General features: G+C 39.1%; 4 protein-coding genes across 7 annotated transcripts; 1 reads left to right on the top strand and 3 right to left on the bottom strand.

The window, feature by feature from the left end:
• Positions 1-2,670: 2,670 nt before the first annotated feature.
• On the bottom strand, positions 2,671-10,548 carry nae1 (nedd8 activating enzyme E1 subunit 1). Its single transcript, XM_085159089.1, has 20 exons — positions 10,418-10,548; positions 9,886-9,989; positions 9,741-9,801; positions 9,622-9,652; positions 9,436-9,507; positions 8,814-8,893; positions 7,682-7,791; positions 7,356-7,465; positions 7,201-7,263; positions 7,021-7,084; positions 6,852-6,943; positions 6,662-6,721; positions 6,434-6,567; positions 6,211-6,286; positions 5,545-5,584; positions 4,929-5,015; positions 4,721-4,813; positions 3,492-3,606; positions 3,351-3,400; positions 2,671-3,255 (listed from the first exon to the last, which is right to left on the bottom strand). The coding sequence occupies exons 1-20, from the start codon at positions 10,465-10,467 to the stop codon at positions 3,146-3,148; spliced, it is 1,602 nt and encodes a 533-aa protein (XP_085015215.1). The 5' UTR covers positions 10,468-10,548; the 3' UTR covers positions 2,671-3,145.
• On the top strand, positions 9,979-20,273 carry ca7 (carbonic anhydrase VII). Of its 3 annotated transcripts, none has more exons than XM_085159104.1 (8): positions 9,979-10,087; positions 11,988-12,203; positions 12,716-12,913; positions 16,295-16,413; positions 16,745-16,840; positions 16,981-17,043; positions 17,156-17,311; positions 19,781-20,273. In XM_085159104.1, exons 2-8 carry the CDS (start codon positions 12,167-12,169, stop codon positions 19,898-19,900), a joined length of 789 nt encoding a protein of 262 aa, XP_085015230.1. In that variant the 5' UTR covers positions 9,979-10,087; positions 11,988-12,166; the 3' UTR covers positions 19,901-20,273. The 3 variants fall into 3 exon arrangements, with proteins under 3 accessions (XP_085015230.1, XP_085015234.1, XP_085015240.1); XM_085159108.1 differs by lacking the exon at positions 19,781-20,273 and adding an exon at positions 17,998-19,774; XM_085159114.1 differs by lacking the exon at positions 11,988-12,203 and having other exon boundaries at positions 9,986-10,087.
• An 18,247-nt stretch (positions 20,274-38,520) lies between these two features.
• On the bottom strand, positions 38,521-65,536 carry cdh16 (cadherin 16, KSP-cadherin). Of its 2 annotated transcripts, XM_085159801.1 has the most exons (18): positions 65,373-65,536; positions 64,828-64,879; positions 64,626-64,724; positions 62,789-62,923; positions 62,396-62,525; positions 61,603-61,761; positions 59,799-59,995; positions 54,649-54,774; positions 52,461-52,611; positions 51,220-51,432; positions 50,744-50,820; positions 48,978-49,169; positions 44,407-44,648; positions 44,198-44,328; positions 43,767-44,006; positions 41,590-41,706; positions 39,397-39,513; positions 38,521-39,210 (listed from the first exon to the last, which is right to left on the bottom strand). In XM_085159801.1, exons 2-18 carry the CDS (start codon positions 64,870-64,872, stop codon positions 39,110-39,112), a joined length of 2,472 nt encoding a protein of 823 aa, XP_085015927.1. In that variant the 5' UTR covers positions 64,873-64,879; positions 65,373-65,536; the 3' UTR covers positions 38,521-39,109. The 2 variants fall into 2 exon arrangements, with proteins under 2 accessions (XP_085015927.1, XP_085015919.1); XM_085159793.1 differs by having other exon boundaries at positions 64,828-65,536.
• Positions 65,537-65,655: 119 nt separating this feature from the next.
• rrad (Ras-related associated with diabetes) lies at positions 65,656-68,738 on the bottom strand. The gene is made up of 5 exons (XM_085159816.1): positions 68,605-68,738; positions 67,938-68,328; positions 67,254-67,327; positions 66,926-67,130; positions 65,656-66,608 (listed from the first exon to the last, which is right to left on the bottom strand). Exons 2-5 carry the CDS (start codon positions 68,308-68,310, stop codon positions 66,331-66,333), a joined length of 930 nt encoding a protein of 309 aa, XP_085015942.1. The 5' UTR covers positions 68,311-68,328; positions 68,605-68,738; the 3' UTR covers positions 65,656-66,330.
• Positions 68,739-70,253: the final 1,515 nt, after the last annotated feature.

Below are 70,253 nucleotides of genomic sequence, written 5' to 3'. Positions count from 1 at the left end.
CTTTTCCTAAAACCTTTGAAGGAACACACTGCAGGTGGTTCTGTGTAACAAACCAGCTGCCTGTTTCCAGGAACACAGTTGCAAGCTTGCTTTACTCAAATGAACAAGCTTTACAGCTCCTTCGTCAAAAGTGAGCCGTTTACACCAGTCAAATCAACACAATACTGAAATATAAGTTAGGTACATTCTTAAGAAAGCAAAGTTGTTAAATCCAAGCATGCAGCTCCTTCTGCTTAGAGGAAGAATGGAGAGAACCCTCGGCAGACCTCTAGGAGGTTTAAAGTATGCCGGCCTCCTGCAGTCCTCCTGCAAACACATTCAACACTCCACTCTGCACTGTTTTTAATTCAGCCCAGGTCTCACGAGGAGGTGAACAAGTTGAATATCTGCCAGGTAAATCACTCAAAGTAACAGCCCTGAACAATCAGAGAACATTATCCTCGAGTGCTGCAGGTTTTTTCTTTCACCACTTTCACTCTTCACTCTGACTTTGTTAGTGACGTGTGTGCTAAATGCAACCTTTTATCCAGTGACATATTATGTGACAAAGGGGACAGTGGTCCCTCGTCCGTGTGGGGGATGTGCCCATAAATCTGCCACCTTTACTGTGCAGTTTTCTTCATTTCCTTACGCTGACTCATGCAGTTCCCTCCGCCCTTGCTCTCCATTTGTTGCTAGAAGCTTTCAGCCAGAATCCTCATTGGCAGTGCGGCCATTCTGCAGACTTTGCCACTCATTCACAGATTGATTTTAGCGTTAACGACCACCTCCTTTGACCTGCGGCCCCTAACACACTCCCGTCTCCAGTGTGGGGCCTCTGCTGTAGCTTCAAGATAAAGCACTTGCAAGCTGAGGTCCAGATAATCAGTGTGTGCAACAGATGTGATTAACTTCTGATCTTGTGATCACATATTTGTTTGCTACAGTGTGAGGGGTCGCTCTACCCCTGGGTTTATGTTGTGCTTAATATGTGTTTGCACTTGTTTCACTCAACCATATTTAAATAATGCAGTTTCAGTTCTTTTCAAAGCTGTCAATTTACCAAACAAATCACTGGCAACTGAAAAGCAAACATGTTAGTTTGCCTACAACCACTGCAGAAGGAGGACTGCTTGCTGTGTGTGTGTCAGTGGTAAATAATGACGCAATTACAATCTGCGCCACTGTTAACAAAACTGTATAATCAACATTTTTTAGGGATCTCATGATGAAGCAAAGGTGATATTTCTTACAGGACAAAGTACTATTTTGACTGAAGTTGACTAATTGTGTCATTTTGTTTCTAATATTTATTTAGGTAGAAGTATTTAGTTGGATTTTAAAGCGGCTTTACATGATACCCTTCCCTCTATCATAGCAACATGTCCTGCAATTTTTACTTGAATACTTGGAATTTTTATACCCTGAATCCTTCAATAGAGAAAAAAAAAGGTTTAAAAAACACAAACGGCTGGTCTGTTGCGTCAGATAAAAAGCTCTTCTTTGCTTATTCGTTTCTGTAATCTCTTATCAGTCGACATTCTTACATGAGTGGGGGCCTTGGGTTACAAGAGGACACATGAGTTACTGTTGTCACTCTGACAGTATGAAGCAGAAACGAAGACATCCTAGTATAACCAGCGCTGAACATTACATGTTCGGATGGGTACCTGTGAATAAACTTAATTTGTATATATTTTGCACATCTTATATTTCTATTGTCTTTTATTGTACTTAGTGTAGTTTATAGCTGTTTCTATTGTTTTGAAATGATCATTTACTCTACTTATGTATTCTGCGTGGCATCTGTGGACAGCAAAGAAAGAATTTCACTGTACAGGGGACTGTTACAGCGTGGTACTGTTAGAGGCAGCGGCTGGATGGAGCTGTGATAATCTCTAAGAGGCAACGGACAAATTCTTGATTTAGAAAATGGCCAGAGTAGTTCTTGGCAACCTGCTCTATCCTTCTCAGACAGACGGTGACGGGGGGTATGAGAGTGAGTCTCTGACAGATATCTACAGGGGGAGATTTGGAGAGGAGAAGAGGTCTGCTAAGGTTAAATTTCCATCCAGCTCAAGTCTGGAAAAAGAAAAAAGCAAACCTTACCCTGTGCACCAGTTATATCACATAACCACCTCGCAAGGCTGTGCTACATATTAGATCGCTCTGAAAAGAAAGACCAGTGTGCTCCACACTGCACAGGATCTAAAAAGAGCTGCTGAGAAACAACACACTGGTTAATCGTTAACACTAAAGGTTTTTTGTTAACATCCTACCTCTGATTAAGTCAAACTCAGTCTGTATCCAAAGGTCAGCATCCAGGTACTGGTCACTGTGTAGGAATGTTAAATAAACTTGCAACTACATGATGACCAACAAATGGTAAAAAAAAAAAATGAGGAGTGCCATCTAGTGTTGAGTAAAGATAATGTTAACAAACCCTCATAAAAATACCACAGCGGTTTCATGTGGATCTTTCCAGGGGTCACATTACAGGCCTCTCAAGAAGCTCACGTGTTAGTCATCAAACATTTATTCAGGATGAAGAACTGAAATCATTGCAAAACAATTAAAAAAGTCACTTTAAGTGTTTTCCAGAGGTGAACCCATGTGTGACTTAGGTTGGTGAGTGAGCTGAAGACACAGAGGATTTACTGATAATAAAAAACACACAAAAAACCCCCCAAAACACATCAAATAAATTGTTTAATGTTTTATCGCAATACAAGACAGTTCAACGCTACAAGTTTTACATTGCTTGTTCCAAATACAACAAGACAGTTGTGACTAATGTATACAAAGTGCCACTACACTGTAATACATCATCCATAAATGCTGAATTTCAGATGAAAATACTACATTGAGGTTTGGAATCTGACAGTTTCATTTCTGGCTTAAAGGTCCGCTTAACAGAAAGTATGTGATGGGTGATATCTTGATTTCCCGCATTTTAAGAACTTTGAGAAGAAGCTGAAACACTATGAACTGACAGTTCAGTCTAAAATGCTTCTTCTCAGTGAGAAGCACTTCTAGGTTTAAGCATATGCATGTTAGTAAAAATCAAATCCCAATGTCCAGTTTTACAGTTTGATCTCTTACACTCCTGCTTATCCTTGTGCCATTTTTCTCTCATATTTTCCGTAAGCAGCTTCAGTAATCGTACTCACAAGCGCAACGTGGCTGACGTTTGTGACATTGCATTGTAAATGAAAGTGTTGTTAAATGGCACAAACTGGTGGCTGATAATCTTTATGGCCTCCTGAGCAGCTGATCCTAAAATAAAACATAATGAAAGATTTGAACAGATATATCTTACTCATCAGCACTGTTTCACAAAGAAATGCTGTAGGAATCAATCAAAACTTTACCTCCCAAAAATGCAGAAACTGTGTGCGGCTCTGCCGCTCCATATCGACAGCTGCAGATGTATAAACAGAAAGTAAATATTTGCTTATGTGTTTTTGAAACAATTACTCAAAACAGCACATCCAGCTTTGGCCTCGACTTACAACTCATGGATATAGTCGTCTTTGATGTTGACATTGAGGCTGTACTCCTGCAGTAGGCTGTTCACACAGGCCTTCAGTTTGCTAATGTCTTCCTCCACCTGGTAGTTATAAACGCCTAAAGAGAGTAAACACAGGGGGGAAAAAGATGTGAGAATAAAGAAATCGGTTCTGTTTCTGTATTCTGGCATCAGCAGGAAGTAAAATCAGACTGTAGCATACACTTACTTCCCACTTTGTTAGGTACAGCTGTTCAACTGCTCATTAATACAAATATCTAACCAACCAGTCACATGGCAGCAATTCAGTGCATTCAAGCATGTAGATATGGTCAAAGTGAATTGCTGAAGTCCAAACTGAGCATCAGAATGGGGAAAAACAAAGGGGCTTTAACTTTAAAAGGGTGTGTCAGCTGCTGATCTACTTGGATTTTCCTGCACAATCATCATAGAGGGTTACAAATAATGGTTTTTAAAAAAGAAATATCCAGTGGGCAGTAGGCTGCTGATGTCAGCAGTCTGAGGAGAATGGCCAGACGGCTTCAAGCTGATAGAAAGGCAATGGTAACTCAAATAACCATTAGTTGCAACCGAGGTATGCAGAGAAGCATTTCTGAATACACAAAATGTCAATGCTTGCAGCAGATTGGCTACAGCAGCAGAAACCACAGCAGGTGCCACTCCTGTCAGCTTCACACGGGATCTCCAACCGGGGACAACTGAAGAGGTTCTAACATGTTTCCTGGTCTGATGAATCTTGACTTCTGTTGCACCAAATTTTGAATCTAGCAAACAACATGTAAGCATGGATCCATTCTGCCCTGTTTCAACAGTTCAGACTAGTGGTGGTAGTGTAAGGATGTGGGGGATATTTTCTTTGGCACACTTTGGGCCATCATGTCAATATGATCAAAGATATCTGAGGAATGTTTCCAGCACCATTTTGAATCTGTCCCATGAAGAATGAAGACATTTCTGAAGGAAAAAGAATTGTCCAACCTGGTGAAAGCATGGTTTAATAAAAGACGAGAAGTATTCTCCCCTGCAAGCCTTTCCCCCCTCTTTTTAAGACTATAGCTTAGATGCTGACTGTATACAAACTGGATGAGATTCTTAATGTTGCAGCAGCTATTCTTTTCTTAATGGTCAGTGGCCACATTAGTATGTATTTACATATCCAAAGCTTCATCAATATTCCTTTCCTCGTTGAGGAAAGCTTAAAGCACTTCATACCTGGGTAGCGAGAGTGCTGCTGATAGAAACGATCAACAGCTCGAAGCATGAGGTAGAAGACCATCTCGCTATCTGGACTGTCCATGCAGGAGGCTGTGGGGAGGCAGCTGATGTTAATACAAAAGTAGGCTTTGTTGCAACCAGAAGAACATGACGTGACTCCAACATAAAAGAGTTTACTCTAAGAGAAAATGAATCCCCAACTTACTGATTTCATCTTTGTTTACTGTATCCGCACTATATTCTTCAGCCAGAGACCTGCAGCGCACCACCCGCAGAAAGGATGCATTCTTACCTAAACACAAATACCTACAGTTAGGAAATGACTAGCCTCACATGAAGCAGGTGTCACAAAGAGATCACATCACGGTTCACTTCCAATGAGTCCTTAGAGAGGAAAAAGTAACAGAATAACACATGCTGAAAATGGCCAGGCTCAGAGGAAATAGAGACTCAGTAAAGCAACACATGAGATTTTCATTTTTACAAATGAATGTATGGCACTGTGCAGCTTTGTTTCACATATGACAATGTTGATGTCATATGGATGTTAATAAAGCTCACTGGAGGGCACTAGTAAAATCAATAATAATTAAATTACCATGAATAGTCATATCTGAAAGCCATGTTATTTGAAGTTGATCAATTATAACTAACTTCCAGGTTTTACGCAACACAATTAAATGGGGCCCAGCTGAACAGCAATAAAAACTGGGGCCCCTCAAAAACACACATGGTATTTATCCCTCTTTTGACACGCATGCACGCACGCGCAAACACACACACACAGTGAATGGTTGTTGATAAAAGAACATAGTGCTTACAAAACAGTTTGATGTCCTTCTCAGGAATGCTTTCTGCTGGCTAGTGGAAAAAAGCAGAATTAAGTACTGTAGGAATCCAGTTTTTAGTCAAATTAAATGGTGAAACTGCCATACTGAGCATGCGAGGGCAAGCTCTATAGCTCAATCATATCATGACTCCCTGTCAGACTAAAGAGAAAAGACACATGATGGAGATATTAGGTTCTAGTAGAAAAAGCATTAACTTCATCACTCTTGGCTTTGCTGATGAATTAAACTTATTTGGATGGAGATGAAGGATCTACAAATGTACCTGTGATAAACACGTGCTGTGATATGACTTTTTTTAAAAACTGTACCATATACTTCTCCAGACTAGCATACTAGTCTGATTGCCGCACTGTTTTAAGCACACTACATGTTAATTTCATTATTAAATTAAAATTAAATTTTTATTTATATAGCACCTTTCAAGACAGAATCACAAAGTGCTCCACATAAGATTACAAGTCATAAAAAGATTTAAAAAAGAGAAAATAAAAAAGGCAAAAAATTAACCAAAAGCAGTTCTAAAAAGGTGAGTTTTGAGTTGTTTTTTTAAAAACAGCTACTGAGTCCGCAGTTCTTAATTATGTATTAAATTTAGAAATATAAGCTTTATACTGACTCCACAGCTTTGCGCCATACCTTTCCAACAGACTGTAACAGAGATTCTACATGTTTAGAAACAGCTGCTGCATCCTGCATGGCCTTTTCCCTGTAACTGTAATAAAACACAAATAAGAAGCCAAACCACCCACAAATGGCAAGTATGTGTGTGTGTATGTATCAATAAATGCAGAACTGTTGAGTTGATTTCTGTTGCTCTTGTTTAATTAAACAGTGAGCACCCACATATTTCCCCACTTACACATTTTGAAGGTTGATAAACTTCTGAGAATCTGCAATCATGTCAGGTATGGTTCCTCGTACGGGTAGGCTTCCATTTCCCTCGTTGTGAACAAATTCTTTGACAGCTCGCAGCATCACCCAGAAGGACGGACTCTAAACAAACACATACAAGAAATACTTCACAGATTAAAAGCAAACACCTTAAAATATGTACTTTTTATAGGAAAGATTGGGCAAAAATTACAACCTGTGCTGTGATGTTTTTACACTGCTCACTATTGAAGATGTCTTCAACAGCGCTAGGAATCTGTGGAAGCAAGAGATTTCACAAGTCTTAATAGACTAAACTATGGAGGGTTGGGGGTTAAAAGTGAGATATGCTGTGTGGGAAACAAGATAGCTCTTAAGGAAGCCAAGAGCTTTTAACTTTTTGTCACCTTGGTAGGATTTAAAGCAGTATTGACATTCTTAATAGCTTCCTCAAAGTTTTCCTCATCCTCTGGGACACCATTCTCATTCTTCCTGATCCCTGAAAAAAAAAAAGAGACAAAGTATACATAAAATGAAGAGAAAAGTCCACAATTATCTTCACAGGTCCACAAGTACCTTCCCGAATGAGCTGTCTGAAGGCCTCCTTCTCCTTGTAGTTTTTTGGTGGCTGACCATTATGCTACAATGACAAACAGCAAAAGCAGAATTAGATTCTTCTGCACAGCAACAGAAATGCTAAAGAAGCTGTCAGACATTTTGGCACTAGAGAAGCAAAAGAAAAATGTAATACTGCACCTCACTGAGCCATTTCTCCAGGTATTTAGCAACAATGATTATCCACGGTGTGTGACTGTGATCCTACGGATTAAATAAAGAACAGCAAGGAAGATGATTAGATGTGTAACCCTGGCATCATTTGAATGTTGTGCATGCACAAATGAAACACATACCTTCTTCTCCATGCTGTCAAGATCATATGACTTAATGTGGTTCTGAAATTCAGCATAGGGTTGGTCCAACCTTAGATCCTCCAAGGCATTGTCTGGGTGAGATTCAATCACTGAAGAGAGATGCAGAAAAATTCAATATTAGTGTCATGTCAGTACTCTTAAATATACTGTGTAACTTGTGAAATATTACTACATAAATAGGCTATGTTCCTACCAACTTCACTGTTCACTGAAAAGTGAACTTATCGGGTTAGACATACCAACTGTAGAATGCCAAGACTATAAAAAGGATTTAAAGAAGAAAACTGCTGCTAAGAGCAACTTACCTGTATGCTCCTGCACCACCAGTCTCATGTAGCCAATGAGGCCGTAGGTCTTACAGACTAGAAAAGGTACAGAGGCACTCCAAAGAACTGAGCCGAGCCTCAAACACGTGCTGTTGGATTTGAAAAGATGTGTAGATATTTGGACAGAAAATAAAACCAGCACAAAAATTAAGTCAGTCCTGAAACTTTCTGCAAAAGAGTGAACATTTTACATAAAAGGAAAAAGCATATATTAAAAGCAGGTAGACAATGAAGTATGTTTAATTTGATTGGAAAATCTTGCAATAGATATGTATGAACGTTCTCTAAGAATAAATGACTTATGGACTGCCGTAGTTTTCTTCATCAGCTCTTTGTTACAGTATTACAGTACAGTGGAAAAGGCTTGAATCATTCTGCTTCCAAGGAATCAGACTTTCTTGTATCTTTTTTAAACAATTTCAAAATCACTGTAGTTGGACCTATGAAATGCCAAAGAGAACACAGTTTGACCAACATAAAAAAAATTTTTTTGAACCACCAAAGTGACTTCAAAAGAGCCTAAGAGTCCTTGAAAGGTGCCGAATATGTCCAGGTGGAAGAGGGCAAGAAGGGATTGTGACAGCAGATAAACAGTATCTGAAAGTCATATCCTTAGGAAATAGGGAAAATTGGCATCAGCTTCCGTTCCTCATATTTCAGTGTGACAATGATCCCAAACACACTGAACTGTAGTAAAAGCAAAACAGTTGGGGACTGGCTCACCCTGAGCCCCGACCTCATTATTGAAGCAGTGTGGGATCATCTTCATCATTCAAAGCTCTTCATCACCATGAACAATTTTTTAATGTGCTTCAAGAAGCCTGCAGAACTATTCCTCAACTACTTAAAGAAATGACAAGAAAGCTTACTTAAGAAAGTTCAGGCTCTGGTGAAGAATACAGGTGGTCAGACCAAATGTTGACTTTCAAGCTTGTTAGAATTGCACAAACTGTTTTTTCCTTATACATTACATTTCTATGTACGTTTGTACATTGTTTCAAAACACTGCACCAATTTTCTATTTTCCCAGCACAGTATAAAGAAATGACAGGTGGATCAAGATTTTAGCACAGCACTGTAAATGAATGCAAGGATTAAGATAATCTCATACCTTTCTGGTAGCTGGACACCAATGACTATGGTAAACCTGTGGAAAAATTCTGAATCGTTGTCCAAAAGCTTATCTGGACCCTGCAGGTGTGACAGAAATTACAAGAGACTTCAGAGTGGCAAAAGTCATAAATTCACAAAACATGTGTTTCATTCATCTGAATCAGAGTTAGGTTTATTGTCAAGTTTGTGAAATTTGTCTTGGTATAATGGTGGAGAAAGATCTTCATTTCAACATCACAAACACTGCAGATGTTTTAAATTTCTACTGAAACATTATTAAGGTTTTGAAAACAAACAGCTGGAAAAGTTAATGTGGTTAATACTGGCATGTTGTCAAATATTTTCACCATACACTTAACTATTGCTCAGACATTGACCTCTTGGTAAATTATTTGAACCAAGTTGGTAAATCTTGTTATGATCTCATGATCTTTAGCTGAAAATAAAATAGCTGTGCAACACATTTAAATAAAAATAACTGGATGCAGCCATAGTGATAAGTTACATGAAATTCATTTTGGTAGTTTTTTTTGTGTGTGTAATCATGCTGCCATGTGATTACAGACAGTACACGTGATTACAAACAGCCAAGACTGCCTTGGAAGGGAAGCAACACCAACCTCCTCGACAAAGTTTCCAGAGACATCACTGTTCAGCTCTTGCAGCAGTTCGGTGGCAGCCTGTGCTCTGTTCTGCAGCACAAAAACTACGATAAGAACTCGAACAAATATGGAAATACACTGCGTACTTCAACAAAAGAACAACAGAGCTGTTGGGAGAAAATGGAAACTGTCAGCAACACATACCTTTCCAATGCTGTCTTTGCTGAGGAAAAAGCTGCAAAATGAGATTAAGAGGTCAGCTGCAAGCAGGCAAGTAAAACTGATAGAATAAAAATGCTTTTAAGCTAAACATGACCACTTACTTGTTTCCAACATCTTCACCTGTGACTGTGTGCCCATCTACTATAGTGAATGCTCCAATACCTGACACACAGAACAATTCATTCAGTCAGATGTTTTCACCATCACCTGCAGCAAGGTCACTAACACTGAGGAAAATCTGTTCACCTGGAAGTACGAGGTTCTTCAGTATCTCCGTTCCCGTCGCCGTGGCGTTTACGAGACACACGTGTGCATTTTCCAGTGTTTCCTGGCCGTGGTCACCCCACAGCCTGAAAGCACACAGCACAACACGGACATTTGTTGCCATTTGCCCTCACTTGCTATACAAACACAGTGAGCTACTTTTCCCAGAATGACTCGGCTGCTGGTAAGAAAGATTCACCCTCATCGACAGCCCTGTATTATTACACCTGTTAAACCATCAAGAGCTGTTCATAAATACGTTCAAACAGGGTGACACCTGAGCCCTCACAGAAACAAAGAGCATAACATCACATCAGTCACATCACTCTTACGGCTTACTAACGCATTAGCTCGCCGGTGCTTATTTCAACTGCAACTCTCATAGCAAGCTAACGCTAGCTAGCTTCAGCACTTTTGCCCCAACAGCGTTGCTGCTGTGACCTCTCATGTTTTCACACGCTTAGCGAGAGGGATGTTATTTCTTTGTGAAAACTAGGCTGTTGTTTAAACTAACCTGAGCTGCCGGTCGTATTTTTGCTCTTTCGATGCTTTGGTGGATGCCATGATAGCTATGTGTCGAGTGACGTTAACGAACGTAAATTGACTTCCTCAGCGCCAGATTCGACACAAAAGTGCCTGCTCGAAAATCCGCTCTTGCACTTTCGACGCAGATCAACAGCGTTCTAATTAATATTGTGTTAGAAATAACATATTTAATGATTCCAAAACGTTTATATCTGTATATTTATGTTGTGCATATTCTCATTCATCAGTATTTTCTCACTATTTTCTGTTTTTTCCCCTTTGATTTCGGGTAGCTATCAGGGATTTTAATGAATTTGTCTGTTAGATGTAGTAGTTACAGACGACACATTACACATCTGAAGGCATTTTTGTTTGCTATGGTGATGAGCAGGTTGACAGATGAGGTCAGGCAGGAGTCTCTGTGGACTATGCTGTTTTCAGATGACATTGTGATCTGTGGTGAGAGCAGGGAGATGGTGGATGAGAGCCTGGAGAGGTAGAGGTGTGGAGAGAAGAGGAATTAAACTCAGTAGAAGCAAGACCGAATACGTGTGTGTGTGTGTGTGTGTGTGTGTGTGTGTGTGTGTGTGTGTGTGTGTGTGTGTGTGTGTGTGTGTGTGTGTGTGTGTGTGTGTGTGAACAAGAGGGAGACTTTGCACATGCAAAGAGTAGTGAAGTTACATGAGTTTAAATACCCAGAGTTTAAATACCCGGGGTCAACCAAGGTACCAAACAAGTGCACAAGAGGGGTGAAGAAGAGAGCGCAGGCTGGGTGGAGTGGCTGGAGACGAGTGTTGGGTGATTTATGACAGAAGGATAGCAGAAAGAGTGAAAATGAAGGTTTACAAGATGGCAGTGAGACTTGCTGTGATGTATGGTTTAGAGATGATGTTACTCACAAAAAACAGTTACAGTTTTATTACCTGAAAAGTAATGCTACAGAGGAGTTTAAACATAATTATTTGCACAGTTAAATAGTCTTTTAGTCTTTTAACTTAAGTAAACTTATTATTAGTGCAACCTGTGTAAAAATCAAAATATATTTTCAATACCTAATACCTCACTCATATAAAATGGCTTCTGTAAGAATCATACAGATTATATCACTGGACCATGCAGTTGTTTATGATTGTAATTACTTGGGTCTTAATAAATGGTATGGAGTATAAAGTATTCTTCTATATAATAGATTATTACAAAATATAGTATATAGCTTAGAGTATAAAGCTGAAGCAGAAAGAAATACCTAAAGAAAAAAAGGGGGATTACAGTACATCTGTATGTTAGTAAAATACTCAAATGTGACATTAAACTTCTACGGGGCCAAGGTTTCGGATGAATAATAATACATCTAATTAAGAATTTGACAAAAATTTTTTTTTAAATTTAATAAAGATCCCAAACCTACAAGCAGCAGCAATTAACAAAAAATATTGCACAAACTAAATAATACTGATTTGGCATGTCTACATCATGGAAGTAGTGCGAGGAAGATTTCTCAAAGGGCACCTTTTAGTAGATCACATTCTTGATTTCGCTTATTTTTCTTTTTCAACGAGGTGTCTATTTAGCGTGCAATGGTCGTGCGCGAGCCCACACGTGTGGGCGTGGCAAAAAGAGGTACCTTCCCCTTTGCCAGTAAACTTGTTGAACAGCTGTACCCGCTGATGTCCCTACCTGTCCTTCACGTGCGCAACGAAGTGCCGCTTGGTCCGACTGGAACCTGCAGACAGGGACAATGACGGGACATCACTGGGGATACGGGAAGGAGGACGGTGAGATGTTCGAAAATGCAAGCTCCATTCACTGTTTTCCTGCGTGGAGGCAATTAGCAATTTAACTGGAATAAACGGCCTGTTTGCGGTGCTTCGTGTTTTACTCAGACGTTAAAGACAGCCGTTAAATCCCGATTAGCCCTACGCTTAAAGGGATAAACGGTTTCACCTCAGCCTGACAGTCCAGTCGAATTTGCCCTGAGTTACAGAGAGTGTAATATTTTTATTTTTGCTCTCTGTAATGTTCTTAAGCAGACTTATTCTGTGCTGTGCTACATTGCCTTAATGTTATTGAGAAAGTCTATCTGAATTCCCCGATACCTGTTTAAGACCAAAGTTTTAGGTTATGCCACCAGCCTTTAGTTGTGGCCTGGAGGGAGAAAGCTTCATTAGTTTATTTGCAGGTTTATTGTTAGGTGACACACTAACAGATCTGGTGCAGATCATTGTAGTTGCAGAATTGTGTGTGTTGTAAATGTGTTTGTTTTTGATTATATTTGTTTCTCCCATAGGTCCCTCTTCATGGTATAAAAACTACCCCGTTGCGGAGGGGAACCGGCAATCACCAATTGATATCGTCCCCAATGAGGCGTCACATGACCGCGATCTAGGCCCTATAATGACAAACTATGACCACTGCACCTCCGTTAACATCTCCAACAATGGCCACTCCGTAGTTGTGGAGTTCAATGACTCAGATGATCGTTCAGGTGAGAAAATTGTGCTTTTGTTTTGTTTGTTTGTTTTAAATTCACTTCAACGATATTCTCCTTCCACATACCTGTTGTAGTGGCAGGGATTATATGTGTTACAAACATGCCCATATCTGTTTTTAGAAGTTTATATAACTGCCGTGTAACTATAATAGCAGCCGAAGACAAACTTGATCTTCAGTCTGACATCTGCTGCCAGTTACATGAGGGGGAAATCTGTGCTAAAAGTTTACTTCCAGTAATCCTTCCCTTGATTTCTCGAAAGCAAAAACCACGTGTAAAGCTGATTATTATCACAGTTTGCAAATAAGCCTCTTATTATGCTGCAGGAAAGCGCAAGCAGCACTTAACTGCATGACTGTCTGTCTGCTGGACAAGAAATATAATGATGTTGGATGATCTCAGTGGTTATGATGACAATATTTGTCTTTATCACTGGGTGGATCTGTGTTAACCAGCCTGACATTAGCATGAATGATAAGCTCGGAAAAGTAGGCTGTTTTGCTCTGACGGTTATCACAAAACAGCCAAATGGCTGTTTGCTGAAATATTGATAATAACGATGAAATAAAACACCCTCAAAAAAACTGCCATCAACTACAACCTTAGCACAATTTCTCTGTATTTCAAATGTCCTGCACAAAATCCTCTAAACCCGTTGTTTGTTTACCATTACACATCTTCCTCAGAACTCACTTGGATGAGTGACAAAACTTTTGTCCCACTGAAAACGCCACATCCAGGTGAACAGAATCAACATTTTGGGAATGCCAAAAACAGTTATACTGAGACAGGTGCACACTGTTAAAGTTGTTATAATAAAACAGAATTATAATAGCTAACATGATTCATAAGTGCAGGTGGTTTATGCTCTTCTTTCCTCAGACAGATATTAACAGTAGCGTTATGAAGGTCAGGATTTACAACAACATTGCTACCTGAGTCTGCACATTATTCATTTATACATATTTATCACTACAATGTAGATGGTGTCAAATGATATCTACATATTATTAACAATATTATCATATTGTTGATCATTGTTTCACATTTTGTGCCACTCCTACACAGCTAATGTGACCTTGAATCATCTGATCCTTTTTGTCACAACGATGTCAGCAGCATCACAATGAATAACAATCATCATAACAGTGAAAAAGTCCACATCCAGCAATGCATACCACAGGCACAAAGCAGTCTGCAGGGTCTCCTGTTCTCATCGTGGCATAGATTAAAGTTACTATTTACCCTTTTTAAAACTGAAAAACAAGTTCAAAATGTCCTAATCTTGATTTTGCATGAGACTGGCAATTTGCATCTGAAGCTTAAGCTGGTGCCACAGAGGTCTGTGATAGGTGACATTGGAGACTTTGCTTCTATATCAGCTTTGACTGCAAAATTTGATGATTTGAAACCTCCTGTTGTAGGGATGGGTACCGGTATCATGGCACCGGTTCTGACATAAACGGTAGTAACCAGACCGAAAAGCAGTGCACATTTCGCTGCTTTATTTCGGTGCTTTTTTTTCCTGTGATGTCATACGCTTTGGATTCCAGCCAATCATTTTACCTTTGCAAGCGCAGTAGGCGGGCCCAGGTACGTAGGTTCTTTTAGAGCAGAGCTACAGATTGAAAACGCCCAAAGGCGAAGCGGTCAAAGTCTGACTGTACTTCACAGCAAAAGATGCAAACTCAGCAGCCTGCAACAAGTGCTTTAAGGTGATACCGTGCAAAGGAGGTAACTCCTCGAATCTGATGAAACACCTGGTGATGCATAGCGTTTTTTTAAAAGCAGAGAAATGCACTGTATTTGATAGCTTGCTGCGAGACCTCACATTGAGCACATCTACTGCAGGTGTGGTGCCTGTTATCGGTCCCGGAGTTAGCAACATCCCCCAAGAACCCGAGGAGTAGAGTCCTGGCCCCTAGCCCTGCCAGTGTAGCAGAATGATGACCGATGATGATGGCAGCAGCAGCTGTTCTTCTCTGGGCGAGTAGCTTAAAGTTGTTTGTGTGTAATTTACATTGAGTAGGCTAACCACGTTATTAAATTAATGCACGTAAGGTGAACTAGCAAACACCGTCGTAGTTACATGCGGCTGTCTTCTTGTTTGATGGCAGATACTCCCTTCACCCTGACCAAAAAAGCTAAAATGACCAAAGAAAAAGTGGGAAACAGTTAAACATGAGTTTTTTGGACAAAGTTGGTGTTTTTTTCCCCCCATTGATTAAGCACTGCTTCCAGTCAAGAGTGATACCATAAATCCCCTATAGCTGCAAAAAAGGCTAACATTGTTATCTTTTTACAAAAAAACAGCTAAACATGAGAGGTTTTTGGACAAAGTTTGTGGTCTTCATTCTTTCAGCACCGGTTCGAGCACCGTTTAAGCACCGGCACCATTTCAAAAGTACCGGTTTGGTACTGGTATCGGATAAAACCTAAACGATACCCATCCCTACTCCTGGGTGTTGACTAATGATGTCAGACGTTCGTGTGATGCTACACAAAGGATAGTTTGTGATGTGTTCTCATTAAAATGACATTTTCTAATGCCCTCGCAGATATTCAGATTCACTTTTATTTTTATTTATGCATGCAACAAGTCATTTTAGAGCACTATGGAGTGGCATAGAGAAGGTTAGATGGAGCTGAACTAAGTCTACATGGTTCTAGAGAAAGCATAGGACATGTATGAGGACAACAAGGCAGCGGTGAGGCATCTGCTAGGAGTCACAGATGGATTCAAGGTAGATGTGAGATTACATCATGGATTGTCTCCAAACCCCTTCTTGTTTTCTACACTGATGACAGGTTGACAGATGAGGTCAGACAGGAGTCTCTGTGAACTGTGATATTTGCACAGTTCACAGATTACATTGTGATCTTTGGTGACAAAAAACAGGACTCAGAGCTGGAGGTGGCAGTACGGAAGATGTTAAGATTTTCACTGAGATTATACCATATGAGAATCAGAAATGAGTACATCAAAAGGAAAGCTCAGGTTGAGCATTTTGGAGACCAAGTTAAAGGAAGACTGAGATGTTTTGGGCATGTTAAGAGGAGGGATAGTGGTTATATTGGACCAAGGATGTTGAATATGGGACTGCCAGGCAGGAGGAAGAGACCTCAGAGGTGGTTCATGAATGTTGTAAAAGAGGAGACAAGATGTAAGTAGAGCAGAGAGAAGCAGAGCCTCTGCTGTAGTGACTCCTGAAAAGAGCATGCAAAGAAGAACATTTTAGGGCTCTAAATTTTGTGAGGTAGAGACCTGCGAAGAGAAATCAAACAACAAAAGGTATGGGGAAGTGCTTGCATGTAAACACCAACACCTTTTTGTTTTGTTTACCTCTACAGTACATCTCTCTGTATCTCCCACAGTGATCAAGGGAGGCCCACTCGATAACCCCTACAGACTGAAACAATTTCATTTCCACTGGGGTGGAAAAGGACATGAAGGTTCTGAGCACACTGTTTCAGGAAAAGGCTTTGCATCTGAGGTCGGTTTCTGTTGAGTTTAAATCCTTTATCTCAGTATCTAATAGCCAAATGCAGGTTAAGAAAACTTATATAATTATAATAGGGTGTGTGTACTGGTAAAAATGTATATGGTAACAGGTGGTGGTGCAGACTTTCTTCTGTCTTAGAAGAGAAAGAAAATCTTATTTATTTAAACTACAGTGGCAGGTTTACTATAAAAAGATATTTATACTCATAAAAAGATACTGATATTCTCTTATTTTATAGCACACAGAAAGGGCTGCAATGTGGTATGCATGACTCAATTTATTTACCTTATTTTTCTTATTCTTTTTGTTTCCTCGCTTGTAGCTTCATTTAGTTCACTGGAATGCTGTCAAGTACAAAACGTATGGAGAGGCATCAACGGCGCCCGATGGTCTTGCCGTTCTTGGCATCTTTTTAGAAGTAAGACATTTCTCTCAATCCCATCTTCTGTCCTCATGCCCGATAATGATAGTATGAAACCATCTTAGTGCAAGTTAATAATATGTGAGAAACGTGGCGCATGCATGTGTGTGTAAAAATATATCTATCTGTTATGTAAGACAGGTGATGACCACAGATGGCTCCACATGATAACGGATGTTCTGTACATGGTGAAGTATAAAGTGAGTAGCCTAGCTGTGATTGTTGACTTGTTTTATTGCATATATTAAAAAAAAGAATGTTCTGTGAGTTGCATTTTTGCAGTGTTGCAGCTATATTGTCTTGATGTTTCAGGGCAGTATCACAGATTTCAAAGGTTTCAACCCCAAGTGCCTGCTTCCCAGCAGTCTTCACTACTGGACCTACCTCGGCTCTCTAACCACACCTCCGCTACACGAGAGCGTTATCTGGATCATCCTGAAGGAGCCAATTGAAGTGTCTGAAAAGCAGGTGAGTGCTGCAATTGTGACCACTTTACACACCCGGTTTCTAACTTAGGCAGTGCTTTTGTTTTGCATTAGAAACGTTTTCTGTTCTACAAAATGGAGGTGGAGAAGTGTGGCTATATTGTCATGACATGATTGTGTTGGGGATTAATCATTAACAGTAAATGAGTCTATACTTCACCAATAATCTTATCTGTAATAAATTAATAATAAATTAGTAATAAATTCGAAATATTGATTCCACGTTCTGTTATACAGCCACTCAGAGACATCATTAAGTAGTACTCAGCAGTGGGTAATGACTCTGGCAAAAGCTCTGTTTTACTAAAGTAGAAGATCTACAATCGTTGCTTCAGAAGAAGAATATCACGTGTGATCATTTTTCATAGTGTTTAGTTAAAAAATGAACGTATTAAACAGAACCGTGAATCTGTCAGAAATTGTGACCTACATTCATCTGTAAGCTAGTATTGCTTGAGGCATTGAAGCGCCAGTTGATCACTCAGTTGTGACATCCACGAGTCTTCGTCTGTATTATGTTTGGCTATGCTCCACTGGTCTCCAGGGGGTGTATAGAAAGAAACAAATAGCCTTTAGGGGGAGTGGGGGAGGGGTGGTCTAGCACATAAGCACAGAGCCCACCACCCCTTCCCTTATCAGAGTCTTTGTTTTGCGGTCCTGGCGGTGTAGGGTCCGACCTGGTAACTCCTATGAGGCAGTGGATGTTTTGATGAAGCCAGGACTTACAGTCAGCAGACAACACCTCCGGACAAAGTGGTTGTAGTAAATCTGGCATTGGTAAGGAAGAGGATAGAAGCGGTGATTTGTGTTGTTTTCACAGCTGGAGCGATAGCAAGCTCTCCATCCCTACTTTTCTCTTTCGTTTCCTCTCCCTGCGCTGTCTGCATTGCTTGCTGTTCCTGACAATAAACCACACAGGACACAGTGGTCGTGCAATCTCAGGTGGGATACTGTCCGAAGTCCAGGTTCAAAGCTGAGACAGATGTCTGTTAGTTCCTGAAGAATGAAAGTGATCAGTACATTGCAGGAAGACTCAACAAAAAGGTGTAAAAACATAAAAGGTGCACAATAGTTGGGAGCGCTGTGCCGCTGCATATGTCCATATGTGCTGCCATCTTTGCACCAGTCAATGTTTCCTTTGTTTTCAAACCACAGTTCAGCATCACTGGATCATGGGTCCATTCCTGAAAGCAGATCTAACAAATCTCGAGTCATAACTTTAGTCTTAATCTTAGTTTCTTACAAGAGAATGTGTATGTGAGGTTTGGGTGGTTGTTGGGGTGATGGTGGGGCTTTCTTCTCTGCTGTATCTTATGCACTGGTATTATGATGCCGTATTTTAAATTCCAGAGCAAACATGTTCATCGTGTTTATAATTCAAGAGGCATGCCACACATGAAGTTGTATTTTTTTTTTTATCCACGCCTCTTAGCACAGAATTTAATCAGAAAGTTAAGGTCTGATAACTGCAGGATGTCAAAGTTAACTAACTGGATGCCTGCACACGCTTTCCAGGTCCCCCTGTGAGTCTCTTGTAGCCACTGCTGGCCAGTCTCAGGATTATTCTATTAATTTGTTGATTTTTTTCCCCCTTTATTTTCTCTAGTTGCCTGTTTTGCAAATCTATAATTGTACATGAGGAACCAGAGGTTTTATTGGTGGAGGCACTGTGGGTGTTGGTCATGAACTATCTATAAACCCATATCTGTAGCATTGCTTGGGGTGAATGTAAGCCAGGCAACTGGCCCCACAGACTATAACTCCATTCCTCAAGCCTTTGATCCCCTCCAGCTGATTATCCTGATGGATGACTGGATGGGTACAGGGATTTAATTGAAAAATGCTTACATGGAGACCCAGCAGGGAAAAGCCCTTATATAATAAGGAATTACTCCTGTAGGAATTACTGTTTTTCATTTCCCTACATAATGGTAGACTCAGAGTTAGAGAGGAAGTGCCAAACTCTAACTTGGTTTTGTGTGTACTTTTAAGTTTAGGAAGCTGTTTTATCTCTGCCATGGAGCTGTATTAAAACTCATCAGTGAGCCACAGCTTTGCAGTGAGAAACACTAGAAGGTCATTAGAAAGTTCTAAATTGATCTAAGCTGATCCTATGTCTGTTCTGCTGTCAGTGCAGCATCAAACCGCCTCTAAAATTTTTTCTAAACCTGCTGCTGTTTGAGTAATTATTGCAGAAAACTGCCCAAATGCTGTAGGCAATTGTTTATAGAAATCTGTTTTTGAATTATGACTACAGTGTAAGTGTGCTTGGAGATGGGAAGCCAGGTTTGCTTTAGAGACGAGCATATGTTGTTGATTATTGGACCTTTCATGGGATTTGTTAAGTTATACTCTGCATATTTGTCTTATTATAGCATCTAATATGGAGAAAGGGTTGTGCAGGAAATGAATGTCTTTTCCAGAGTTCATGTTTCTGTCCCTCTGAATGCAGCTGGGGATGTTCAGAATGCTTCTGTTCACCGGAGAGGACGACGATCAGAAGATGCGGATGGAAAACAACTTCAGGCCTCCCCAGCCTATCAAAGGGAGGAGAGTGCGTTCCTCCAATTAATATGACCTCTGGAGGTCTGAAGTCATAAATAACCAACAGCAACTGCAATAACACGAGAATACTTTCACCTCACAATAGCTTATCCTGAATGGTTTGTGATTGTACGTAAAACAGAAGTAAAACGTTGCATTAATTGTCATCCCTAGTGGTTTACCCCCCACCCATGTGAAACTTTAATGGCAGTAGAGGGAATTATTTTAGGGGCCAAAAAAAAATGATTTTGTTAAGTTTACTAGGAAGTAGAATAAAACCAGCATTTACAGTCATTATTATCATTATCACAAACTGTAAGTTTAATAGGTTGCACCAATACTTGAACCAACGATTAAGGAAAACAAGAGGGCACAACAACAAGCACAAAGCCTTTTCACTCCTTTTATCATATATACCTGCTAATCCCATATTGTTGTAGCCTGTAGCTGTTTCCAGACTAATGCCATATCCCTTTGCTGTCTGCAGATCTACAGCCCCCTTACTGATTGCCATTGATTCCTTGTTAATCCAGCCTATTGCAGGTGGATTCCCAGTCCTTGTGGCTATAGATTCCTTCCAGTAGGGCCAGTGATGCTTTTATCTCAACTGCTCCATGGACCATAATTGAGTGCATGAAAGTCAGGCTGTTTCCAGTCCACAAATGCAATTAATCCCAAAACATGGTAACTGTTAAGGTCTTATTAAACTTCAGGAGTCCAAACAAGGCCCTATTTAAAATCTTTGATGATCTGTGATGATCAGATCATTAATTCTGTCGGCAGCATCACACGATGGTTATTATTGTGCAGGATATATTATTATTATTATTACACCTGTGAACCAGCAACAGGGGAAAAAAGTTATAGAGTTCTCACCTAAAATCTGTGTTCGTGTTCACCATTTGAGTTGCTGTAACAGTTGCGTAACTGTAACCTTTTACCTGTTATCCAGAATTAGGTGGAGTAATTAAAGCAAATGTTTAAACTCTGTCATTGATTAGAAGAGGCAAAGGTTCAAGGTAATTAGTAGCTAGGTTGTAAAGCAGTGGGAAATCTGGGCTGTGATTGGTTAAATATTTACCACCCGTGTTGAAGATGTCTAAAAATACACTGCTATGAACAACTGAAAATACAAAATGTTAAATACTATAATGTTAAAATGTTAAGAATCAATGTATTAGCAAATATTTTTAAGGAGAAGGACTTAATGTCAGAAAACTGTAATATATGTTTCTGTATGTATTACTACCAGACTGAAAATATAGTACAGCAATAAGTCCAGTAACATTTTAGAATACAGAGCCGAATTGTTTTGCTGTCATATATTTATCGAGGTATATCTATGGTCCCTAGAATTTAGCTACAATATTTGTCCAGCAGATGGCAGGTTTGGCTGTTTTATTAAAGTTCTAGACTGAATTCTTATTTTTCTGCTGTTCATCAAAAATATTTGTCTGTTTAAACATTTAAATGTTTTTTTTTTTAAATATGTAGCTATTCAAATACTGCTTTATTTAATTTAATGTATCATTAAATAAATGCTTATTTTCTTTCTCCTGCACCTTGTTTCTACATTCTTAAATTTTATTTTCTTTCTCAGATTTATTTTATTCTCATTCAGATTTTAGTTACCTATTTATTTGATCTCTAGCACATTCAGCTTGCGTTCATCATCCTGCAGGTGGCAGTGTCTGCTCTCATTTGTATCAAACCCAGTAGCTACTGATTTGTTTTACACTGAACGTGATAAATTTTTTTACAGAAAATAAATAATTTACAACAGTACATAGAAACCAGTGGTTAAGTAAATTAAGTGATGCATTACTGGCAGGAGAAATACAACATTGTCATCAATGGCATATTTTATCTTACATCTGAGAAAATAACTTCGATAACACTTGACCTTGCCATTGCTGTCCTTTTAGTCACTGTGTAGGTGTTCAAGAGGTTGCATTACCTCACCTGGTGCCACCTGATGTCTGGAAAAATTCTGCCTCCTGGCTAATGAATAAAAAATGAGAGTAGGCGTATGAAGTATATCTGACACATATTCTCAAGTAATCCCTCAAAAATAGCATCAGTGAGCTTTATTGGGACTGAGAATACCTGAGCGGGCACATCATCTTCAGCCACGATCGATGTGCCATGTAATAAAATACTACAGTCAGACCTCAGAAATAGTCGATCACATGTATTTTTAGCACCAGGATATCTACTTGCTTGTCATAGTGATTATTTTGCCAGACACAGCAACATCTGAGCAACACTGTGAAATACAAACCCGCGGGATAAAAAGTTGTTGTTCAGGCAAAAGAAGAAAGTTGTCTGGAGAGTGTCGTGACAGCCCATGTATTTGTGGAGTACAGAGAAATGTGCGGTGCTGGGGCCAATCATCAATATTGTACATCATTATTGTTTTATCAGTGCCAAAAGTATGTTGACACATACATGTTAAAAAGTGGTACTAGTAATAAAATGTACATACAAAAACTAAAGGTATATGTGGTAAAAGTGGCCTTGTCGGTGTGCTTGTACTTAAGTGTATTGAATAAAGTGCTTCATGAACATATGGTTATATGTGTTATATACATTATGTATCTGGTTTAGTGTTTTGGCTGCGGTAACACAGGAATTTCCAGAGTTCTCAGGTAAATAAAGTATTTCTCATCTAATCTTACATCATGATTTATTATGCAACTGTTTTCAAACATGCATGAGAAACATTTTATATACACTTAAAATCTTTAACAATACACTATTTTCAAAAGCTCATAAGAGAATCTGTAAAATACTATGTTGCTTGTCCAAAAAGTGTAAAGCATAAAAACAGAGCATACAATGGAGTATTTTCTATTAAGTGAAGCATTAAAATGTAAAGACTCAAGAACAAATGAATGCATGAATGTGTATGTTTCACCAAAACTTAAGGGTCGCACAGCAGTTTGAGAGAAGCAGAAAGAGAGTAAGGGATAAACAGAGGATGTCATCATTTTGGACAATGGTAAGTAAAGCATCCAGTGTTTTTGGAGCCTGGCTGACATTAGAGGGTAAAGGCTTCTGCTGCTCTAGCTTGTTTTTTATACTGACTTTCTTTTAATTTATTAACCTCTTTCTAATTCTAAATTGCTATATAGCCCTTTTTAAAATGAACCAGTCTGGTTGCACTGTTACACAGCTGTGTTATGATATAAATTAATTCAGTCTGTAGCAAACCTAATATGTACCCCATCCAAACCAAACTACTACAGTAGATCTAACCTTCTAAGCATTTTCTGTAACCTTTTTCTTATGATGCACACCGAGTCACTTTTTTTGAGCAGTAAAACTAAAACTGAGATGCTCCACTCCTAAATCACTTTAAGGACAGTGTCTCTATCTGGCAATCAGGGGACACAGTCACGGTGCAGTTTCCATGGATACAAACAGCACATGTAGCACAACACAAACGCTTGGCCAGCTTATATCTCCCCTACTTGTGTATGAGCCAGTGATCCATCGCCATCACCCTGTCAGAAAATAAAACCGTACTACAAAAATATCTAACGCTTCTTTCCCCTTATGACACCCCCCTACCCCCCACCACCACCACCTCACTCCTGGTGACACGTGTGTGTTTCTGTATTTAGCTTTATTTAGCTGCGTGTTATCTGGGATTATTTTGTGTGGGCTCTTAGTGGTTCCCCGCTTATTCCAGCCACGCACAGCACCTGTCTTTCCCAGATACTAATATCTGGCCTACACCTATTCTGGTTCACGGTCATAGCAACTTGCCAAACAACATACACATTTAATGGGTTGTAGATACACACCAAAAACATTAAGGTTGTCGGGCAGTGGCCTTGGTTTGCTGAGCGTGTTATAAATCATAGCAGGAGAAGAGATGAAGTTCCCTCTCCGGGTCAGACTGTTGGTGGTCTGTTATGATATTTAAAGAAAACAGAGTGTTGCTGTCACGGGGAGAGGTCAAGTAATGTAATTCAATACTTGGCTGTCAGCTTCTACACCACTTTCAGAAAACAGCATTATGTCTCTTCATAACTTGGTTAATCAGTATGCCTAAGTTGACTTATAAACAAATTTTTATTATGTGAGCTGGGGTGACTGAGTGGCAGTCATGCTCTGACCCTAGACTGACATCTGATCTTGACAGTGTGGGGCTACTCAGGAGGGGGTCATGACAAATTCTCAGTGGGTGACAGACACCTAAATGCTCTTCAGGGAAATTACTTTACTCAGTAGCTCTTAGTAAAGCCCCTTTTGTCAATGTAAGACCCAGTGTTTGTCAAGAGTTTCTATAGCAACACATAGAGTCACAGCTAATTCAGAGCTCAGTCAACCCTTATTCATTTCCTACACTCCCGTTTAAAATCAGTGTCACAGACATTTGGCTGGCCGGGTAGAACCAGTACACTTCAGCATCAGAGCTTTACATCCAGAGATATTTTAGTCAAAGAGTTATTATAAGTTGCCACAAAATTTATTAAATAGTAATAAAAAAATTATCTAGAGAGGCTTTTGGTTTATGAGATGGAAATATGAACGGGCCGAGCCATTTTCCAGGTTGGATTGTAGAGAGTGGTTAATACAGTACCTAAGAAGTGAAAACTCCCTGGCTCTGTTTCAGGAGGAGACACAAATCCCTTTCGGGGCAGCTGGAAGGGCATCCAGTGTAAAAATCTGCCAAAACAAACATGCAGAGCTACCAGCTGTGGAAATCCTGTAATGAACAGACAGCAGCTGAAAGCTGTTTTTATTGTAAAGAGTTTTTTTAATGTATTTCCTTGTGCCTGGTTGCATGTACTAAAATAACAAATATTGTAAGAGAAGCTTCTCATTTAAAAATGGCCCCAGATTTATTGTCAGACATCATGTTTTCGTAATATATGCTGGGCGGTTGTGGGTGATAGAGCTGGTAGAGTGGGTCGTCCACTATTAACAGGACTGGTTGTTGGTTTCATCTGCAAAGTCTCTACAGCTTCAAATATCCGTGGAGAGTGAATTTTAGATTGCTACTCGTGGCAGGTGAGATACAAGGTAAAAATGTTTGGGTTAAGATAACTCTTTCTGACACACTAACATTCAATGTACATTTTTCTGTCACCTGTCAATCCACTGGACACACTGGGAATCTATGTAACGCCATCCTTTCGGCCTGGACATGCTTTTATCTCAATATAATTGCACATAGATTAAAGAGAAATCTGGTAAGATTGCTTATGAATTGAATTAACTGATATTTGAATACTCTATTGTTACCTTTAAAGATCATGGAAATACGAAGATGGTGGGTCTATTAGCACTGTAAATGGATGTTACTGCGATTTGGTTTGATCCATCGATCCACAGAACTTCTTTTGCGCATCAGAAGTTTCGTGACTCAGCGCTACTATGTTCACTGATAACTTTGAGTATTACTAAGGTAATCAGTATTTTTTTTTTAATATATCTGTGAGGCTGTACTGAATGTAATGCTTTAATAGCTATGCAAATAGTTTATGATTGATCAAAATATGGAGAAAACTATCACTTTAAACCACAAGAACACAGTTTTACTCAAGTTGTCTAAAATCTGTAGTAAATCTATGGAAACTGCAAAATACAGCAAGGAAGTTATTTCACTGAAAAAGTAAAAATGTTGAGCTGCTACTGGTGCTGGGAGATAGAAGAATCCAAAAAAGTATTTGCCCCCTTCCCAATTCCTTATTATTTTCCATTGTGAGGTAGTCTGACTGGAGCGTCGGTGAAGGTGGTAGGTAGGCAGACTCATCAGACATTTGGGTTCCCAGAGATAAGTAATTTATTTAGAGTGACCTCCATCATATGTGAAACTTTAGAAAACTCCCCCAAATTAACTTAATTAACAAAACTCAAAAGCACATGGATTTGGTAACACAACTCTACTCTCTTCCCTTATCTGAATCAAGCAAAGGTTGACTATCAATTTCCCTCCAATCAGTCTAGCGTACCACTAGCTTGAGCTGAGGAATTTTAAACTTATCACAAATGACTGAGAATTACATAAAGCTCCTCACTCTTCTGATTAACACATTTACACAACTAAATGGCTCTACATACGAAACAATATTCAACAAATCCCTTTGTATCCCGAAACAAACAAAAAGTAAAAGAAACCCCTCCTCTTGGTTTCACCTGCTGATGTCAGACATGACATCATCAGTACTTTAAAATCAGGAAATGGGCGGGCCTTTCTCCACACCTGACCTACATGAACAAAAAACAGTGTAATGCACAAATGACTTAATTCTCAACATAGTAAAATATAAAGCTACAAGAACTTGAGTATTTGCTTTGATTTGCTAAATGTTTGTTTTGCCAGCATCAGAATGCTTACACAAACAAACCCGGGATAGTATGTGCAGCAATGTTACTTTGACAATAGCAAATCATAGCAAATAAATATAGAAAGAGAATAATGTGCAAAAAGTCAATAATTCTGGGACAAGTGGAGAGTCATGCTCATCCACTTTGTCACATGCATTTTTAGTCACAGTTGTATGTTTCAGATCATCAAACAAATGTTCATAATAAACAAAGATAACCTGAGTAAATACAAAATGCAGCTTTTAAATAATGATTTCTTTTATTAAGAAAAAAATGTATCTAAACCTACAAGGCCCTGTATTAAAAAAAATCAAATTGAAAAAGTAAAACTCACAAAGCATTTTATAAAATATCATCATACCAACAGGTGGCAGTTTGATGGCCAACTGCTGCTTCAGGACCTGGATGAGTCACCATAACTGATTAAACTAGAATGCCTATAAAAATATTCATAATTCTTCAATGGTTCACCCTTTTATTGCTTTAATAAAGGAAAACATGGTCAATATAATTAGTCTGTTTTTTGACAAAAAATGTGCTAAAAAGGCCTATTGCATGTCAAAGTGAAAACAGAGGTTTTCAAACTAATATCAATTATTTAAAGATATACGTAGTTGAGTGGAAAAATCTTGTTGGACATGCAACTGGCTGAGGCTGTGAAAGCTGTATGGGAGTGCAACAAAGAGAAAGGCACTGCTGAAAAAAGCTTCTATTAAATCTCACCTGGAATTCTCCCAAAGGTTTGTGTGAGACTCCAACATTGATTGGAAAAAGGTTCTTTGGTCTGATGAGACAAAAACTAGACAGTATGTTTGGCAGAAACATACATGCATACATTCATTTATATTTATATATTTCCCAGGTCTGACTGGGATAGACCGATGTGATCATCCTTCTGTCATTTTCTCTGGATTGTCTCCAAAAACATCACAGGCCCTGTGCCAGTTTCATCCCTGCCGCATCTGCTATCTGCTGCGACTCCCACAAACAACAACCACTGACACGTTCAAGTCAGAGGGGTCAGTCATGCACCCAGGATCATCACAAGTTTCCAAGATTCCAACCTCCCCATGTCCACTGAATCAAAAATAGGCTCTGTTAGCCTTTTATAAATCTGAGTGTGTCTATAAAAAGCATTTGGCTGACCAGAAACCTTGGCTGAAGCGACATAACCCTATCTTTAGCTTTATTTATGTCCTGGTGTTGACAGCGCCACTTGCAAAGCTTTCCAGTCACTGTTCAATAGGTCACATGTGTGCTGGGACCCAGGTCTGATGTTGGAAAGCACCGCCAAGGGTAATCAGAAAGCCCACGGCACTGGGCAGCCTGCATCCCTTACAGAAACAAGCCGCCTAACAGCTGCTGAGTTACCGGCTTGATGATTCTTGGCCTCAGATTCTTTCCATCTACTTAGTGTTTATGGAGCTCTCTTCTGATGACAGATAAGCATATCCACTATTGTGAATTGAGGATTGGCACATTTACAACAGTCACACGACAAGAACAATTGTAAAAATAGAAAGCCCCATTAACCGTGGCTTTATTACACTGCAGTAAGTCACTTATCTTTTGCTGAACACCTTTTGGTTATACCTGGATCTTGGCGTTTTGAAAGTCATCTGATACAGGGCCTCAAAAAGCACCCGGGATCATTAAAAACATATTTATAAAAATAATGAAAAGATATAACACAGATCAAAACAGACAACAGGTTGCCAACAGGTTAGATGAGCCATTCAATGTATTTCACCATCTTTGTGTGTGTGTGTGTGTGTGTGTGTGTGTGTGTGTGTGTGTGTGTGTGTGTGTGTGCGCGCCTGTAGGATGTATCTGTAGGAAATATGATTATGAGTGCTTTTAGAAGTCCTTGGTCAATTCATCAAATAGTAAAAGCTATAAGAATATGGAACTCTGGGTTAAAGAAGTTAATATTTCAACTAACTTCCTGGGATAAAAACATATCTTTACGACACATCTATATGTATGGAAATGTATAAAGTAACAGGTCAAACATCAGTGTAACACAGTATTTAAACGTAAAGGAATAAAATTGTGATCTAGCAGTCTTAGCTGTGACAGGACAGTTTAGACTACATCTGCTAAAAGTCAGACTCTTTCAGGACATCAGTGCACTTCACATTAAAAGAGAGGAACAAAGTGTCTTCAAGATTTCCAGTGGAAAAAACAGAGCATCTTACTACTCCAGTCTTTTCTCTTCTTTTTCTCACCTTCTAACTCATCTCTCGTGTTTTATCAAGAATAGTTCAGAGCAAGTTTGCCCACACAAAGACAGTAGGTCTCATCCCACTCAAGCTTCAGTTCATGACTGATGGCCACATTCGCTGTGAACAAAGATGGTGTAGGTGGACAGTGTGTATGTGTGTCTGCATCCATGTCTGCATCTCCGTGCCACTGTTATGCCAGCGTCTTAGACCTTTCAAATGTTAGGGCAGCAATGTGAGTGTCTTTTGCTCTTCTTGTGTCTCTTATTAAATAATTATTTCAACCGTGGAGCAAATAAGCTGACATTATTTCTATATATAAAATGCCTTATTGCCTTGCATCTATCTATGTTGAGTCTGAGGAGAGCAATCATGTAAATGTCTGTGCCAAGAAGGAGATGTGTCAGTGCTTGTAGATAATATGTGTGGGATGAGTGAGTCTGAGAGGAATGAATGATTGGAACATTTTCATGAAATTATTTTTGCTGTTAATTGGCTGTTTTTGGCTGCTGTCACTTATTGAGAGTAAATCTCAATAAGCGAATAAGTAAATCTGTGGATGCTCAGTTACTGTTCAGATATAAAACACACAAAATGATGTGTAATTCTTTTAATGTCAGGATCACTCCCTCATTAGAGTTAACTGGAAATCTCAGATTTTACCTCAAGTTGATTTGTTGTTTTTTTTTTTGTATAGCAGGAATATCCAGGAAAGTAAATAAATTGTATCAATGATAAAATAAAGCAATATTTTGATGACTATTTCAATCATTTACTTGATTATGAATAAAGTGTAATAATACTCTATTGTATATATTAAATCTATAGTATACATTAATCTTTTTTACTAAAGTACATCACATTTAGGAATACAAGTCAAGGGGGCTATTGAAGCAGTAATATAGTATAATTTATATTATATATTGAGTATTGCACTACAATATCTGTGTTATGCAGAATAGTGCCAGTGACTATCTATTATTGACAAAGTAAGTTCTAATATAATTAAATTACATACACTGATGCGTATGTATAAATGATGAAATGCAAATAAAAGTACACATATATTTTAGATTGAGAACTTTAACTTCGTGAGTGAACATTAGGCATAAAGTTTGCAGACACATACACGTCGGAACATTGGAAAAACCAAACAACAGGGAGGATAGCACAGTGCTGCAGTGGTTAGCACTGTTACCTCACAAGAAGAAGCTGTAGGATCTTTTTGAGTATTCTGGCTTCCTCCCCAAAGATATGTGTGTCAGTTTAATTTGTCATTTTAAGTTGTAGGTATGGGTGCGCTGTCTGTGTCCGTGTGTCAGCCTCACAAACTACCGGCAAACCTGTGCAGAGCATAACCCATCTTTCACCCTGTAGCAGGGATATGGCTCCAGCCCCTCCTCCTTGACCCTAAATTGGACAAATCATTACGACTGATGAAAAAACAAAGGCCAGATTTATGGATATTGCTGCATTTGAAAGACTTAAAAAATACCATGGAAAGAAAGCTATCGAGGGCTTTGCTTGATTTCTTTTTTTCAGACTCATTAACTGACCTACAATATTAAAATGCTTCTTCTCAAGTTTATTCAGTCTTACTTTATTTTTGAAGTAAACTTTCACTCTTTGCTCTTTAGTTGCAGAGCACATTTTATACTGTGACTCCACTTAAAAGTCTTACATACAGTAATAGCTTACAAAGAATGAATACATTATCTGTTTATCTGCTGTTATGAAGTCTGATGAGCTGTGTTTGGTTTAATTACTTAAAATAGAATCCTTCTGGTATATAATTATGTTTTCTTGGTGAATAGATTATACATGATATACATAAAAAAAAAAAAGACTCAGTTGCTGCCAAGTACGCACCAGTAAGCCAAACAGTTGAACTCAGTGGCATATTACTTCACTGCAAAGAACACAGTGATCTCGTCCTGCTGTTGTAAACACTCACTTGTGCTTTAATCTGGGGCTGAAAATAACCCCAGCATGCACATTTTTTAAACATTTGCTAGAAAGTACCAGCTGTTTAAGGAAACTTTAGATACTCCTTAAATATGAAAACAAATATTGGGGCTTCGGGTTGAAAAACACAAGAGCGTAGGGAAGTCTAAAAATATGCAGCTCACTGCTTGTGGTCTTTTTGTTTTTTGAGTTTATAGATTTGTAGAATATTAGAAGTTTTAACCTTCAATCATTTGGATATTTATAATTCTACACACAGAATATATATATGGAGGACATGATCACATATTTTTGATTTCATTTGTTAGTGATGTTTGTTTACCTATTTTAACATGAGTTACAATCCTGCTGCTAAATGCATAATATGCTAGTAAGCCAGCAAATGAATATACAAGTAAAAATAACGGTGACGAAATAAAGTGAAACAAATCAGACTGCTTCAACAAGCCAGGCACAACCAGCAAATCTACAGTTTCTCTACTGCAGAGCTCCTCTACAGGTTTTCAAACTCAAACCCACAGGCAACACTTACACCGTCTGTGCTATTGATTCTGTATTGCTCATGTGTGTGTTCCAGCTGCTTCTTGAAAAAGACTGATGATTTTCAGCTTCCTGCCTTGATAAACTAAAATGTAAGAGTGATTGCAGTCTGAAATGCCATAAATAGCAGGAGTGACGCACATGCTCTGTCAAATGTCTGTTTCATGTGACAAGCAACTTACATTATTGTCCTGTTCAGAACATCAAATTATCGTATGAATGGATAAAAGAAAACAGAGGCCAGTACTATGACCTTCCTCCTTTAGGGCCTTTTTTGGTAAACATTTCAATCCTCATTTAAAAGAAAAAACAAAACACTTTTATACTCTTTATTTTGAGGTTACAACACTGCCAACATTATGCTATTACGCAGTATTAAAAGCCCAGGCGACCTTGCTGAACTTCAATTTATTGAGAGAAAAAAGTAAGTAAAAGTGTAAACATTTTAGAAAATGTAAGACAACAATTGAAATCTCCAGTGTCCACTTTACAGTTTACTACTCAAATACAAAGAGAGCACTTGAGCAACTATTTGATTTTTAGTGTGATTTTAAATTTACCTTCAGTAATTTCTACTGTTTCTACTGACCATATATGTATCAGGAAAGGTTTTCACCTTTACTATGGTTATATTACTTATTATACACATAACTGAGTGCTGTAAAATTATAGATGTTAAACAGCAATGTACTGGCTTGGCAGTGTTGTGATGGCCATTTTGGCTGTTTTGTGTCTCAGCTTTGATGATTGTTGTTGTTGCTCTGTGTGGTAAAGAGCAATGTTAAGTTTAGCTAGCAATGAGCCATCATGACCAAAAATGACCAAGAATCAGTTTCAAGCACTTCAGAATGAAAAGTTAATTTGCAGAATACAGCATCATTCCCACAAAGAAGCCCAAACACAAAAATAGAATTCAGGACACATGCATGCAGACTGAATCAGCATTTCCCATTCATTGTGGAAATGGTGCTTTTAAAGATAGTGAGATACTGATCTACAGTAGTTAGAGTAGAATGATAAAGGGTTTAAACAGAGAAGAAGATTAAAATCAAGTTATTAAAATAACATTAATACAAAAAATGAAAAACTACTAAGAAAAAAAGCTGCTGACAACACCACTTCTTAAAAATCCCTTTTCTATGGTTAAAAAACCCAGTTTATGCGACTTAGTGTAAATAAACCATCTATTAACATCCTGAAGCTGGCAAATGTAGCTGCTGGAATTACTATAATTTAAGAGGGAAAGTGGTTATAGCAAAAATCCCGGGGGTTGAATCCTGTTAGGCAGTATCTGCATAGTGTTAATTGCTATTGACTTCACTGTAAATAAAACACACTGAACTTTTACTTTCCTTGTCCAACATTTGAGTCCAGCCTTGCTATCAGCTGTGACATCTTTGTTGTAAGGTGAATATAATTTATCCAGTTTTATACCACTAAAGTACCACCAACATCCTATCCTTCATATCCAGTTATGACACTAGACAGAAATGCATCACAAGCTCGAATGTAAAACAAAAATAAACAAATGTGCAAAAGGTGGGATTACATCGCCTTTCAGTTCTGCCTTGAATTTGTAAATGTAAAATGAAGCAAGAAGTGCTCCATGTGCAAATTATAGTCTCATGGAAGACAGTCCCATTGTTTAGATACAAAGTAACCAGTTAAATATGTATCATAGAAAAAATGCAATGTTTCCATCCAAGCTGTTGTAAAGAAAAAAAGTGACAGAAAATAAACACTGAATTCTTTCATAACTACAGTACTTAAGTAATTGTATTTATTTGCATTCCACCACTGCATGAGCAGAGCTGTAACAAACAGGATTAAGAGTTTCTCACGCTGCCCAGTGACAGTGTTATGTGAAACAACACAGCCTTGCAACCTCTTACAATCACAGGTCGTCTCCACTCACCCCAGTTTTAAAGGCGAAGGCTGGAACATGCAGTCCTGTTCGTTAAAGTGCCACAGTGAGTCCCAAAGCTCTGCCAAAGCAGCTGTTAAAGTGGGGTTACCATAAAAGTGGACAGCTGGAGCACATCGGTCACAGTGATGCGACGTAACACACCAATGATTGTGTTGCTGTTATGCAGCACAATTCTTGTCAGTGAATCAATTCCCTGTCCAAATGGAAAACCCTAACAGCCTCAAACCTTTCTCAACTGCCCCTTAATTGCAGGCAGTTTATATTGGTCAAACATAATTAGCTGAAAGTGCACAGAGATGCTGACACAACTGGCTGCAAGTTTATTCCCACACTCTGCAGACCATTTATTGTCACATTTATTGAAGTCATTTTGCAGGGAGAAAGTCAGTGTTTTTGACATTTTGGAGTTTCCATTAGAACAGTGCCAACAGGATGCAGATGTTGAACATGCTCCTTTTTCCAGATTGGTGGAAGTTTTTTTCTATTCCAGAGGTATTTAAAAGAAAGAGTGCAATGCAATCAGTGGTGTCAATGATTAAAAAATAAAAAAAGGCAAAAGTGTTAGCCTCCAGGTGAAATGCAATCATACTGCAATCAAAATTCAAATGAGCACATTATAGGAGTAGGATCTCCATACTTCAGCAGTGTGTGACGGTATCATGAATCACTCGGATAAACAATGAACTGGTCTCTTTTTTCACAGCCTCTGAGTATAGCTGCATCACAGCAAATACAAATTGGATTTCATGCCTAAATCTTCTCAAATCCACAGGAGACTGAGATGTTTAAATTGATTAAATGTGCATCAGATACAGGCATTTTAGGCTTATAATAGAAATAGATGAAAAATAGAGGATTTCTTGTTAACTGACCTTTGGCTGATCTCTGCTTAAGGGACATGTCAATAAAACAAAAGATATAAATTTGTAACTATCTAACTTTAACATCTTTCAAATTATTTGAATGGTGCACTAACTTGAAATAAGATGAATGGCAGCTTTAAAAAAATGTTTATTATTATCAAAACATTATTATTTTCTTGTTATGACCATGCTTTAATATCCTAAAACTAAGAAGAGTGAAAAGCGCAAAATAAACGAAGTTGTTATTTTATCCAGCTAAAGTAAATGTAACGGTAACTAGCCTGTTGCAGCATGACACGACAACGCTGCAATATTAAAAGCTGCATTGTGTTGCTTTGAATGGTTAAACCATTATAAAATTTTTATAAAACCAGTTATAAAAAGTGTGCACAGAAACTAAGGCCATGCATTATCTTACAGTATACAGTTACACCAGGGATTATAACATCTAGTCCTTTTACTGAATATTCTATGAAGAAAAAGTAGCATTGCTATAGCAACGCCATGCGTTTATGTTCCCGGATGTGCACGACAACTACACAAGCTCAGACATGTCTGAGAGCAAGAGCAAGATGTCAGACACGGTAATTTAGTAAAGGTAATAGCTCCTGTTAAATAAAGGAACTATTTCGACAATGTGCGGCCCAACAGTAAACAAAGCGCCACTGGTTAAAAAACTCGACCCAAGAGTTTTTTAACCAGTGGTTACAATAATAACATTATTATTATAATAATGTTATACTATTATTTTAAATTTCTGGGGAAAACACCTAGGCTACTTTCATGCTGTGTCACTGCTACTTCACTGTAATGGTGCTGGCAACTTTTTTCAGCAGATTCACACTTTGTATTAGTAAATGCCATCAGTGACAGATGCTGACTGGAAAAGAAGGATGCAAAATACTCGGGTTAGACTTATAAATGCTGCTGCCTGCAATCTGCAAGCATCAATAAAACATTGTTCAGTATTTTTTTATTCTATATTGTTAGCAATATAGTCAACCCTAATGTTTTTGAAATATGATGATGTCATTTTTGGGGGCTATATTGCCCAAGCCTAAGAGAAACTAAAGCCAGTGCGGAAATGTGTGAAGCCTGCATTCTTTCTTAGTGTCCAGCAGAGGGTGACTGCTCTGTCTGCACATTATAAAGAAAACAACAACAACAAAACCTTTTTAAATTATCTAGCTGATTAGACAGTTTAGTTTCAGTTGCTAGTTTCATGCCTTACTACAGTATCATGTTAATTTGTAAACTATTGTATTGTGCAGCATAAAATAAAGACAATAAATCAGGGTCTAATTTGAGGTTTAGCAACCTTGTGTTTGATGAGTTGCCTTTGAGCCTGCAGTGTCCTGTTTTGTTTTTTTTTTTGGCTGCAGAGCCATAATACAAAAGAAAAAAATGAGATGGTGAAAGCCAAATTGCCAAAATTGAAGCTTCAAAGGAGGAGTCCAAAAGAACAGCTGATAGTGGTTATGCCTAGTTGTGTGTATTTGTTGCAGGAATAGTTGTACTTGGACTTGTGTTTGTCTCCTTCTCATGAAAGAAGGATCTCTCATGAGATGTTTGGCTGTGGGAAATAGAGGGCTCTTAAGCACCTAGCTCCCCCATCAGACTGTCAGAGCTAACTAAAAGCGTAAAACTGTGGCAATAATGCTAAAATACTGAGATGACAGATTTCTAATTAATTAACTAACCTTAGCCTAACTGCAGAGGTGTTTGTTTGTAGCCAATATGTGAAGCCTCTTCACAAAGGCCTCTTCAGCAAGAGCACAAACATACTGCATCAAAATTATAATAATAGAAGACTGATACACACATAGCATGTCTAACAGCTACAGATGGGGAAACTGTTAAGTTTGGATCCAAAGTGAACTACAGTGATCTTAAAACAAGCTTAAAATAGCCAAAGCTGTGGGGAAACTCAGACCAGAGGGAGGAGGGATTAGGAAAAACACTCGACTGTGTCGGTAACTGAGCAATGGAAAACCGGCCAGCCACTTGGGGAAAACTGTCCAGTGCTCTGCACTCTTTCTGTATTTCCTGTCTTTCTGTATGCAGTGAGTTATCTCTCATTTCCCAAGATTGCTTGAAGTAATTTGAAATCTCACCCCACATCTTTCCATGGCCTTGCGCTCCAAATCATCCAGCTGAGCCATCCCTGTCAACGAAGATTTAGGGGAACACATCAAGGCTAAAGTTGAAGGCTATTACCACCTAACGTTTGACCCCATGTCACAAGCTAATCCCTACCCCACTTCTTTCTCATCTGCCTCAGGGTGGTTGTCAGTTTTTTGTTTTCTTTTTTTAACTTTGAGCTTGCTTTGATTGGAACAGTTAGCCAGAGATATAAACAGACTAATATAAACGGGCAGTGTGTGCGTAGGCCATCGTAAGCATCGTCTGTATATCTGGTGAGTCAGTGCACATTGAAAATGTTTAGTTAGGCGAGCATTCAGCGTTTATACTCGTGTTTTGATGGAGAATATGTAAATTAGGCTATTTTTGGATTTATTATCAAGTTTTTTTCCATTGTTGCTGTATTGTCTTTAAATTTCATGATGCCCAGAATCCTAAATGTGTACAATTTACTTCACAATAGTCTACCATCTAACCTGGGAAACAAATTTAAAACGAAAACAACTGCTACTGTAGAAATGTGTATTCCATTTTTATTTTCTATCTGTGATTTTTAAATTCCAATATGCACATTTCATTTAGTGAGAAAATAACTGTATTTTCAGGTATGTGTACCTAAAACATATAAATTTTCCAGCTGAAAGTGACTCACAAGATTAATAAAGCAGTTCTTAATCAGTTTGATGGTATATTTGGTCACGTGTAAATAAGCAATGCAGCATCTTTTTAAAGATGTAAAGCTTTGTCTTTTGTGAATGAAAGCTGGGTGACTTCACTGGACTCTCCTGCATGAATGTCATGCAGTGGACCTTGCTGAGCTATTCATAGCAGCACTATGGTCTGAATATAGCTTTGCTTGCCGGTTTGTTCCTCTAGGTCAGCATTTGAAAAGCCTCAATTACAGAAACTGGAGCATGCTGCTAATGCAGTTACAGTCACAGGTCAAATTTAGGCTGTCTCATGAGATGAAAAGTGGTTTGGTTTATAACTTGGAAGACAGTATGTTGCCACAGGAAGTGGCTGATGATTTATTCAGGTATAAGAGGCTCGTATATGTGAATAATATAATATAATACTAATAGAGCTAAGTACATACAATCCTAACTGCAAAAAACTTGGGACACTGTGGAAATTGTAAATAAAAATCTAGGAACTGATGAGGTGAGCAGTTGCTCAACTTTTTAGAGACAAATGTTGTCTGATTTTTGTCTGATATAGGATTCTAACTGCTTAACGGTCCTGGATTTTCTTTGCTGTATTTTTCTTTTCAGTTGGTAAAAGGTCTGGACTGCTGGTGGGCTGGTTCAGCTCCTAGAGTCTTCTATTACAAAGCCCTGTTGTTTATCGGGTTGTCTAGCGTTGTCTTGCTGTAATATAACAAGTAATGTAACAAGATTGTCTCTGAAAAAAGATGGCTTCTGGATGAGGGCACATGTTCCTCTAAAATGGTGCTAAGATGGTGCCTCTCCAGATGTGCAAACTTCCAGTTCCATAGTTACACCCACGCAGACTTTTGAACTAAGCACTGTTAACAAGCCAGGTGCTCCCTCTGTTCTTTGGTCTAGAGCAGGCCTCAAGGGCCGATGTCCTGCAGGTTTTAGATGTGTCCTTGATCCAACACAGCTGATTCAAATGGCTAAATTACCTGCTCAACTTGTCTTGAAGTTTTCCATAGGCCTGGAAATGGATGAATCATTTGATTCAGGTGTGTTGACCCAGGGTGATACCTAAAACCTGCAGGGCACCGGCCCTTGAGGCCTGGAGTCTCCCACCCCTGGTCTAGAGGATGTGGTATCCATGTTCTCAACCCAGCTGGTCGCGACACATGTCCATTTTGTCTGTATGTATTACTGTAGGGTCTACTTTAGGTGAATGTTGTTGTGATTTGGTGGTGTATGAGTAAAATTGAATTGAACTGAAAAAATAATTTTAATTTTAGAATTCAATTAATTTAATAAATTCACTGTTCTGTGGTCAGATTCATCCGATAGCTTTCCCCTCTGCTTCATCCCATTTTAAATGTGCTTTGGTTCAAATGTGTTTATGGATCATGATCACATATGGCTTCTTCTTTGCATGGAGCTTCAACTGCCTTTGTGGATGGTACACTGAACTGTTGTACCTGAGCCCATGCAGTTATTGCCATGACACAATCACGCCTATTTTTAATGCTGTGTTGCCTAAGGGCACAAGGATAACAGGCATCCAATGCTGATTTTCAGCCTTGTTTGCACACAGAGAATTTTCCAGAATATTGAAATCTTTTGATGATGTTATGTACAGTAGGTATGATGAGATATTCAGTGTCATCACAATTTTACATTGAGGAACATTATTCTGAAATTGTTCCACAATTTGTAGATGCAGTTTTTTGCCTCTCTGAAATGCCCAATCATGTAACTGATCGCTGTTTTTGCTTTTTAGTTACGCATTTACACTCTTTTGCAGACTTTCATTGTCCTGAAAGACATGTTGCTGCCATCAAATTCAAAATGAGCAAATATTTTTCATGCAATAGTAAAAAGTCTCAGTTTAAAGATTTGTTATGTTTTCTTTGTGGTATTGTGAATAAAATTTGTATTTATAAGATCTGCAAATGATTGCATTCTGGATTGGGGTGTAAATAAATTATGCAGATATACAGCACTTAAAACATTTTTTTTTATTTCTACTCATGTGTTAAGTAACATAAAATCACGTCAGCATTGAGAGGCACACTTTCCCCACACTTTTGTATTTCCAGCAATTTTTTAAAATAAGATTCAAAGAAATGGCATCATAATTTTATGATCAGATGTGTTTAACATAATGAGTAACATGTTACAAATTACAAAAGCATAAGATCAATGTTGCAAAATAATCCCTTTTAGAAAAATTGTACTCTTTCATGTAACATTATCTTTTACTTCTTATGTTTTAGAGAGATTTTCCAGCACAATTAGTAACTTTTCTTGTTACAGTAACTGGGCATTTTAAGAGATATTAACCGCTCTACAGCAATAACAAAAGACAGACAAACTTGGAAGATAAACTCACATCATGTGCAAGCACAGACCTAAGCATGTAACATACATTAGAGCTCTAGACTAAACTAAAACATAGTTTGCATACATATGAACTTAAAACTGCAAGTGAAGTGTACATTCATTTTAAAGACATTCACGGTCACGTAATGAATTTATTGCCCTGAAACAAGATTGTCATGTTTGTCCCATAAGTAGGACAATACAGAATAGTTAGATTGACATCTTAAGGGGAACTCTCTCCTGGTTAGTCTTGCTTGGCTCTTTGGGGTTCTGGTAGGACAGTCTCACAAATACAACAATGAGGATCAGTCCTGGAAGGACAAAAAATCAACACTGCATTTACATCACAGTTTTATTGCTAATTTAGATGCAACTCCAAGACCTCTCAAAGATGATTAAATCCTACTTTTCTAGATTTTATAATAAGGCATATATTGCATTCCCACTTATTTTTAAATAGACTTTAATAGTAGTCAAACAGCTTTTGTCCTGCTTACCTATGACTGCAAAGGTGCCGAGCAAAATGCCGACTGCAGACTGTATAGTTGGCATGCCCTCCAGCTGCTTGGCAGCCATTTTGCAGTTTCCTCTGACATTGCAGGGGCACACAGTCACTAACAGGAGAGATAGCAAACACACAACTCACAAATCAGGGATTTTTAACACATCAAAACAGGGTTTGATTCAGGATTGATGTGTCGTCTTGTGATTCCTTGAGAAAATTTAGGTTATGCATAAAGTTTTTACTATAAATACAAATACTGGATGTTATAACCAGTGGATTTATATAGTCAAATATCAAGCAAGGAATCATATATGGTAACTACATTCATTAAAAATAGTGCAGGTGTATTAATGTAATATCTTCATAGGGATTTAAAGGCTCATTTTCCGCAACCATTACTCATGTTTCTAATCCCGACCTATCATATTTAAAGGCTGACTGGCCATTTGAAAAAGAAAATAACTATGTTAGCACATATTGAAGATGCAGTAAATTTATCTAGTTGCTTGTGAGGAGCATAAAGGTTTGGAGTCACTTGATAATTTCAAAACAACCCATAATAAACAACATTTTCTTCTCCATGTAGTTATATTGTGTGTGGAAAAAGAAAGATTTCACAGGTCTCCATGTAGTCCTGTGGGGAAGAAAATGTATTCAACAGCTTGTAGAATCACAGCAGCAATAACTTGAAATAACCATTTTCTGTATGACTTTAACAGTCTCTCGCATTGCTACACATATTATGTACAGCGCTGTTTAAGGTCCTGCCACAGTATTTCAGTTGGGTTACAGTCTGGACTTGGGTCACAAGACAAGTGCTTGGGATCACTGTCTTGTGACCAAGTTTTAGTCACATATGACCCTAGAATGCTTCATCTGTCGTGAATCCCCTGGTCCTCCTGTGCCAACCTGCCATTTCCTCTCTGTTGTGTCCTGTTTTTTCTCCCTCTCTCTCCTTTCTGTGTGTATTGTGTGTATGGCTTAACTCTATCAGTTTGTTTTAGAGGGGAGGCTCTGCCGTGCTTCCCTCCTCTGTATGCAACTAGCTGTTACTTTCCTGATATTCAAGGCTGAAGAAATCCTTCAGTCATTGCCAAATCATTGCGCTTACCATTGTGTTTGACTCTTTTGGTTGTCCCTTGTTCAGATGCTCCCAGTCCTGAGACCCCCTGTGATGAGCCTCGAGTGGTTTTTACCCACGAGGAGAAATCTGTGGCTATCTTTGTTTGCCCCTCCACCAGCTCAACTCAGACATAACTACCTTGCATAAATCCCTGTTTACTTGGAAACCAGCAATAATCCTGCTGAACTTTTACCTTTCTGTTTGAGTCCAGGTCTGAGTCTGAGCCTTGACATCATCATCCCTCCACCACTTTGCTAGACAGTTGGTATGAGATGTTTGTGCTGATATGCTGTACTTGGTGTTTGCCAAATGTGGCACTGTGCATTATGGCCAAACAGCTTCACTTTGGTCTCATTTCTCCAAAGTACACAGTTCCATAAGTCTTGGAGTTTACTCAAACGAAGTGCTGCAAACATAAGCTGAGCTATGTTCTTTTTAGAGATAAGAAGCTTTCTCCCAGCAACCTTCCAAACAAGCCATACATGTTCAGTTTATTTCGAATTGTACTGTCATGAACATCAATATTTAGAAGAGTTGTAGTTCTTGAGTTTTTTTGCAATTTCTCTGGACATTGCACAGTCTGACCATGGGGGGAATTTGCTGGTACATCTGTGTCATTGTATTAACACACATGTAATCGCTTCAGACCAGCAAGCAGGCAAAACCTTTTAAAACGGTGCACAGATGTGTTGATGATCAGTTAAGTGCATTTCAGTAGCAGCACTATGGAGATGTACTTAGCTTTCCACAGTACTGCATAGGCTCATGTGAAAAATTTCTTTTTCATGTGACTGTAGTTTATCCTAACCGGTGTGCAAGATGTGTGATGTTGTGTTATGAAATGTCAGAATGGTTATATTAGGCAGAACACAATCTTAAGAGAGCTGTGTAATCACGAGCCTGGAAAAATCATTTGTAAAGCACCATTGCATCATTAATAAACAAGAGCAGCGCTAGGACAAGCTGGCACACTGGGGTTGATCTCTATTGATTGTTCCAGCACTCTTGTCCCAGAACCTCTATGTACTCGCTTTAGCTTATCAGCAGAGGTGTCAGCATTACCTGGCAAGTGTATGAAGGTGCTCCTGGGAGGAGAGCTGCTGTCAGAGATGGTGAAGGGCACGATGTAGACGTCAGGGGGCAGGTATGGGATATTTAAGGACAGGTTGGTGTGAGTATCTGAAGGACAAAACACTTGTTAGTTAGTGCAGAAAAGTGATAGAGACTGTTTTATAGATTACATTTATACATCACATTTATGATGACTTAACAAAATAACAAATGGACCTGGTACTTGTCAGCTGTTCAATTTAAAAGCTTTATTTTTCTGTTGCATCCAACAGTAGTCAACAACAACTATTTTTATGAAAAAAATGATCACATACAACAAGTACACAAGTACTTTTTTAAGTTCTAATAACTGAAGGAAGAAAAACCCAGGCCAAACACATCCATACAACTGTATGAATAAAGAGCAAGCAGAAAGACTCTGATGGGGCTCTGTATGGAGTGGTCTGGAGCCTGCAACTCTTTATCTTATCTCTGTAAATCAGGCTAAAACACAAGCCTGGCTGCATGACGTAAGAACCCTGTCCTGTAAAGAGAAGCATATTATCAAGCTGTTTGAACTCTTATCTGATAGTCTTAAACTGTCCGATTGCACCTTAGCATCATCCCCCTTCATGTTCCATTTGTCAGGGAGGGAAACATGACCTGTGCAGCACCTCTGCAGAGGCTGTTAATGTCGGTCTATTTATCCTCTGCCTGCACTGTGTCAAATCTGACGTGACAGACTTTATAAGTTCGAAGTGTGACCAGCCACCTACCCTGAACACAGCTATTCTGAAAGCTTGTGATGAAAAAGCATTTCCCCTTACAGCTATGAACAGCCATTAAGAGCGTGCGAAAAAGGAACATGAACATGCCGTTTGATTAACTGAATGACTTCGGTGAAAAGAACTGTCACTCAGCTTCCCAAAAGACTTGAGATAAATGGCTGTACTACTCATGCACACACATCTGCTCTTTCATTCACTGGAGGTTGATGTAATCGTAATTTAAAAGAAAATAAAAAAATAGACAAGTTTGCTGCAAAATCAGACAGACAAAAGCGCACATTTATTGCTAAAACCATTACTGACTATGACCAGGTGCAAAGCATTCTGGGAAATTCCTATTTTAGGCTCCATTAGTTGGCAGGAAACCAGCGGTGACGTGAAAGAAATTACAGACAAGATATAATTACAGCTGGGCTCAATCAATACCAACAGGAACAGGGGAGTGAAAAGGCTAAAAAAAAAAACTGAGAGGGAAGCAGTTGAGCTGTGTGAATGACTTAATGACAGACGTCATTGCAGTAAATAGTTTGTATTCAGTGAGCACAACACAAGCAGTTACAAAAAAAGGATAATTATAATATATTATACCTAGCATCTCACATAGGACTGGAGATGTTTTTCAAGAAGAAAATAAATCAGGGCATTTTGCACATCTGTACTCTTGATGGCAATTCACTGATTTTGATTCATGTAAGAAAAATAATGCAAAACATTTGGCACACTGTGGAAAATTAGATGTCCACTGGCTGTATTTAAAATTCGATTTATCCCCTTCACAAGATCCATTTGGCTGGAAGGCAACAACTTGTCCTCTCCAACAAATTAACTTCCTTATGCTCGACATTAATCAGAGCAGATTATCAGTTTACACAGACAAGAAAGACACACCATTCACGTACACCTTCACAAACTGCCTGATAGGGTCTAATTTTTCCATGTTACAGAACTCAGGTCAGCAGCTTTGGCTCACATCGTCTACTGTTACTAGACAGAGCTTTTTCAAGGCTGGTAATCTGACTTGTTACTTTTGGAAAGGTGTTTATTGGTGATTCATTTCACTTAGTGAAGACTCTTTTTAGTTATGATTTGTGGGCCTATTTGAGCTCACTGTTACATCCACTCTGGCTCACTTTCAGACCATGTTGGCAACCAAAATCATCTGACTTCACCTTTCTGGAAAAAAAAAAAGATAACAGAACAACTTTCAGTCCAAGTTTGGAAGGTAGAAAAAAACTATTTACATTTTTTTGAGTATGTTTGGTTACATACAATTTATCAGAAGCCGCATAGGGGAGTTTCTTCTAGCAGTAGTACATTATTTATTCCGCCTGTCTTTTCACTGTGAATCACATTGTATGCTATGCGTTGACTGGACCTTTACCCAATTTGTGTTCACCCTACCATTAATAGGTGTTAGCTTCCAGTTACGTCGAACTGTGACATCGCTGCGGAGGGAGAAATTAAGTCGTCCTCCATGCTGCGGTCCATCACTGTCCCGTGATGCAAGCACCAAAGCTTGGTCCTCTAAGCGAGGTGTACACAGGTACTTCCAGGAGTAATCTCCTACCAGCACTGGACTGTTGTCATTCACATCCAGGATATAGACAGTCACCAGGGTGGACGCAGACAGGGAGGAGTTTCCTAAGATGTAAAAAGATGCTAAAAAACCAAACTATTGTACACTAGACTTTTTAACATATGAACATCAGGTTTCCCCAGACATGAAGTAAGCCTTATAGAAAAAAATAATTGACTATATCTATGCCTTGGAAACTGAGTCTGCCTTTAATCAAACCGTTGTGTTGCATACTCAATGATGGAAATGATCTTACGTCCATCCACTGCAATGACCTCCATGGTGTACGTGCTGTTCTCCTCCCTGTCCAAGGCCTGCACAGTCTTTAGCTCACCAGAATACTTCCCAATTGAAAAGTATTTCTTGGTGTCCCCTTGAAGAGAATATCTGTACCAGGAAAACATCCATAGCTCTGTAAAATTAAAAACATGGAATTTCACACCCCTCCCAGCTTAAATTAGTTACCTTATTGGGTGAGAATCGGGGTCGTAACCTCGGATGGTGGCAATAACCCGTCCTGGTTCTTCCCCTTCTCTCACAGTCACCTCATAATGGCTTTGAGACAAGATCGGACCCTCGTTCACATCGTCTACATAAATCGAGACCGTTGCTGTGGATGCGGGGCCGTACCGGCCACGGACTAAGGCAACTGGATTCTGGGCACTGAGCACGAGGATGTACTCACTCTCGCGCTCAAAGTCCAATACCTGTGAAAAGATGCGTGCACACAACAAGTTTCACAAAGTGTTATTTAAGTATTACTTAATTTAACTCACAACAGTGCATTAGACAACTACCTACACAATAGAGAAGCAGAATTTGCAAAGTACTGCGTAAACAAAACTTCACAGAAACAGAAAGCAATAAACACAATCACATTCAGAGTGAGCGGAAAGCCAATTTCAGATCATTAAGAAAGAAATCAAGAATATTGATTACTGGATGAAGCATGGCAGCAATACAGGTAAATGCAAGGAGAAAGAAGAGATAGACATATTTGTGTGGTCTATCCTTTTCTGTATTGATTCACATGAAACAAATCAATGATGAGGACTCTCTGTAAAGGTGTTTGTTCACTGCAGCTGCGTCACTCAAGCCCAAGTTTCTCAGTCACTTTTATAATAACGTTTCTGTTTGCTACATGCATTCATCCATCCATTTTCTTCTGCTTTTCTTCAGCTTATCCAGTTCAGGGTCGCTGGGGGTGCTGAAGCCAGGCCTAAGTGTCGTATGGTGTGACGCAGGCATTGATATATTTTAAAAGTATTAAGTGTTTTTTTTTTTCAGTTCCAGGTTGGTCCTTCAGTTAAAACAGGCACTGCTGATGCTGTGCCCTACATTACTCTTTCATACAAGCCTAAATGTGATAAAAGTAGATTTATTTTTGAAGGTTCAAGTGTAACCACACTAAACAGAGAGTAAAAAAACAGCATGTCCTTTTTGCCAGCAGGAGAGGGACACAGTACACCCCCTTTGTGTGTCTAGTCCCCTTATCTTAGGCCCAAGGAAACTGGATTTACTGGCAGTGTTACTATATTTCTAGACAGTGTAGATACAGAGGAAAAAAAACCAATTGATTCAGTGAGCCACCAGTGAAAGATTTTCCATGATGCTGTTTGAGCAACTAGGGCATGACAGTGGAAAAGATTATAAACTGAACACGCTGCTTTATTGTTGAAGTTAAGACTTTCATTCTCTAAATTTATGAAAGGGGATAAAATTAATTTAATAATAATTAAAAAACAAAACAAGTCCTAGCCATGAATATTAACAACTTTGTTTTTTTTATCCTCTGGGGTGACAGCATGTGCTATTTATAGGTCCAAATATTGGAGGTAGCAGTTTCACAGTGATAGGATTACCATAATCTGTGCACTAAAATAGTAACTCGAACCTTCTGACTCTGATTGTAGGATTTAAAAAATAGTTTCACAGTGGGATGATGAAAAGATGGAAAAAGACTGTGATTTTACAGATTTTAGAGGCAAAACAACCCAGCTGAAGGAAAAATGAATCCCATCACTCAGTCTTTATTACAACTGGGCACAACTGATTTCATTCAGTGTAATCTTTTGAATCCTGCCCTGAAGCTTGTTTTTGTTGTCAGGATTTGCCAGTAAACATGTTTTCTTTTTTCCCCATAAAACAAGACATCGGCAAACTGGCACTGCCTGACATCATCCTGCTGAGTACACGTGTCTTTGTTACCAGGGAGAAAAAAACGCACACCTTGGAGAATAGATGAGTACTGCTGTTAACTGGAAGTGACACACCAAATTGCTCAGTGTGTATCAGCGCATGAGAGCATGTGTATGGATCCTGGCGTTACTCACCTGATGATGCTACTCTTTTTTTTTCACCCTAAAGCATGAATTAAGTGTCTTTACAGTAGCATCATGTTCTTGCTGTAAATAGTTATTAGCTTAAATTACAGTAATACCCAATATTTAAACACCACCAAAATAAATATCCTCATATGTTTCACAAAAACATCAATGTCTACCACATTTGTGTATTTGTAATAATTTGATACACATATTGATATACATAAAACTGTAAAAGCAACAGTACTGTGTATCTCTCTTCAAAACGTGAAGGGTATCACCATTTAACTACACATTTACACATCCGTTTATTTCTTCTGTCTTTACAGGCTAAACTCTTGAAGGGATAACAATGTTTACTAGATAGTTTTGATGCTATGCAGATGGCGAGATAGATTTTTAGTCTCTCTTGGTGTAAGAAAAATAGTGAGGCTGGTCAGAATGAACTGTTTTGCACACATACATACCTATACAATGCCCGGTCACTTTACTAGGTACACCTAATAGAGACGTCTGTTCAACTGTTCATTCACAGAAATAAATCAACCAAAAACTTCGCAGCAACTCAGTGCATTTGAGCATGTAGACATAGTTAAGATGACCTGCTGAAGTTCAAACTGAGCATCGGAATGGGAAAGAAAGGCAGTTTAAGCGACTTTGAATGTGGTATGATTGTTGGTGCAAGATGGGCTGGTCTGAGTAAACCAGTAGCTGCGGATCTACTGGGATTTTCCCATGCGACCAACTGTAATGTTTAAAGGGAATGGTCTGGAAAAGAGAAAAATCCAGTGAGCTCTCTGAGTGAAAATGACTTGTTGATGCCAGAGGTCAGAAGAAAATGGACAAACTGTTTTGAGCTGATAGGAAGGCAACAGTAACTCAGATACACACTCGTTATAACCAAGGTATACAGAAGAGTATTTTGTTAAACCTTGAAGCAGATGGGCTACAGCAGCAGATCACAATGAATGCCAACTGTGTCAGCTGAGACGAGGAAACTGAAGCTACAATCCCCACAGGCTCAACTGGATATGCTGTAGAAAATGAGAAAACATTGCCTGGTCTGATGAGTTTGGGTTTCTGCTGTACCATTCGACTGAACATGAACATGAAAGCACAGCTCCATCCTATTTTGTATCAACAGTTCAGGCTGCCGGTGGTGATGTAATGGTGTGTGGTGATATTTTCTTGGCACAATTTGGGCCCCTTAGTACTTCAGTGCTACAGCCTACCTGAGTATCGCTGCTGAAAATGTTTGCCCTTTTATGGCCACTGGTTTCTTGAACATAGCGTTGACTTCAGTTTACTCAATTGGCCCCCACAGTCACCAGATCTTACATCAGGGATGCAGTACAAACAAATTTGCTGCAATTATGTGATGCTGTCATGTCAATATGAACCAAAATCACACTTAAGGAATGCTTTCAGTGCCTTGTTGAATCTTTGTCGTGAAGAATTAAGACAATCCTGAAGGTCAAAGAAGGTCCAACCAGGTATTAGCTAATGATGTGGCCAGTGAGTGTATATATTTATGAAACCAATAACTCAAACCTCTGAAAGCCCAGTCTCACGCTAATTTCAACAGAAGTTCCAGTTTCTTTTACAGACTTTTTATGACTCATTTTTTCATTCAATGCGATGTCACCAATTTTTTCCACACTGATTTGATCCCATCACTTTTACTTAGTCCGTTCACTCTCCAGCCTGTGTGGTAAAATGCCATTAGTATCTGCTCACATAATCTAATTATTCATTTGGCGTTGCAATTTCTAATAATGAAATCTCTCTGCTTTCTAGTGCTGACCTCACCCTGTAATCTGGTGAATTAAAGGATTTGCTTAAGTGCATTTTAATCCACTGGGGCTTTACTTGTGGAAGATTTAAGCTTTAATTTTTTACTACGGTAAGCTAACTAATCTACAGTATCCTTTCTGGTGATGCAGCGTTCGCTATAGTGATATCTCACAAGGTCAATGTAAGAGCTACTCATAGAGACAGGAATTTAAACTGCATGACATCACTTTTGAAAACAAGCCATTGTCTGTTAAACTGAAATAATAGATGGAGATCCATTTTTAGCTTTTGGAAATGTTCTGCTTTATCTCAGAGGAGCCTGTGCAGCTCACAGTTCAATCACATTCATCAACTCCCACAAGAGGTTGAAAATAATAGACTGTCGCCTGCCTGGCCACTCACAGAGTGCAGACCATTAGAGTATACACACACAGACACCACATGCCTCCCTAAAATGCCCTGTAGGATTATAGGAGGCAGGCGAAGGGTGATGCACCCTGGGGACAGGAGAGATTACGCCAATGTCGTGCAGGACTCTTTTTATTTTAGGCATGCAGGACTAAAATTTTGACATTTCTGAAAATCCTTTTCCAACTGTCTTTCAATGCATAATATCTACATAGGGTGATATTAAAATCATGCATTTATAAAATGAGGTTAGTTTTCTGTGACTGTGAGTGAATAATCTCTTAGGACATGCACATGCTGCAAGGACAGATACAAGCAGCTATGCCAAAAATTGTCCTTGGCATTAATATCTGTGTCCCTAAGAGGAAAGGATCTTTGTATTGTTTCTCCTCTCAAAACAGAAAAAAAAAAGAGTTTCATTCAGACTGATGGACCTTGAATCATGTTTTTAGCTGATCTTGGTAGTCAAATGTATTAGTGTAGAGCTTCAGTGTATTTGGTGTTGTTCACCTTCGAGAGGACAAGTGTGACCTCATTGGTCTGCTTATCTGTCACTAATGAAAAGACGTCCTCTTCATCTCCAGACTCTAAACGGTAGTCCACCTGCCAGCTGTCTCCACCTCGAACATCTGCATCCCTCGCCAGCACAGCTGTCACTGTCGTACCCACCAGGGCATCCTCTGGGATGTGAAAGGGTCCGTACTGATGGGGAGAAAACACAGAGTGAATGATCACTAAGAAGAAAAAGACTATCTTTTAAAAAAGTGAAAAAGTGTATGGAAGCATTTTGCATTTTTTTAAAAAACAGATCTCAAATTTCTCAGCTCACATTAGTTTTCACTGACCCGACCCTCTTTAAGGAAAACCTCCCCTGCAGGAGTGCCTCTAGAATAGTTTTATAGGGGCGGCCATATAAAAATATGGTGGCACACCAAAAACAGAACGTTGACAGGGGCGCAACGAAGGGGATGACGACGGGAAATCATGAGGGACATACAAATTGTTGGGGTTTTTTCTCTAGTATTGAGGCGTCAGTTGTTGTGAATTGGTGTTATATAAATGAATCTGGCTTTGCAATAACAGTCCCAGCGAATGCTAAATAATGATAATGATTATTTATTTCTTGTCAAGGCCACTGCAGCTTTTGCCAGCAAGCTGTTGATGTTAAGATTGTGCAGACACCAATAAATGCCAGTGATGACGGATTGCCCAATTTTCTATTAAGACGATGGGTGACTGCATGTGACAATATACATTTGCCCCCTCTTGCCCCCCTGGTGTGAGCTGACCTTTATTTGTGAACCTCTCTGTGTTTAGACAGACGTTTAATCTGCCACTCCTGGATGTCCTCTAGAGAAGCAACCATGCCTGTGATCTGGCTGCCCCATCCACAGGGTTGCTGAACCCAGTCCTGTCACCACTCACCTCCCACATCACCTCCTATTGGGCTGCACTGCCATGGAAAAAGCTGCACTACTCAGGCGTGACCTGTTCAAGAGCATTTTCCACCTTTGTGTTTGTGTGTCTGTGGTAGCGATTATCTAAGCAAGTGTGCATTTGTTTTTAACAGCATCGTAATGATCATCCAACAATGTTTGAAAGCTGTTTGATTAAAATCCCCAAGTGTCCATTACACTGGGCGTGGATGTAAAGAATAACACGGTGTCAGCTGTTATGTCAAATCTTTGATTGATCTGGAAATTGATGTCAAGGCTCTGCAGTCGATTGGTTTCTGTCCGAAACCAAAATTAAACCTTCTTTCATAGAAAACCACTGACCAATTACACAGTGGGCCTGGAGCTGCATTATTTATGATGCCATCCTCACAGAACTTTCTGTGAGATTGTAATGGCTAAGATAACACTGCTTCTTATACAATTTCTGCCATGTTAACGACACTGGATGGAGCTGTGTAATCATGATGTAGCCTGCTGTAGATTGACCTATAAATAAATGAGTGGAAATTTGTCTCTAAAGAAAGCTTTATCAGATTAAACTCTAAAAACACTGTCCACTTGGAGTACAGAGAGCCGAATAAAAGTCTTCCAATAACATAATGCCATCTATATAAGCCTGAGATTAGTATCATATCTAGTTTCCCGCCAGGAAAATTAGATCAGTGACCTGCGAAGCGCGTTCACAGTCCAAAATCCACAGATGATGTTTAGCCTGCTATTTTTCCAAAGCTATTGTTTATATTGCCCCAAACAGATCAATGCGTGAAAGGCGTCCTAATCTCTGTGCGCAAGTAACTGTTTGAACACGTGTTCTCGTACCTCGTGTTGGGAGAACACCGGTGGGTTGTTATTCTCATCCTGCACCGTCACAACCACAGTGCAGGAACTGTTCAGACCTGCCAGGGACAGGATCACAGCTTCTGTTAGTGACTCAGGCCCTTCTCACAAATTAAGAAGGCTGAAGGAACAGCAAGTACCTCATGTTAGCCTTGGTCACACCCTGAGTCCATGAGTCATGCAGATCACATCATCTGTCACCCTAGAGGCTAACATATATACATCTCCCGGAAATCTCAAGGGAGGCTGCTGACACACTTGCTCACAAAGGTAATTAACTTTTGCCTATAATAGTCATTATGAAAGATGAAATGTTTTATGTATAATTATCTCTGATGCACCTGTTTGTATCACTGCTATACTGCCTCTCTTTAACTCCCTAAAGTACAAGATAAACACCACCTTTTCATGAAAATTGCGCTATAGCTAAGGTTGTATTTTGCATTATACATAGTCACCTTTGGCATCCTCAGCAGTGATGGTTAGAGTGTACTGCGGTGCCGTGCCCTCCATACTATCCGCTTGGACCGAGATGACCCCTGAGTCACGGTCCACTCTGAAGAGGGCACGAGGACTCTCTGGAATTTGTCCGACTAAGCGATAGAAGATTCGTACATTGTCTGTCTTAGGGTCATCATTATCAGCCGCTTGCACTGTCAGGATTTCTGTCCCTGCAGGAAAAAATATATGAATAAAGAGGAGGAGGAGGCTCTCTGATTAATCATCAGAAGATATTTTCAGTTAGCTCTATAAAAAGGGTTTTCTACACTGTTTAAAAAATGTAAAAAAAAAAAAAACAAAACAAAAAAACCCATGTTTTTTTTTGTTTTGTTTTTTAACCACAAATAGAATTTGACCATTTTACCATTTAGAAAATTATCTTTACATTTTATGTTTAAAAAAATATGTATAATGCATATACAATATATACATAATTATGTACATACTCTTTTTCTTTGGCAAATTTCAAATCTTTTTCAAGTTTGACTTCTCCTTTTCTCTTTTCTCTCTTTTAACTCTTTTGTCAAGTAATAACAAGAGAAGCTAAAATGACAAGTCTCACAGCACACTGATTTAAAATAGGGAGAGAGTACAACAATAGCTTTCTCATATAATCCTCACTCAGTGATTCCATTTAGATTAACAGATTGCCCTGTGTAATTCATTTCCCCGAATCAGAATGTTTTAAAGCACCAACAAAGCTTTTATGCCAAGGACCTGATGCGTTACAACCCACCGTGTGCTTTTTAGGAGCACAGGAGGAGTGTTGGTGCTTCCCCTGTGTCCTGGCAAAGATCCCAATCTGCTTTCACAAAATGTATCTGGCGCTCTCCACCCTTTCATCACAACAACATTGCATTCAGGCTGTGTTTTTGCACTAAGCTGTGAAACAGTACTCTTATTATAAAATAATTCTAGAAAATTACTATTCAAATTCACTGTGTTGCTTTATTATCATCATAATTTGTAAGACGAGTTTCTTTTAAAGATGTTTTACATGCAAGATTGTATTTTGGCCAAGGAAATAGTATTGTTCTTCCTTGGATATTGGTGTGGGGTTTCAAAGCACACAGCCTGTGTGATGCAGTATCTAAATATTCCACTGTAATCTGATTAGTAGGAATAGGAACAGTGTGACTTGCATGAGTGAAAAAAACAAACAAACAAACAAAAAAATCACCCAAAACCTATATGTTACCTCGAGCAGCCAGTTCTTTCACCACAGTATGGTACTGTGCCTGTGGAAATGTGGGCCTGTTATCATTAGCGTCACCCACCATCACCCTCAGCTCCACAGGTTTGGCAATCTCCCTACCGTCGGGACGCTCAACCACAATGCTGATATGAAACTAAGTAAGCAGCAAAGGTGAAAAAAGAAGAAAAAGCAGAGAGGGAAATATCTGGTCACATGTGGTACCCTTAACACTGTGGCTTAAGAGTCACGTAATCCACGCTCCTATTAACATTCTAGCAGCAGACAAAAAAAGGGATTACATGCCCAGTAGACTACTAACGACTGTAAAGTGTTCCCCTGTGCAGAGCATGATAGGATACATTTCTGCAATGCGAGTAAACATTTACTTTTTGATCCTGGTTATACTCACGGATTTTGTTGAGATTCTAGTTTCCTAGTTTCTGTCTCATCTCATATCAGCCAATTTTTGCACATTTCCTGCTCAACCATTTCAGATTTGTGTAAAAATGTTATGGTCCAGTGAACATATACAATGAGTGCTATGAATTTTTTTTTGCTTGAAGAAAGCAAAGGGAACTGGAGACACATTCAATGTCTGTGTTCACAAATAAAAGATGATTCTGATTCTCATTCAAATAGCTTTTTAGTTTTTTTGAAAAAAATTTTCACTTTCAGACCGTTTTGGAAACAATGTTTGAACACGAATATCTCAAAAACCTTTAAAGACAAAATCCTGAAATTTTCACTGATCTTTCTTATCATCAAAATGAACCAGAATATGGAATTTGGGACAGATCCATTCAAAAATGTCTTAAGTATTGGCTAAATAAAATATTAGATGCTCAGCATTTGTGCAAATTCCCATATTTTTGCACACACTGATAAAAGAAACTGCACACTGCAATTCCTGAATGGTATTTGGTATGTATAAAAGTATGTAGAATAGATTTCAACAACTTAGTGACAAAAATGAAGAAAATACTATTTACCATTTAATACTAGCGCAAAGCTGTATTCAGATTAAGAGTCTTCTGGCATTTTGTGGTTCTTAAGCACTTTTCACAGCTCTTAAAATCAAATATACAAATGTATCTGTTCTAACTTATTTTACTAGTGGTAGCAGTACACCAAACAACATTTTGCGTTTTTTCAAAGCCTTGTTGGTTTTCCGTAAATACTTTAATATATATAACCTTAAAAAACATGTAAAAAAAAAGTCTTGAATAAATATAAGGGGAAGTCATCATATCGGTTTGAGCTTCCTGTTTATGACAGACCGTATTAAACCCATGAGACACCAGTTTAAACTTCCACTATCGTTTTCAAACTTCCACTGAAAGGACAGTGAAGAAAAAGACAGGGTAATGTGCTAGAACACTGCGTTTTAACAATAATCACATCACCCAATTGTAGCTCAGTCTTTCTGTGCTTTTCTTTGGTGCATCTGTGCCAGAATATTCTGCTCACTGAGTCATTCAAAGCTCACAGGAGTTTAGGTTGTCTGAAAAGCTTGAGAGCAAAATGCAAACACATGGACTTTAATTTGTAATCCTGATACAAAGGATGATCTTTCCTTTGATCTAAAGTGAGACAGATTTGCAATGAAGACTTTAAGATCCGCGATCTTTAAAGCCATTATACAACAATCTTCTTGTCACAGGCAGAATATGTTTAATGAATAGAGCACTTTTCAGGTTTGGGTTTGTAATTAGGCTGTGACTCAGTGCTCAGCTTTGCTGAAGTAATGTGTACCAGGGTTCCTACAATAAAAAAGCCATTTAGTTGTAAGTAATAGGAGAGTTAATTAAAAACAGGGACTTTCTTCCAATGAACAACATGAGAACCCTTTTAGGGACAATAAGCCTGTCACTTCTCATTGTTCAGCTTTTGAATTAATAATTTTGTGATCAGATGGTGAAAATACTTGTGAATGAATCACATCATCCTGCTAGTTTAAATATAAATCACATGCACCTGTATGAAGAGTTTTTAAATCAGGGCAATCTTTATAAACACATCAGCTGACAAACACACATCATCTTTGATATCAAAGTTTTCACGTACTGTGGGTTCAGAAATTGAAATAAAGGGCTCAATCTTCAATAGAGGAATTAATTCAGACATTTTTGACTCTAATCGTGAAATGTCATTTATTATGAGGTGCTGGAGATGTTTGGCTCATAGTACAGACCTGGTCTTGTGTCTCTCTGTCCAGCGGGGCATTGAGATAAATGACTCCTTCTCTGCTGATGGTGAAGAGCATCTCTGGAAACTCCCCCTCCAGACCATACTCTGCCTGACTGCCACTCCATTTGACCTAAATTAGCACAGACAAATGTATACAAACATTTTATGAGTATTCAGTTTTACATATCTGCAAGTGAATTAAACGCGAATATGGTTTCTTATCTGGGCGCAGCAGGAAAATTGAGCTGAAAACTGTAAACATAGAAAGCTTTGCGACCGAGCGTGTAAGATGTATAAATACCAAGTTAAGCTACCATTTGTTTACATGATAAGGAGCCAGTTAAATGCGCTGACACTGATGGGGAACAGAGAGCCTAGCCAAAACTAACGATGAAGGCTGAAGGGGATTTTCCACTCTGCTTTACAACCCCCTAACAGAGGGCTGTGCAGATGGGCTGAAAGGGCCCTAGTAGCAATCAAACAGCACCCAACAAGGACAAGAGCCCAGTTGTATCACAGCTGATGCAAACCCAGGGCATGTGCATCTCCTCAACTCACTGTCACACACTCGTCCCTTGTTTTGGATATAACTGCCCATATGCAATGCTTCTGTATACACAAAGCCACTTCACACAGCTGGCTGCCTTTCAGTGTTATTGTGTGCTTTGAGACCTTGCAACTTTAAAGACATGTGATTGATGAGCACTGACTCTTTTGTATAGAGTTATATACAAATCATCTATGAAATCATCTGTTTCGCCTCCATCCATGTTTCATTTTTCCAAGCACGTGCTGTCTCTGTGATAGCTTGTGTTTGAGCTTGGTCAAGAGTGGCTGTGCGCCTCTTGGCAGCACTTGGGGCATGATGCTAATCAGTACTTGAATAACGTCAAGTAAACCTCCCAAATCAGGCAATGTTATAATAATAAAGCTGAAGCTAGTTTCTCATTATTTAATAAGCTGACAGAAGATAAGTGTTGTGTAAAAGTCTTGAGACACCCCTCATTCCTTGATGTTGTATATACAAAAATGGATAATAGTTGCAGTGATTTCTTGAAATGTGCAAACATTGAAATTCAGTAAATAATGCAAAACCAAGCTATGAATCAATATTTGGTACGGCCACCTTCCCAAATAGCAAGCAGGTCTGGCCCGGATCTGGTATCAAGCCGGCACTGCTGGCTGACTTCTGGTATGATAAGACGGATGTCATCCAGATATGGACCAGGCCTGGCATAGATGGCACTGTTTATGTGATGGCATGCCATATCTGGCTCGATTGTGGTTTGGTTTATGTGGCACAAGCCCATAGAAAACAGGTCTGGCCCGGATCTGGGCATCAAGCTGGCAGAGTGTATGTCAACCAGATGTGCGCCAGGTCTGGCAATGATGGCTCTATTTATGTTCCTATTTTCCTGTTTTAGTTAGAAGACCCAAATGCCATGTTGCAATACTATACTGCTATAGTAGCTAACGTTTCAAATGCAGGTTTGACAGGTTTGTGAGTGTACACTTTATCCAAAACCTAGTGACGGTTCACTTATGTTTACCACTGGGTGGCTGTAGCTCAGGAGGTAGAGCAGGTCACGTACTGATTGGAAGGTTAGTGGATCGATCCCTGGCTCCTTCAGTCTGTATGTCAAGAGTATGAATGTAGTTAGGAAGCACTCAGTTAAGAGAAAGTGTGTGACTGTGGCATGTTTTATAGAGCACTTTTCATGGGAGACTAGAAAAGCACTATATAAGAATCAGTCCATTCACTGTCTGAACAGAGTTATGTTACTTTTGCACTGTTTTGCATGTTCTGGCACATGTTGTTATTACATGGCTTGATTAAGGTACACATTAGGCTGACACCTGGGCCAGAGCTGAAACTGTTCTGGGCCCGAACAGGGACAGCAGTGTGTCTACAACTGGCCCGTGGCTGCACACAAATTACACGTGGCCCACATACCGCAAAGAATGACAGCCCTTTGGTGACCCAGACCTGGTTTGCCAGGGGTGGCCCACACATGGGCCAGCACAAGGCCAGTTGCACAGACACTGGTGGTCCTGTGCTGGCCCATGTGTAGACAATTTCTGGTAAGGCTTCAGTGAACTATAGATGGAGCAGCTGCAGAGCCAGATACCTCTTTCAGGGCCTGTGTTACATCTCTACTGATTTTTTCCCTATTTCTCAAGGATATGACTTCCAGATACTGTTCATCTACTAGATAGTCTTTTCAGGTCTGACACTTGCATGACATTTGTTCTTCATTTGTTCAATTTCTTCACAGTTTTTCAAGATTACACAAGATTGCACAAGATTGTGGTGGTATGTAAAGTTACACCATTCTATGCCCGTAACACTGTTTTATTTTTGTTATTTTTACAACACTAAAGCCATCACTTTACAATACTGACATGGGCACCCAACCACCTTGCATTTTGCCTACTTTGAGCTAAATTTTATCATGAACACCTGAGGGAGCATGGACACTCCCCACCCTGCTGATAGCCTTCTCTGATATGTGATACTGAACGTGGTAGCACAAGGTGTGCTGCAGTTCATTCAATTGTCAATTGGAGAAAAGTTATTTAAAAAGCTCTGATTACAATACATTAAATGTATTGTAATCAGAGCTATTCTTAACACAGTCAGGTTTCTAATGACTAATGTTTGATGAGGCACCACAAGTACAAGTATCATCTGTAATATTACTCACTGATCATGAGGCCATGACAGAGTTCGAGTGGGGCTCAAACAAATTCCACAATAAATACTGAAATTTCATGCGAGTGTGAACGCTAACAGTTCGAAGTATTTAAGAGCTTTGATTCATTCGCAGCTACTGGGGCCCTCACTCCCACTTGAGTCTCAATAGATTGCAGTCCTGAGTTCAAGTAGTTTCAGTGGTTGCGTTACACAATCTAAGTTTTTAGGCAATGAAAAACATGCAATAGATAACAAATTAAAATGAATCCCCATAGCCCCGGTGATGCAATCAAATTGATATATGTCTGGATTGCATATTTTAATATCCAGTCGAAGCTTGGTTTGATCTGATTGCAGACTCAGAAAATTTAATCACAACACCAGTCAACACTTACTTTTATAACTGACTATTACCCAGGGAAGGACAATGGCAGAACGCATGCTAAGCAGCAGGTTGATTTCGGCATCTGTCACACCAAGGACGGTGTCAGCATGTAAAACACATGATTTGTCACATTTGAGTAGATGCCGACATGACTGCTTCATTTATCTGAGACAGTAGGGGAGGTGGGATGTATAGAGTGGGTTCTTGGACACGATTCTCTATGTGTGTGTCATAACAGCAGTTAGTCCCACCACCTACTGAGCACAGCAGTATTAGAACACCGCGTGGGCGAAATAAGGCTTCCCCCAACTAAACACTGTGTTAACCTAATCCGGTTTTGTGTGATTTTAGTTAGTGTTCACGTAGATGATTCATTAAAGGAACTAGAGGTCTCATTTCACACTCTACTATCACATTTTTCATTAGAAATTAAAAGAGAAACACACAGGAAATCTGCTCATTGAGAGATTTCCAGACACCCTTGTTTACATATAGAGACACAGATGCTATGTGTTGATATTAAATAATAAAAAGATCACCGAGTATTACATTCTAAATAACTACTAAACCTTTAAGATAAAACTGTAGACTTTGCAGCTGATTTGAACTGGCTTTTGAAAATATGACAAAAAAAGAAATCAAATCAGCCCACGCTTGTGAATCCACACGTTTTCTGTGGGTGGCAGGGGACATTGGAACAGGAGAGAAGAGAGACTGAGGGCGAGTGTGAGGGGGAGGTGGGAGAAAACCAGAGGAGGGGGAGGTATTGCGGTGTACCTGCTGGCCAAAGCGATTCTCACAATTTGATTGAGCCTTATATTCAGCTCTGCAGGCCCCATTGTTTCCACAGTTCTCGGAAGTGAATAACTAAGATTAGGGTTTTTTTTAAATGCAGGTGTAGATTTAAAAGATTTCCTGACAAAGGGTAACTACCACCGCTAGCAGATTTTTTTTCCATGTGTTACATTATTGAGTTATTTATAGACATGTAGTAGATATGGCAACATTATAAAAAGCAAAGGGTTAGAAAAGACCAGGCTCAGACACCAACCTATAAATAGAAATTACATAGATACCACGAGATGCTTTTTGGAGTTAATCCAGTGTGAAAAAGGGACTGGCTCTGTGGGCTTGTTGGCTTTTTTTGAAGAAAAGATGGCAATCAAACATTTTCCATAGTATTTCAAGTTTCAGATGTGAAATCGTACTCATATCTTCATGCAATCATCAAAGTTTACTTTTGATTTCAACACTCCTTTGTGAGGCTGCAGCACTTAGATTTTTTTTATCAATTCATCTTTCATTGCTTTTTAATTAGTATTTACTTAATTTAATCAGAAATGTCAGGAAATCACAAATGTCTCTTTACAAGCTGATGGCTTTGGATATTTTGTTGTGGATAACTAAAGGTGTTAAAACTCAAAGATATTCAATTGACAATAAGTCTCAGTTGGATAGAAATACTTACACAGTAGTTTTTAAGGTTACATCACAGCAGCAAGAAGAAGAAAAATGTGCCAAAAAATAATAGGAATGTCTTTCTATTGAACTGGACCTTTCTTTAGATTATACAAGATATTCAAATATTTGTAGTAAGCCGTACAATACAATTAAAATTGCACTCCATATGTGCTGTGTATTTGAGTTTAGATTTTGGCTTAAAGCTGTAAGATTTGTGTAATACCCCTCAGAGTGATGGTAGGTTTGTGGGCGGGCAGCAGTGAGTGAGTAAATATGGGAGTTAAAGTGACTCAGTCAGGAGGTGGCCTGAAAGGATCCATGGCATTTGAACAGCCTCAATAATTTAGTATTTGGTCACTTAGAAGGAAACACTAAAAACAGCAACAAGCAATGTGAGGCCACTTCACTCAGACCACACTACTGACAGCGTTTGCTTGATTGCAACATGATAACATCTTTTTACTGCATTAATAATGCCACACCATTTAATTGTTTTTTTTTTTAATCATGTAAAAGGGGCTTTACTTTAGATGGTGCATACAGTGCTAACATGGTCCATTTGTGTTGAACTGTTGCTGAGTCAATACAATTTTTTGGTGTTTTGCTGTCTCACCTGTGAGATAGGTATGGGGTAAGGGCCCGGAAGATTTTCCTGAAGCCGTACAGGGTCAGGTGATGCCCAGGTGTTTCCTGTCACCTCAACAGTAACAATGCCAGCGGAGAAGAAGGCATCCGCCCTCCCAGCCATATCCTTCACCATCACTGAGAGCTTGTAACGACCACACATCTCTGGGTCCAGAGTAGAGGCTCCTGGTGGTGACAGAGGCATAAATTATACAAGAAAGCCTACAAGACTTTCTACAAGACAGCACTTTATTGGAACATATGTGTTACTTTCCAGAGTGCAAAAAGGCAAAAGTTCTGACAGCTAAACAAGCAAACACACCATAATAACAGAAAGACACTGCAATAATCAAAGCATTAACATGTCCTCACATGTCTGAGTGCTCCTTCTATCCCTTCTTTTGCAATTTCTTGGTTAAATGGAAGCAAAATAACATAAACAGCCTACTTGAAGTGTAATTGTGACCAGGTAGCCTAAAGAGAAGGTGCAAAAATCAAGGAGGCAATTTTCACTGCTGCTCGTGTTGTGGCAATCATCAGCAGCGTGGGCCAGAAAGGACCGGCAAGTGTGAAAGTCATCCAGCTCCTGCCAAACCGTAGCAAAGGGCAATTCCAAAGCTACAGAAATAGCACTGGCACACAAGAATCTCTCGCATGTGTGTCCGCTGGACTAGAAGCGATATCACTGAATAATGTTATTGCAATACGTATATCAAATATTTATACATTACTGGCTTGTTTGTGATGTCAGGCTTTTCCAAGACTTTTCATTATGTTCACATTTTGATCCTGTTTTAACAACTTCAACTTGCGTTTCTCAAAAGTGTTTTAGAGATTCTGTACATATGTCTGCCTCTATGATTAGAAACTGACCACTAACAGCTTTTTCAGGAAAATATCAATAATAAAAATATTTCCTGATATTCTTTGTTTTGTTTTATGGGGGAAAAGGATTACTTGGTTTGTATTGAGGTGTGAGTATTGTGCTCTTGCAGACAACGTATTTGGACAATAACAGATTTCCTTTACTTAAGCACATTCATGTGGAAATAAATGAGATATTACAGAGAATTTACTTTTTTATTTTAATATGGGATTCTTTAAATCACTTATTTAAATAAAAGAATTGTGTTTTAGAAATGTTTACACACACTAGATATTTAAAGGTTATTGGACACTTGGATGCTAAATCACTGGTGGACTGAAGTGCATCGTTTCAGTGTTGATATCTGCAGAAAAGAGCTCACAGCAGCTCATATATGGGCTACAATTTAGATTCCATTGTGACAGTGAAGAAGATAATAATGAGGCGCACTGTCAGAGAGATATAAAAATAGTTTGCCATAGTCAATATCTGGATTTTTTTTTTGAAAGTAAAGAAAAGAGCTGCTCATGACCCAAAGCATGCCAACACAGAGCTGCTTCCTTTTGTTGCTTTGGCATGCGTGACTGCTAGAGCAACTGATTTCATTGCTGAATGGAGCAACGGGATGAATGAATGAGGTAGAGGAGCATCCGGTCCATTAGAATTCACTGCATGCCATTTCATCATTCAAGAGGAGAAACTGTCTACACAATAAACTCCTAAGAAATAAGAAAGCAATTTTTTAATAAATGTAAAGAGTTGGCCTCTCAAATTGCAGAAAGTCAAACCTAAATTGTAACGCTGCACTCTAGGTGACCCTCCACGCTGATTTGTTGGAAAAATATATGTTGAAGATTCCCTTTATGGATAAAAAACTCCCCACAAAATTATCTTGACTATTTCCTTTCAGCGGCCAGTTGAGACTGACCTTCCTCAGTGAGTGAAACCTCCCCAGAGACGGCATGGATGGAGAACATTTGGCTGGAGGGAATCCTGGGTGTTTGTTCCATCAGGCTGAAGCGTAGATCAGCGTGGGGACTGTTGCGGTCGTCACGATCTAGCGCTTCCACTTGCATGAATGGTATTCCTGAGAGATACGGGTGACACGGAATTAAAGAGTGGGACAAAATGTCTCAATTTCCATCCTAACTATACCAAGAAAACATGCTGATGTGAAGGCAAAAGAACAAAAACATGAGTTGTGTAACAGCAAATCTTAAAAGTTAAAAGATGAAAACTCTTCAAAATGCCTAGTCTGCACAGACAGAGTAAAACAGTAACAGAATTAGCTTCAGTGAGTTGACCTTTGTGGGAAATTCAAACAGAAAGCTGATCAACACAAAGGTGTATGTACCATCATGGTTTTCTTAAATGAGAAATACATAAAAACATAATGGAGTTAATACTATGAGCTAGACCCTGTGTATATCGAAAGGACTTCAGATGGAGTACACTGGGGCCTTTGTATCAAATAAATGTGATCACCAAACCCATGACAAAGTCTTTTTGTCTGTGTGTGATTGAAATGATGCTGTTTGCAACATTATTAAATCTATTTATACTGATGTTAAGGTTAAACTGCAGTTTCCACGGAGATATGAGGCATGTTTTTGTCACTGTTGACGACATTCAGCATATTTCATAAATCAGGACTGACGAATGTGACCCAGCCTTAAATTGGCTGTGTAATACGTTCACATCTGAGTGCAAGGTTCTCGTACCCTTGAGAAGCCCGAGCTGCACGCTGCCTCTCATGCTCTCCTCTATGAACGTAGGCACGTTGTCATTCTTGTCGATGACACACACTTCAACATTGAAGCTCTGACGATGCACTGACGTTCTGAAGGACACCTGTGACGCGAACACAAACATGTTCTGTAAGTAACACATGCTGGAGCCCGTGTCCACCCTTTTCATGCGAATTGTTTAGCAGCCCCAAACTGCTTTGAACAACAGCGCGTGATCATTATGAACAAGATGATGAACAAGAGTATAAAAATGTATTTCCTATGTGAACTATCTGTATGGCACATTGGAGAAAGTCATTCATTAGCCGAAACATGACTGAAAATTGCTTTCGGTGCACTATGATCAGAAAAGAAATGTTTTTATACCTGCAGAGAGTAAGATGGCTGCTTTTCCCTGTCCAGTGGTTTTAGGGCGTACAGAAACTGAGCATCGACTCCAAATATGCCCTCATCATCTCCTGTTACCACCAGGTCACTATAATTAGATGGCAAGCTTTGAAGCTGTGGGGATGAAGACAAAAAGTATGCATGAAAACAATCAGTTTGTCATCCTGGTTAATGGTTAATGAAAAAACATGCACTACAAGCAACTACACAGATGCACCTGCATTTAAACTAGATGACATTGCAACAAATACAGCATGATTAAAGTGCAAGTGATAATCAGCTCTTCACCTTTTATCCTTTTCTGGCAAGTTGGTTAAAATTGAGCTTTTTTTTACTCCCTGCCGTGTTCACTAAGAGACAATAATTGAGCTCCCACAATAGCTGACCACCATTTGTTCCATATGCCTTATGAGAAAGCAGAGCTGTGGTTTGCCAACAAGCAGCAACATTCCTTTGGGCTTCTTGTGAAAAAAACAACATTCAAATACTAGAATAAAAGATAAACAAAATTCTCAAAGTTGAATCTAAATCCGATGTCTTCATCTGGAGGTCTCTCTCTTTATTCGCTTTGTTAGTTAAAAGTGTGCTAATCTGCTTAAAATAGCCCCAAAAGAGCCACACAGTGTACTTATGTTTGAATAAGATAGAGTTTGAGTTAGACTGAGTAGGACATCTTTACTTCTTCTTCGCCTTCTTTAGACACCTCCCTTCAGGGGCCACCACAACAGATCATCTGCCTCCATCTCACCCCGTCCCAGCTCTCACGTCATCCTTCACTGCATTTGGGATTTATTTTGAGGTCTTCTGGGTGGGTGAAAGGGCATTACCAAAGCAGGAATGGACCGACAGGCTGATTTGTTTGAGCTTTTATAAGTGTTTTATTGACAGTAAAATATGGTTTATAATTTCTATTTACCAGCATCCTGCCATTCAACTTCCCCAAAGATGAAATTACTTGATTACAAAAAATCCATACAATGTTGCAGTGCTTAATAAGAGGACTCGAGGACTGGATGCTTTGAAGAAAAATTATAGCAGCGTCTGAAAAATCTACTTTAGAGCAGACGCTGAAACTGCGTATATACAGTAATCTGCGAGTTTAGCCCTCTCTGACGAACGCAACTTGTGAAGCACGAATTCACGAATGTGAAGCAATTATTATGTCTATTCCATTTATAACACAAAGTGGGGTTATTATGCTCCATTGTGGCCATTAACAGGCTATTTGTGTGTGAGTCAAAATGACACCCAGACTGACATCAAAGCCTAAATATATTCCTATGTTTCATACAAGACGTGACGACACCACAGTCCAGCCCAATAAAATGCCAACATTTATGCTGTTGCATAACCCAGAGGAGGTCTGACTGACAAGTATGAATTAAACATCCTGCCTGCCACCCAGATGGACTATATGCAGAGACTGGGGCTGACACCTGACAAGCATTGTGAACATGCCAATTACCAGGTTTATACACTTTCAGGTCTGAGTGCAGGAAAACACACAGATCCAGCTTTGGTTTGCAGCATAATTTCCTTTTCTATCAGTTTTTTTTTCCAACATGTTACTGATTGATGATGATTTTAAATGTTAAATCTTAATTAAATTTTGCATTTCTGACTTTTAAATAGTGAAAGGTTACGCTTACAACACAGAATTCTTACCAAAGTGCATTTGAAATCAAATCAGCTTGTATTTCTGCTTAGATATATAATTACCTAATCGCCATGATTAAAAAGGTTAAGTTTAGAGAAACACATATCTGCTTTCTTGAAAAATGAGCGCAAGAAGTACAAGAAGTTTTAAGTGCCTTACCTTGGTTAGATACCATGGGAAAATACCATCGTAGTTTTCAGGGACACCAATTTTAACATTCGTCCCAGCACATGGTGCAGATGTATAAAGTACTGCCCACTGTGAAACAAAATATTGTCTCTGTAGCAGCTAAAGGACAGTGTTCATGCAATAATGTTATCTTAGTATGAAAGGTTAATGTAATACAAAGAAATCTGCTTACTATGAGAGCTGTGATGAGCATTGGTGTAGCTCCTCTCTCGGCCATGTGCCCCCTGCAAACGGGATAAATGTATAATCATAGCATTTCAGACCAACTGGTCTTAGCACAACAAACACTTTGTTAAAGAGGCACCACTTACGAGAGGATTTCGCAATTTTTAAATGAGCAACAGCGTGCACTCAAATGCACAACCACCTATGAAACCACTAAATGCCACATTTGAGCCCACACAGTGGACAACAAGAAAGACACTTTTGATTGGAAAGCAAAAGTAAATTTATTTTTAGGTTAATCTAAAAACAAAGCGTATTTCATCATTAATGCCTGACAAATATCTTGTAGCTGTGTAGCAGTACCCAATCACTCTGAATTATGGTCATGGCAATCACTTATAAACTCCTCTAACAAGCAATTAAAGCCTCCAAAGTACAAAAGATAAGCTGTGGGTATACTGTAGCTCGACAGTAATTACAATAGGAACATGCAATTAATAAAGAAAATTAATAAACAAACTCTATTCTCTAAACAAAACTGTTTCATCTTACCTTCTCCAAATGATGCGTGTGCTCCCTCTGAGAGGTGTGAGAGGAGTTTAAATTGGGTGGAAAAACTGAGCACTTGTACTCCTTTTGGTGGATTAATGGTTAACACTTTGCCAGGAACATGCTTAACTGCCTGTTTTCCTTCCTGCAAAACCAGTGACCAGTGAGGTTCCATTGCACCGATAAGATCAAATGAATATTGATGAGGATGTACGTCCACATTTACTCAATTTCTGCTGCGTTACGCTGAATGCCTCGGTGCCTTGGGATTAAAGACAGAAGGCAGTTTATGGATTGTTTTTTATATTTTATTGAAAAAGGAACTCAACGTAAAAAGAATTTTCAAATTATGTCAAAATTCACAAGACTAGTATAACTTATTGCTTTACTCAGACATTCACAACCTGAATTCAGCGTTATGGGAAAAAAAACATAGAATAACAGATGTTTTGAATAGTCCTCAGTAACTCTGCCGAGGCACGAACCTGCGTACCACACTTCAAGTAAAATATGACTCCAGAATACCTATCATCATTATCCTTTGCCTTGTCTTACAATACAATGAGATGTATGTTGCCTTCAGCGTGTCTCAAATATTAGTATATACATCACCCCCCACCCTCTACCCATTTAGTTAAAGGGCACAACATTAACCTAACCGCAAGGCAATTTCGCAGCACATAGAAATAACAAGCCTTTGTGGATTTTTTTTTCATACATACTGATGACAATATGTTTAAGGCAGACAATAAAATAAATGCAGGTTATCACCATGATATAACTCAAACAACATCAGTCATTTCATTAACAATAGCTTCTTTTTGCTTTTGGTTGATGTCTAGAAAACAAAAATATATTTCAGTACAGTTCTGTTAGTCCTTTTGGGTTAGTGTTAAAACACACAGCATCTGGTCTTCAGAGGCCAAGGGGGAAAAAATTGTCCTTCTGTCCCATCTGTCACTCAGAGAACTGTTAGGTCATGGCAGGACTTTGACTTCTGCCTGAAAGCCATTTTCTTGTTCTTGCGTGCGACCATGCGACCCAGAAACCTTTTAGCCTTCTTGCCGATGCTCTCTCTGCGTCTGCAGTTGGCCATGCGCCGGGCGTTCTCCTCCTTGCTGTCTTTTCTCAAACGGATCTGTCTGACGATGCCCTCAAACAGGTCCTGCACATTGTGGTGAAGTGATGCGGACGTCTCGATAAACTTGCAATCGAATACCACTGCACAGGCACTTCCTTCTGTAATGCAGAACACAGGAAAGAAGATTAAAACCCTGAGAAAGTTCACACTGAAATGGAAAACTGTAAGCTTAGAAATGACGAATTAGCCCTAAGTCATGAAAGCTGCAAATCTCTGGCAGATTGCTTGAGCTGCAGAGGAACCTGAATCAACCTGAGCAGTCAGCTGTGAAAAGTGGATTGACCCTAAATCAGTGAAGCTCAACCATCTGTCAGATTCTGTCTTGAAATGCCTCAAGCAAGGCTTTAGTCAAGTGGATTCAAATCTACCTCCCCTGACTGCCCATTTTGGGATCGAGTTTATTAATCTCACTTACCATCTACGGACACCTCTCTGGACCGCACCAGGTCACTCTTGTTGCCCACAAGGATTATGGGAATGTTCTCTGACTGTCTGGCACGGCGCAGCTGAATGCGGAGCTCCGATGCCTTCTCGAAGCTTGATTTGTCTGTCACTGAATACACAATGATGTAGGCGTCTCCCATTCTCATGCACTGGTCCTTCAACCACTGGCTGTTATCCTTCAGGAAAGAAACAGAGACTAAATTTAACATCATACATGGCTGAATGCACCTTTTACAATTTCAAAATCCCCGAATCAATGCAAATGGACAAACACTTCATTAATAATATATAAGTCTCACCTGTTCCCAGATGTCATACAACACGATGGATGCCTCTTCTTCATCCACCAACATAGATCTATCGTAAGTGTTTCCTAAGGGAGGAAAAATAAATATTGTGTTACACACTGGCAGGGAGAGCAAAGTGTCTTTTATCTGAGCAATCGTGTTTGCTGTCAAAGTGTGTTGCTGCTATTTTTTTTCCACTCTGATTTTTGGCACATTTTTTTTCTTTCTGAGTCTACTCATTAAACCAGATCACAGTTTGTGATCACGCCATCACTGGCCTTTTGTAGTTTCCCTTCACATAGTGCTATTGGGTGTGCTTCTGACAGCTGGTGCCGCACTGTATGTGGAAATAGCAATAATCAATGCATGCACAGTCCTCATATAATACTGAATTGTACAGCTTTAGTGCAGCCTTTCTGTAATTTAAAAAACTGCATCATTTGTTTTAAATCTACTGGAAATAAGTGTGGTGATGTAAATTGTAATAGTGCACTTAAAAAGTAATATCACTTTAAAATATGTCATAACTGTCCTATATATTTTACTGTTTGTTCAGTATTGTATAAAATAAAATAAAGCAGCCGTTGGCATGCCCATTTATTACATATCTTCACAGACAATGAAACATCTTCATTGTGTGTGTCTGAGAGTGTGGGTTGCTATGGTTGATGACTCATCCTCAGCATCACCATTTACCTGCTTCATCGCAGTCGTGACCAGCATCCTCAACTCCTCCAAAGACGCGCGCCAGGCTGGACTTGCCGACACCGTGCTCCCCAAGGAGAACCACTTTGTACACCTGGGAGTCCGCTTCGCTGCTGGTGGAGATCACTGAGTCGGAGGAGTCCGAGGCGTAGCTGCCACGGTGCTGCTCGCTTGGGGAGTAGGACGTGCACCGCAGTAAATTGGACAGCTCGTCGGTCTGTCCCGTCTGTGGCGTCGTGGCGCGCAGGTCGCGGTCGTCCACGGGCATGCTTCTCCTGTGTAGATTGGGTAAATTCATTGGGAAGGGCACGCTTCCTCTCCTCTTGTCCATGTTCCTCAATTTGTCACCCTTGTTCAAAGTCATTGTGCTTCTATAGAGGATCTGTGGAGATGTGCCATGCGTAAATTTGCGATCATTTCAGCCACATTTAAACAAGGAGCGCTATCAAGGCCTGCACAGAAATACAGTGGGAGATCATTTTACAAATATGTTTACCATTGTAAGTCATATTGTAAAATAAAAACTGTTATCCCACATTTAAAGTAAATATATATAAAAATGGTCGACCTGACCTGCCCACATGTTTATTCACAAAAAAAGGTCAAAATCTAACCAAAGCTTGAAATCTCTCCCCAGCGGCCCCTTAAAGACACTTACTCGGTGCTGAAAATTAAATCCAACGAAGGCAATCCAGTAATCCTTGGTATAAAAAGTAGCTGTAGTCGAAAAGCGGTTTTTGCTCGAGTCTGATCAGAGTCGCTGCTCGGGTTATTTATACAGGAGTAGAGTGACGTAGTAGGGATTCGCCCCGGAGACTCGCGTCTCCGTTTATTGTAGTGGTGCGTAACGGTACCATCATGCTGCGGAGGGGGTGTATGATTGGAAGAGCTGAGGAATCTCCCTTCCGCATCCTCAAATGGAGCTTACTTTTGAGGGGGCGGCCAGAGATGAGGCTTTGAAGAGGGGAAACCCACTTAAAGCTGGAGTATAAATATTTGATATATATCTAGGAGGTGGTTCTAGGTGAGATGTTATAGCCTCACATCGTCACGATGCAAGGTGTTCAGGTTCACACACTAAATTAATTCTCTTAACGAAATGTGTTGTCTGGATCCAACTGATCTGATCTATGAGCATCGTGGCCACAGCGCGGTGGTCAATGCTATATGTATGTAATATTATGAGAATGACATGTTGTTATAATATAATATAATATAATATAATATAATATAATATAATATATTACATACTTCCTATAAAAAGCTAAATATTTGTAATTAGACTAGGGCTTCATACTACCGCGTTTAAATTAAATTTTTTTGAGCATTTTTAAACGGTGCTATAAATGCATAAAAATTTAATACACTGTAGTAGGTGGTGGATTATACTCCATATATCCCACCACCTTGCTCTTTCCACGATAAAATAAATGATGCAATCATCAAAACTGTCCTTGAATTTGTAGGCGCCTCCTCTTAAGCAGCCAGGTCTAATCTTTACCCGTTATTCTGGTTATACTGTTTGACTGTGCAAAAGGCTTTAAATGGTGTGTGTGGAGGCTATTTCTAGTGCTAAGGGAGAGACACAAAAAGCCTTAGTTTTCTATATTTCACGTCTGGATGTATTGATATGCTAAATATGGATCCAGCATATTCTGCATAATTTTTTGGCTGAATATCAGGCCAACAGCATGAGGGCACGGCTGGTAGTGATATTGTTAGGTGTCACGTTCAAGTGCATATTGTAAACTCTGAATGGTGCGTTTCTGCCCTCTTGTGGTTACGTGCAGGCATTACAGTTGAACCTTTTGAACTCGACTATAGTGTGCCAGGTGTTTAATATTATAATACTGCACAATGAGTGTGACTTAAGTATTACTTCTGCTGATGTTTGCATTTTTCCACTGTAATTTTCACTATTAAAGAAACTAAATCTTTCAACATTACATAATCAAGTATAGTTTAGTTCACACCACCCTGAAAAAAACAAACCATCACTACACCACCCTGGATTTATACTCTTTTCCAGAAAATAGCTGCTATTATGTAACGGAATGATGTTTAAAACACAAATGGGAAAAAAATCACATACAGTTAGGCACAAATACTTATTTTTTTTAAAAAAAAATAAGGCCATTTTTAAGTAGGACACCTTTTAGACTGGCATTTGTACAGACAAGGAACAGCCTCCACTCACTGGATGCAGTGAAACATTCAAAGATATAGAAAAATATAATAATAAAAATATCTGGATCGTGTTTCTAATTTCCACTTGTGAAACAAAAAAATGAGAAAGAAAAACTGACA

Source organism: Neolamprologus multifasciatus, chromosome 1 (genome assembly GCF_963576455.1).
Source record: "Neolamprologus multifasciatus chromosome 1, fNeoMul1.2, whole genome shotgun sequence".
NCBI classification, from domain to species: Eukaryota; Metazoa; Chordata; class Actinopteri; order Cichliformes; family Cichlidae; genus Neolamprologus; species Neolamprologus multifasciatus.
Note: the sequence above shows the minus strand (reverse complement) of the source record. Positions and strands in the feature narration are given on the sequence as shown.

Coding starts and splice junctions, on each gene's coding strand:
- ca7 (XM_085159104.1), top strand. CDS start 12,167: ATGACGGGACATCACTGGGGATACGGGAAGGAGGACG. Junction 12,914..16,294: donor TGACTCAGATGATCGTTCAG/GTGAGAAAATTG, acceptor TATCTCCCACAG/TGATCAAGGGAGGCCCACTC. Junction 16,841..16,980: donor TTCTTGGCATCTTTTTAGAA/GTAAGACATTTC, acceptor CTGTTATGTAAG/ACAGGTGATGACCACAGATG.
- nae1 (XM_085159089.1), bottom strand. CDS start 10,467: ATGGCATCCACCAAAGCATCGAAAGAGCAAAAATACGACCGGCAGCTC. Junction 9,653..9,740: donor GGTGAAGATGTTGGAAACAA/GTAAGTGGTCAT, acceptor CTCATTTTGCAG/CTTTTTCCTCAGCAAAGACA. Junction 7,264..7,355: donor TTGACAGCATGGAGAAGAAG/GTATGTGTTTCA, acceptor TTTAATCCGTAG/GATCACAGTCACACACCGTG.
- cdh16 (XM_085159793.1), bottom strand. CDS start 64,872: ATGGCCGAGAGAGGAGCTACACCAATGCTCATCACAGCTCTCATA. Junction 52,612..54,648: donor ACAGAGAGACACAAGACCAG/GTCTGTACTATG, acceptor CTGCTTACTTAG/TTTCATATCAGCATTGTGGT. Junction 50,821..51,219: donor CACTGCTGAGGATGCCAAAG/GTGACTATGTAT, acceptor TGTCCCTGGCAG/GTCTGAACAGTTCCTGCACT.
- rrad (XM_085159816.1), bottom strand. CDS start 68,310: ATGACTTTGAACAAGGGTGACAAATTGAGGAACATGGACAAGAGGAGA. Junction 67,131..67,253: donor TGTATGACATCTGGGAACAG/GTGAGACTTATA, acceptor TCTTTCCTGAAG/GATAACAGCCAGTGGTTGAA. Junction 66,609..66,925: donor CAGAGAGGTGTCCGTAGATG/GTAAGTGAGATT, acceptor TCTGCATTACAG/AAGGAAGTGCCTGTGCAGTG.